Below are 72089 nucleotides of genomic sequence, written 5' to 3'. Positions count from 1 at the left end.
GGTTTGGCTTGTAACACAAACATTAGTTCAGGAAACTTTTCGACTACTCTCTAGTTTATAAAGCAATTCTGCCTTGTGTGGTACTGCTCTTAGAGTTCTAACTATGTTTACAGATAGCAATAGTGTCTGAATTCTATCTCTAACTCTGGAGAGACCCTGTCTGATAAGGCAGCTTCCTTGTGGGGATCAGTAGGCAATAATGCCTGACTTCTATTGCTAACTCTGGGGACACCCTGTCTGATAAGGCAGCTTCCTTGTAAAAATTCCAAGCTAGTAACAACTAGGAAATGAATTACGATCATTGAAACACTGTAGAAGCCAGGAAACAATATTCAATCTCAGTTTTAGCTATTTACAAATCATTCATTTCTTAGGGTACCTATCTGCCTGAACAAAGAAAGCACACAAAACTCTACACGGACTTTTGCAGAGACCAGTCTGGAACACATCTGAGTAAGGAGATGCCAAGAATACCCAGAAGGCTAGGGTAGCTCCCTTTGAAGCTGCACACCTCAGGTCCATGATCAGTCCTTCAAGCCTGACACACAGACTTTACTGGAGTAGACAAGTGGGAGTGGCACCTTTTCATTTCTGATTTTGTTTACTTGGATACTGTCTATTGGTTAATTTGGCTAAGGATTTATCTATCTTGCTGATTTTCTCGAAGAAGCATCTCTTGGTTTCCTTGATTCTTTATATTGTTTTATTTCCAACTGATTGTTTTCAGTCCTGATTTTTGATTATTTCTTATTTTCTACCCCTCTTTGGTGTGCTTCCTTCATTTCCCTAGAGTTTTCAAGTGTACTTTTAAATTGCTGGTATGAGAACTTTCTAATTTCTTTATGGAGGCATTTAGTGCTATAAGCTTTTTTCTTAGCACTGCTTTCATTGTGCCCCATAAATCTGGATATGTTGTGCATTCATTTTCGTTGAATTCTAGAAAGTCTTTAATTTCTTTCTTTATGTCTTCCATGACCTAGAGATATTGAGTAGAGAGTTGTTCAATTTCCATGAGTGTATAGGTTTTCCAGTGTTTCTGTTGTTGTTGAAGACCAACATTAATCCATGGTGGTCTGAAAAGATTCAAGGCATTATTTCGATTTTCTTATATATATTGATGCTTGCTTTGTGTCATATTATAGAGTCAATTTTGGAGAAGGATCCATGAGGTGCTGAGAAAAAGGTATATTCTTTTGTGTTTTGGTTGAAATATTCTATAGATGTCTGTTAGGTCCATTTGATTCATAGTGTCATTATTTCTCTGTTTACTATTTGTCTGGATGACCTATCAGTTGGTGAAAGTAGGATGTTGAAGTCTCCTACTATTAATGTGTGGGGTTTGATGTGCAATTTAAGCTTTAGCAATGTTTCTTTTTCAAAGTAGATGTCCTTGTGTTTGGGGTATAGATGTTCAGAACTGAGATATCACCTTGGTAGATTTTTTTTCTTTGATGAGTATGAAGTATCCTTCCCTGTCTCTTTTGATTAATTTTGATTGAAAGTCTATTTCATTAGATATTAGATATTTGGCTTCTCCAAATTACTTCTTGAGTTTGTTTGCTTGGAAAAATTTTTTACAGCCCTTTACTCTGAAGTCATGGCTATCTTTATTGCTTAGGTGTGTTTCTTGTATGCAACAGAATGATGGATCTTGTTTTCACATACATTCTGTTAATGTGTGTTTTTTTTACTGGAGAATTGAGTTCAATGATGTTTAGTGATCAGTGACTGTTATTTCCTGTTATTTTGATGTTGATGGTGTTAGCGTGTGTGTGTGTGTGTGTGTGCGTGTGTGTGTGTGTGTGTGTGTGTGTGTGTGTGTGTGTGTGTGGTGTTTTGAAGGAACAGACCACATGCTTAGGAGTCTTCCCAGGAGGGCCTGAGAGTTTGTGGCTGTCTAGAGGATTTTACAGAAAGTGATTTTCCAGTTCTTTTTATTGACTGACTATACTTTGACACAATGTCCAAAGAATGTGTAAAAAGATCTAAATTCTTGGACAAGTTGCTCAAGGATTACATTATCTAGTCTAAGTAGTCCTTGCAGGATCCTCCCAACTAGTTTTGAATAATACACACTGTGTTGTGGCTATGCTTTGGTAATACATACATACAGGAAATACATACATCCTTCAACAACAAATATACCTTCATCATCAAAACAGCCTCTAACATCCCCACTAGCCAGTACCCTACCCACCTCAACGCCCTGTGAGACCTCCAGTACCTTACCCACCTCAACACCCTGTGAGACCACCAGTCTTCCTTCCTGATCACTGGAAGATCTGTCTACCATAGCACTCCTTGTTTTTGCTGGTATGGAATTACTTATTTCCTGTGTTTCCTTGAATGTAGTTATCCTCCTTGGGTTGGAGTTTTCTGGTCCAGTCTAATTGGTGTTCTGTAAGCTTCTTGTATGTTTATAGGCATCTCTTTCTTTAGCTTGGGAACATTTTCTTCTATAATTTTGTTGAGAATGTTTTCTGGGCCTTGTAGTTGGGACACTTTGCCTTCTTCTATTCCTATTAATCTTAGGCTAGGTCTTTTCATGGTATCCCAGATTTCTTGGATGTTTTGTGTCAGGATTTTTAAAAATTTAACATTTTCTTTGATGTATCAGTTTCTTCTATTATACCTTCTATACATGAGATTCTCTCTTCCATCTCCTGTATTCTGTTGGTGATGCTTGCATCTGGAGTTCCTGTTATCTTCCTTAGGTTTTTCCATCTCCAGGATTTCCTCACTTTGTGATCTCATTTTTGCTTCTATTTCCACTTTCAGGTCTTGTAGAGTATTATTTATTTCCTTCACCTGGTTAATTGTGTTTTCCAGTATTTCTTTATTTGTTTCCTCTTAAAAGGCCTCGATCACATTTATAAGATTGGTTTTAAGGTCATTTTCTTGTGTTTTGGTTGTATTATGATAACCAAGCTTTGCTGTATGTAGTAGGTTACCTGTGCTCTGGAGGTGTCATATTGCCTTGGCTTTTGTTGTGTTCTTTTGAGGGTCTTTAGCTGTCTGGATGGCTTTGTTCCCCAGATGTAACTGTAGTAGTAGACATTGGGAAGGGGGTTAACCTTGATGATTCTCATGCGGCAGGCCTCTAATGGGTATCCTTGGGCTATATATTTCCAGACCTGCAGATCTGTATGGTTCAGGAGCCACAGGTCTGGTGAAAGTAGGCAGAGAGGTGGCAGGAGAATGGAGGTCCCCCTGGGCTTGTAGGCTGATCAATGCAGCTTGGCTTGGCCCAGAGGACTCAGTGAGCAGGAAAACGGGCTGGATAGGGAAAGTAACCTGTGTGGTTCAGACTCAGCAGGTCTGATGAAGGCAGGAGGAGAGGTGTCAGGAGAAAGGAGGTCCAGAGGGGATTGCAGGCTGCTTAGAGCAGCTTGACATGTCCAGAGGACTCAGTGAGCAGCGAACTATACTTTTTTATTTTTAATGAATAGCCATACTTTGATTTCTTTTTTTCCTTTCTAATTTGTATTCCCTTGATCTCCTTTAGTTGTCATATTGCTCTAGCTAAAGCTTCAAGGACTATGTTGAATAGATACAAAGAGCATGGGCAACTTTGTCTTGTCCCTGGTTTTAGTGGAATTGCTTTAAATTTCTCTCTTAAATTACTTGATGTTAGTTATTACTTGCTGTATTTTGCCTTTATTATATTTAGATACGTACCTTGTATCCCTGATTTCTCCAAGACTTTTAACCTGAAAAGATGTTAAATTTTGTCAAAGACTTTTTCACCATCTAATGAGATGCTCTTTTGTTATTTTTTTTTCAGTTTGTTTATATGGTAGATTCCATTGATGGTTTGTTTGTTTTTTTTATATTGAACCATTCTTACGTCCCTGGGTTGAAGTCTACTTGATCATGGATGATGTTTTTGATATGTTCTTGGATTCAATTTGTGAGTATTTTTTTGAGTATTTTTTATTGATATTCATGAGGGAAATTAGTCTGAAATTCTCATCCTTTGTTACATCTTTGTGTGGTATAGGTATCAGCGTGACTGTGGCCTCATAAAGTGGGTTTGGCAATGTTCCTTCTATATTGATATTAGGTCTTCTCTGAAAGTCTAGTAGAATTCTTCACTAAAATCATTTTGCCCTGGACTTGTTTTTGTTTGGGGGCGGGGGGTAGGGGAGACTTTTAATGACTGCTTTTTATTTCCTTAGGAGTTATAGGACTGTTTAAATTGTCTACCTGATCTTGATTTAACTTTAGTGAATGGTATCTTTTAAGAAAACCATTCATTTCGCCGGGCAGTAGTGGCGCATGCCCTTGATCCCAGCACTTGGGAGGCAGAGGCAGACAGATTTCTGAGTTTGAGACCAGCCTGGTCTACAGAGTGAGTTCCAGGACAGCCAGGGCTATACAGAGAAACCCTGTCTCAAACAAAAAAGAAAGAAAGAAAAAGAAAATCATCCATTTCATTTAGATTTTTCCAATTTTGTGGAGTACAGGCTTTTTAAATGACCTAATGATTCTTTGGATTTCTTCATTATATATCCTATGTTCCTCTTTTTATTTCTGATTTTGTTGATTTGGATACTGTCTCTCTGTCTTTTCATTAGTTTGGCTAAAAGTTTGTCTATCTTATTAATTTTCTCAAAGAACCAAGTCTTAGGTTCCTTAATTCTTTGTATTGTTTTTTGTTTGTTTCTAATTTATTGATTTCAGTCCTGAGTTTGATTATTCCCTTCCATCTACTCCTTTTAAGTGTGCTTGCTTCTTTGTGTTCTAGAGCTTTCAGGTGTGCTGTTAAATTGCTAGTATGAGTTCTCTCCAATTCCCTTATGAACCCACTTAAAGATATGAACTTTCATCTTAGCACTGCATTCATTGTGTCCCATAAGTTTAGGTATGTTGAACCTTCATTTTCATTGACTCCTAGAAAGTCTTTAATTTCTTTATTTCTTCCCTGACCCAGTGGTCATTCAGTAAAAAGCTGTTCAATTTTCATACGGCTATTATTTCTATTGTTGTTGAATTCTGGCTTTAATCCATGATTGTCTGATAAGATACACAATGTTATTTCATTGTTGTTACATCTTTTGAGGTTTGCTTTGTGACTGAGTATATAGTCAATTTTGGAAAAGGTTCTATGGGATGCTAAAAAGAAGGTGTGTTCCTTTGTGCTTGAGTTAAATGTTCTATAGATATGTTAGCTCCATTTGATTAATAATCTGTTAGTTTCATTATTTCTCTGTTTAGCTTTGGTCTCAATGACTTATCCATCAAGTGAGAACCCTTGCATGTTGAAGGCTCCCCTTATTAACATTTGGGGTTCAATGTGTGATTTAAGCTTTAGTAATGTTTCTTTTTACAGATGTGGCTGCTCTTGCATTTGGGGCATAGATATTCAGAATTGAGGCATCATCTTGGCAGATTTTTCATTTGATCAATATGTGCTACACAGAGAAACCCTGTCTCAAAAAGAAGAAGAAGAAGAAGAAGAAGAAGAAGAAGAAGAAGAAGAAGAAGAAGAAGAAGAAGAAGAAGAAGAAGAAGAAAAAAAAAATGTGTTCTTTTCCATATCTTTTTTGTTTGTTTGTTTTTGTTTTTGTTTTTGTTTTTTCAAGACAGGGTTTCTCTGTATAGCCCTGGCTGTCCTGGAACTCACTCTGTAGAACAGACTGGCCTCAAACTCAGAAATCTGCCTGCCTCTGCCTCCCAAGTGCTAGGACTAAAGGCGTGCGCCACCACTACCTGGCTTTTCCATCTCTTTTGATTAAAGTTCATTAAATGTCTATTTTATCAGATATTAGAATGGCTATTCCAACTTGCTTCTTTGGTTTGTTTGCTGTAAAAAACATTTTCCAGCTCTTTAGTCTGAGGAAATGTCTATTTTTTGCTGCTGAAATGTTTCTTGTATTCGGCAGAATGAAGGATGCTTTTTTTTAATCCATTCTCATCATTAGTCTGTGTATTTTTATTAGGAAATTGAGTTCATTAATGCTGAGAGATATTAATGACCAGCATTTTGCTAGTATGAGGTTATTTATTGCCTGTGTTTTCTTGCATGCAGTTAGCCTCCTTCAGTTGCATTTTCCTTCTAGTTTCTGTGAGGCTAGATTTGTGTCTAGATATTGTTTAAATTTGGTTTTATTATGGAATATCTTGTTTTCTTCACCTATGGTAATTGATGATCTTGTTTGGTATAGTAGTCTGAGCTGACGTTCTCTTTTTGTTTGGTTGGTTGGTTGGTTTGGTTTGTTTTTTGGTGTCTTAGAGTCCTCAAGATATCTACTCAGACCCTTCTGGCTTTTCCAGTATCTGTTGTGAAGTCAAGTGTAATTGTGATAGGTCTGCTATTTTATGTTACTTGGTCTTTTTCCCTTGCAGCTTTTAATATTCCTTCCTTGTTGTGCACATTTAGAGTTTTTATTATTATGGAGTAGGAGAAATTTCTTTTCTGGTCCAATCTATTTGATGTTCTGTAAGCTTCTTATATGTATATAGTCATATCTTTCTTTAAGCTGGGAAAACTTTCTCCTACAATTTTGTTGAAAATATTTTCTAGGCCTTGTATCTGAGAACCTTCTCCTTCTATTCCTATCAATATTAGGTCTGGTCTTTTCATAGTGTCCCAGATTTCTTAGATGTGTTATGCCATGAACTTTTTAGATTTAGCATTTTCTTTTATAGATGTATCAATTTCTTCCATCATATCTTCTATGCCAGAGATTTTCTTTTCTATATCTTGGATTTTTTTGTTTTTGTTTTTGCTTGTTTGTTTGTTTTTGTTTTGTTTTGTTTTTTGGTTATACTATAGTTTCTGTTCTCTTCACTAGGTTTTTCATCTCCAGGATTCCCTCATCTGTGTTTTCTTTATTGCCTCTACTTCTATTTTTAGTTCTTGAACAATTTTATTCATTTCCTTCACCTGTTTGATTGTATTTTCCTGTATTTCTTTAAGTAATTTATTCATTTCCTCTTTAGAGGAGTCCTGTTGGCATCAGGAACATCCAGCCAATACCAGGGACAACCAGATGAATAAGGAAAAGTGTAAGAACACAGCCAACAAGAGCCAGGGCATTATGGCACCACCAGAGCCCAGCTATCCTGATATAGCAAGTCCTAGATAGCCTAACTCGGCAGACACACAAGAAGGTGACCTTAAATCCAATCTTATAAAGATGATAGAAGCCTCTAAAGAGAAAATGAACAAATTACCTAAAGAAATACAGGAAAATACAATCAAACAGGTGAAGGAAAGGAATAAAATTGCCTGCTGTAGGATTGCCTGGACTAGGTTAGGCCTCAGTGGGAGAGGATGTACTTTGTCCTGCTGGGACTGGATGTTCCAGGGCAGGGTGGTACCCAGGGGTTCCCCTTCTCTATGAAGAAGACGAAGGGGTAAAGGATGGAGAGATTATGGGGGGCTGGGAGTAGAAGACAGAGGGGGGCTGTGATCAGCATGTAAAGGGAATAAATAAATTAATGAATGGGGAAAATCACAGAGGCAAAACAAAGTTCAAACTAAAGGTGTTTGTACTCAACTTCTCATTATCCAGATTCTAAAAGTGTGTGTGGTCTGTCTAATATCATCAAACACAAAGTAAAAGGTTATGGAGGGCATGGAGACAGTGGCTCTGACAAACCCATGGGATTTAAAACTTTCTTTTCTACATTTCACACAAACATAACTATAAGAACACAGTGCTAGAGGATGACACAAATACACCCAAATATACACCGGCACAAGACCTCAGAAACATCCGCGGAACTGAGGGTCCCTGAAAACAGTGCGCTATTGCTTCATGGAAGTCTCTCTCTGACCCCACTGTTAACTTAATCAGCATTTGTTCAGGCAACTCTAGCTGTGTAACAAATAAACACAAAGATAGATGATAGGTGGAAGCCTATAGATTCTTGGTATCTATAAAGTCCAAAGGAAGTGTTCTTCCCCATCAGGCAGCTTTCATCTAAGAAGCTGGAGACTGCGGTTGTTGCTTTTATATTGCTGTGACCACGATAACTGATAAACAACCTCGGAGAGGACAGATTGATTTGGGCTCTCTGCTTCAGTGGACTCCTTCATTACAAGTGGGGAAGACAAGACAGTGAGAGCACGAAGCAGAAGGAAACCAAAGAAGGAAAGATGGCGGTCCAGACCAATGTTTACTTAAACCGTCCAAGCCCCACCCATAGAGGCTTACCTCCTTCAGTTATTCCCTACTTAAAATCTCCATGACGTCCCAAAATAGAGCCACCAGCAAGGGAATCAAAAGCTCAAGCCACGAGTCTGTAGGGAGACCTTTTAAATGCAAACCACAAGAAACGAATACCTCCCATCTTGTGGCTCCAACTTTAAGACACGAATTCTAAGACTGCCATGCCTAGGTACCAAACCACAGAAGAGCCTGGTGGGTGTGAATGAGTCGAGCTGGAAGTTATCCAGGCCTTCAGTGGAAGTGTTGTTTCCTCTCACATTCTGTCACCTCAACTCAGATACACCAACATGGTCCAGCACAAACCTGGGTCTCGGGAAGCCGAGATCCGAAGGCTGGGGTTAAAAGAAGAGAATTTGGACAACCGTATCAATCTTTGTTTAGTGGTTTCCAGAGAAGAAATTTATTTAGCAACTGAAGGAAGAAAGAAAAAAAAAAAAAAACAATCACAAAACAAACAAGCAACATGTGTGTCATACCCAAACCAAGACACCAGAGACTAGATGGAGTCATTTTCTTGTGAGACCACAAGGTGGCTCTGTAGGGCTTTGGAGTCTCCAAGTTTTGCTGTGCCATCCTTTGCAGTGAAGCAAGATAAAAGGATTTTCCAGTAGTCTAAGCAGAGCTATAAACGGCCCTATTCTTCTAAACCTGGCTCAAAGCATTGATCTGGGCCTGCCTCCACCTCGGGGAGCTTAGTAACTGGAGAAAAAGAGAAGTCAGTGAGGTTAAGCTGAGCATGGGGGTGTCTGCTGAGAGCAGACCGTGTGTGCAAAGTCTGATGGCAGCTCCAGCTCGGCCCTAGAGTGCTCAATGTGCGCATACCCTTTTGCTACCTGTTTCATTTCTTGTGGAATGGATACATAATGCTACTTAATGCATTTCTCTCAGCTTCTCCAGGTGTTTTCACAAACATCCTCTGCTCTAGTCTGATCACATTCAGGTGAGGTCCCTCTATATGTGACCAGAGAAACAAAGAGAGACTTAAAAGATAAATTTGCCAAGCTGAGGCAAGTAAATCAATCGCCATTGCTCTGTGATGAATTTAATAAAACTTGCCAGTGTTCTAACTTCTTTGTTCCTCATTAAACACACATATGCAAGATGAGTGCTGGCCTCGCTAGACTCCCTCCCTGTACATTCACTGCAGAGATGGGGAGAGCTGAGATTCAGACAGAGTAAAGCAGCCTTTCCATTGGCGGAGCAGTAAGAAACTATAATCTACATTTCTGAATTTCCTCTTAAAATCAGCTTTTTAATATTAAGACTGTGACTGTCATTTGAAAAATGAGCTAATTCTCCCCACCTGCTGTCACCTACACTGTAGAGATATTTAAATTATTTTCAAGTGTTTGGGAAAAAAATCTTTCCCTCTCTCCTTTTAAACATTATTCTATGATTTAAGGCAATATGAAAATTAGCCCCAACTTGAAAAATAAAATAGAGGTGGCAGACCCAGAGAGGAAGCCAGTAAGCAGGCACTCCAGTGTGCCTCTGCAAGAGCACTGGTGTGGTGGGGTGTTCTCCAAGTGCTTCAGCTACTAAGACAGGGGACAGGCCAGGGGCTCTTTGTCCATCCTTCTCCATTCTTATTCCCAAGATAGGACCTAGCTCTAAACTCCCACTTCAGCTAATGGAAACCAAAAGTACCACTCATGGGGGAGCTGATGAGAGGGTTCGACTACTCTTCCGGGAGACCTGAATTTGATTCCCAGAACCTATATGTTAGATCTCAACTATCTGTAGCTCCAGTTCCAGGAGACCCAACACCATCTTCTCATCTCAGTAGGCAATGTCTGTTGTGAACAGACATTGGCCCAAAACACTCAGACAGAAAATAAAATAAAATAAAATAAAATAAATCTAAAATCGGGTTTTAAAATCACTCAGAAGAAATACACAAGCACATAGTTAGGTGTGACTAATTAGGCAATAGCATGTAAATCTTTTTCCATTAATTAATTTACTTTACGTACCAATGACAGCCCCCCCTCTTCCTAGTCCCTCCCCCTCACACAGCCCCTCCCCTATCCCCTATTCTCAATTCCCAATCTCTCATCCCCCTTCCCCTTCACCTCTGAGAATGGGAAATCCCTCCTGGGGAACTAGCTCATCCTGGTACTCAAGTCACTGCAGGATTAGGTTATATCCTCTCCCACCGAGTCCAGAAAAGACAGCCCAGTTAGGGGAACAAGATCTGCAGGCAGGCAACAGAGTCAGGGTAAGACCTCAGTCCTATGTTGAGGGACTCCGCATAGGATGCAAATCTTTGGCTTCAGATAAAGTAGAAATAAATTCACAGTTAAAATGTAGCTTTAGGACTGGAACTATAACTTGATGGTAGAGGTCTTTCTTGGCACATGTAAGACTCTAAGAGCCCCAAAAGCACGCTGGGCAGCAGCGGTAGGGGGATTGGAGGAGGGGGGACAGATATTTTATTTCCTATCTGATTTCCAGATCCTGTGATATTTACCAATGCCTTGCACATAACATAAGTAGATTGTGTTAGAAGGTAGAAGTAATACCAGATCCTGGAGACCTATTCCTTAGCAATAGCTCTACATATATGATTGTTTTCATCCTCACACTGATTCCGAAATCAGGGAACAGTTTAGCACCGCTTTCCAGGTGCTACTTGACAAAGTTAGAAACTCTGCAAAGTGGCATCAGTAGGAAAAAGCAAAAACAGAGGCCGGCAGTGGCCCACTGGAGTGTGGCCACACACGTTTGTACAGTAGATGCCACAGCTGCTGCTACTTCATCACTTCCCATTGCTGTCGAACTCACTCTCTGCACTTGGTGTGTGGCAACCTACAAGCTGATAGAGGAACCCTCTCTGCTCAGACTCTCAGAGAGGATAATAATTGAAGCCGTGCTGCCTCACTTCCTGTTTCCTCCCCACCATTGTGCAGACAAGAATGGCTTTTCTTACAATGTTCTGGCAGCAACCCATGACCGGGGCCTGTGCCAATACGATTCAGATTCCATCTGTGTTCTGGGCTAGTGTTCAAACGTGTCCTGAGTCTCTCTGAGCCACTTTATTCCCCGGCACTGCTTTGAAATCCTGTCGTTAAGGACAGAATTAAGAGATCGAATTCTGAGCAGCACTGGGCACCCAGAACTTGGAAGCCCCGAGACTTCCAAGCACAAAGCTGACCACCCAGTATCCAGCCCTCGGGGGAGGCCTGCTTTGCTCCAGAAGAACCAGACAGAGACTTCTAGCTTGCTGGGAGGGGTGCCTCATTCCTGCCCAACAGCCTCAGCCCTTTGTGTGGGGGTTTGTTTTGTCTTCTAGGGCAAAAGCTCATCCAGTAGGCACTCCTTTACAAGCCAGCTCATCTGAAGGGACCAGTTAGTCACGGATTCCAAGTCATTAAGGAGAGACAGCATGTTTTTAGTAGCAGAGCTTCCCCCAGACTTTTAAACCCTAAGAGGAATACCGCATGGCATCTAGTTCTTCCTGTCTGGATGCCGTAGAGAGGAACTGGGAAGTTCGAGGCTCTTTTTGAGCTTTCTGATCGAGCCTCTTTGGACATCAGGGACACTCATAATACTGTTCAAAAGTCGACCTTTATAGAACGCTGGGCACTAAGGCCCTTTCAAATTTCCATGGTGTCATCGTTGCCATTTGACAGAACAAGGAGTTTTAGTCTAGTCTAGGTATACCTAAGGACATACCAACACACACACACAGTAGAGGACTCTTAGTAATAGGTATTGACAAGCTCAGGTAGTCGGAAACAGGAAGTAAACTGCAATGACCTAGGACCAAGGAACCTGAGAACCCAGGGAAAGGTTGTAAAAGAAAAATCAGATGACTTAATTAGACCCCAGAAATAAAGAAGAACAATGGTGGTTCTGAGTCTCAGTGGTGTCAGGTTTCAGAATCTAGCCTGGCCCAGTACAACTTAGATCTGGAGGCAGATTGATTTTCCACAACACATGCAAGGGCCTCTGTAGCAGATGAAACCCGCAGCACTAGCAGGTCTGCTCTGCTGTGCTTACAAGTTTACCAAGGTGATTCACTGGCTATCACTAGTTATGGAATTACTTTTCCTGATGTCTATGAAAATACTGTTTAAAAGGCTGTTTCTCGGGTGCATCGCTAATGGTAACTCAGGCAGGATGGCTAGTTAGGAAACAGAGATATCATGTGGCTTTTAAAGGGGCCTCCCTCATCTCCAGAATCCCATGCTGGTTAATGCTCAGTTTTCAACCTAACTGGCCAGACATCCGCAAGAACTATATTCCCCATTCTGAGAAACTTCAGAAGCAGAGTTGCCTACGGAGCTACTGAACTATGCATAAGTTCAAACTCCCTGTGACCTATGGGTTAGTAAGGATCCCTTTGGTGACTATTCTACGTCTACTTGTGCCCAGCCGACACAGCATATCAAAAGAGTCTTTCCAAGCACATGATTCTGTGGATAGGAAAAAGAAATTTACCAGCACATACATGCTTTCCCTAGCATCTAAACTTATTAAGTAGCTTGAAAATACACAAATCACATACCTGGCTACTGTTGGGTCATGTGGGTCATTTCCTCCCTTACCCTGCACTCGACTTTCTCAAGTGCATCAATAAACAACTTTGCTTCACTCTGATTCACTCTGAAAATCTTCCCTATGGCAGATATCAAGGACCTGGGCGTGCCTTCAGGATGAGAGCTCCCTGAAGCCCCAATCCCCATGCCGGCAATGCTGCATTGCAGTTGTATTACAGTAACTAAGAAGCCATCGCCTGAGTCTTACCTTCCGCTCATTTCATTGACTTCTTAGGGTTTTATTGCTGCCAAGAGACACCATGACCACAGCAACTGTGGGAAAACATTTCATTAGGGCTAGCTTACGGTTTCAGAGCTTTAGTCCCTTATTGTCATGGAAAGATGCATGGCAGCATGCAGGCAGGTTACAGTGCTGGAGAAGGAGCCTGCCCCACTAGACCTAGAGTAAACATGTGAGAGCTCAAAGTCCACCTCCACAGTGACCCACTTCCTTCAACAAGGTTACACATGCTCCCACAAAGCCACATTTCTTAATAATGCCACTCTTTATGGACCTATAGGGGCAATTTTTTATTCAAACCACAGCTATGAATGATCGTGATGCATGATTCTATGCAATCCAGTGATTCAGGACAAACAGTGATCATAGTGCATTTACCAGACTCTCCACCCCACTTCTAGGCTCTCATGAATGGAACTTCCCAATACCTTCCTTTGGGTTATGTAAATGTTTGGGGTATATACTCCAACAAGGTTCTGAAATACTCTTGAAAGAAAAGGCAGTAGGGGACAGATACTGAGGTAGATTTGGTAAATGGTTAATTAATAGAACATAATAGAAACTTAGTCTTTGAAACTTCAGGAATTATCCTTGCAGGTAGATATAATATACCTCTGGCCCCAGGTGCCTGATCTCTAGGTTCTGTTTTGCATATCTTTTATGTAGGTAGAGCAAAGAAATTTTTCTGGTCAATGTGAACTGTCTATTTATTTCTGAATATTAGCAAAATTGCTTATGGTTTAAAAGTTGGATGTTTTTATTATTACTTTTTTTTGCACATGATAATTTTAATTTTCTAAGCTTACATAATTCTGAAATAACATCTACAAACAGTCACAAATCAAATAAACTATACATGTAACCCAGAAAATAAGTGTCTTGAAAATTGAGTATGAAAGCAGAAAAATTTATCTTGATATTATTATTACTTTTAACATTTTACAGTCCAGTCATTAGTCAAACATCCTGGTCTGCCCTCCTACAGTTCCTCATACCATCCCTCCTCCCCCCTGTTTCAAAGAGAATGTTCTTCCCACCTCCCACCCCATGCCAGGCCTCCCTACTTCCTAGGACCTCAAGTCTTTCCATGTTAAGCTCATCTTCTCCCACTGAGGCCAGACCAGGCAGACCTCTGCTGTATGTGTTGGAAGGCCTTGGAACGGCTCATGTGTGCTGCCTAGTTGGTGGCTCAGTGTACGAGGGATCTCAGGAGTCTGTAGTGGAGACTGCTGGTCTTCCTATGGGGTTGCCCTCCTCCTCAGCTTCTTCCCACCTTTCCGTAATTCAACCACAGAGATCCCCGACTTCTGTCCAATGGTTGGGTGTAAGTATCTGCATCTGTCGCAGTCAGCTTCTTGTTGGGCCTCTTGGAGGACAGTCATGCTAGGCTCCTGTCTGTAAGCACCCCATTATCATCAGTAACAGTGTCGGGCCTTGGAGCCTTCCCTTAAGATGGATCCCAAATTTGGGCCAGTCAGGGGACAGGAACAATTCAGGGTCAGAGTTTTTAACTGTGGGATGGCAACCCCATCCCTCCAGTTGATGCTTTGTCTTTCTACTGGAAGTGGACTCTATGAGTTCCCTCTCTCCACTGTTAAGCATTTCACCTAAGGTCCTTCCTTTTGAGTCCTGAGAGTCTCTCACCTCCCAGTTCTCTGGTACTTTCTAGAAGATCCCCCCACTTCCCTCTTCCCACCTCCCAAGATTGCATGTTTCCCTTCATTCTGCTGACCCTCAGAGCTGCTCTACTGTTTCCACCCCTGTACCTGATCATGTTCCCCTCTTCTCCTCCCTCTCCCTTTGATTTGGAATAGCCCAAGTCCACCTTTCAGCATTGGATAAATTTTGTCACTACATAAAGAAATTGACCGGGCGGTGGTGGCGCACGCCTTTAATCCCAGCACTTGGGAGGCAGAGGCAGGTGGATTTCTGAGTTCGAGGCCAGCCTGGTCTACAGAGTGAGTTCCAGGACAGCCAGGGCTATACAGAGAAACCCTGTCTCAAAAAACCAAGAAAAAAAAAAAAAAAAAAAAAAAAAAAAAAAAAAAAAAAAAAAAAAGAAATTGAAGATGGGATAGAGGTTTAACTTGGATGAAGCTAAATTCATGCTCAGAAGGCAAGTGCCCTGTTGAGTAAACAAAACTGGCCCAGTTACAGGAGCAAGAAGTAATTTCTGCTCACACTGGCCAGTTTAGACCAACTGCATCAAATCTCTGCAAATGACTGCTATACCCATCCTCTCTTCTCCATAGGACTTATGGCCATCCTTGAATTTTCAGTAGCACACTAGGCACATTCCTTTTTTCATCTTTCCCAACATAACACTTAGCAGTACCTATTCTCAGAAGGTAGCTTAATAAAAATGTGGAAAATGAGAGACAGTACAGTACAGCTTTTTGAGGTTTCCATAACACATTTCATCAGATGATGACCCTGGGATCTCATTCATACCTTACCTTACCTTTAAATCCTATTATTATGGCCTAGAATTATGTATTATTGTCCCATCTGTCTTACTAAGTAGCAAGCCACTGAAGTTAGAAACCACATAATTCTCACCTATTGAGCTTCATGTCTGGCACACAATGGAAGGCACACGAACACTCTAAATGACTTTTGAGTGAGCAAGTAAATTAATGTATTATGGGCAACTCTCCTCACCTCATCAGAAACACTCTATCTGCAAGGGATCCTTTAAACATGTACAAGAGAGTGTGCCCAGATTTTACATGTCATAGGAGCATCCTTGTGCAAAGACATAAAGAGAGGGTTATGGGTCTGACAATTCTTTATTCCTATTTTCTACCCGAGAAAAAATAAGCTATGTTCACATCATTGGCAAAAAAAGAAACAGAAGCACAATGTTTTTAACCCCACTGATTTTGAACTTAACCAAAACTTATTTATGAAAAACTGAAAGATCCTGTATGGTAGGATTAATAAAAATTATCTATTTGATTCTGCCAGTGCTCAGAGCTTATTACACCTAGTATAAAACAAAATAAATGTAACATGGTTGTGTAAGTCTATTGTAAGCACAAAAACTTGGTACAATAAATAGGATTAATTTTTATGCATCGAGTCATCATGATCTGCATTTCCCAGTTTTTCTAAAGCTTTTATATCAACACACTTAGAATTGGGTGACTTGAAATCTTAGCAACGTATTGTCTTCCAGTTCTGAAGGCTGCAAGTCTGAACTTAGAGTGGCCAGGGCCATGCTCTCTAACTGCTCCATGATTTCCAGGGTCTGGTGTTGGCTAGCCATCCTCTCTCTCTCTCTCTCTCTCTCTCTCTCTCTCTCTCTCTCTCTCTCTCTCTCTCTGTGTGTGTGTGTGTGTGTGTGTGTGTGTGTGTGTGTGTATGTAAATTTCCCTTTCATACATATACAAGTCATAGTGGATTAGTTTCTACCCTAATGGCTTCATTTTATGTTTATATCTATGTAATTGTCCTACATCCAATAGAGGCAGATTCTGAGCCCCTGGGTGTTATTTCTTCAACATATCTTCTAAAGGATAATTTTTAGATTTATACCCATAAAATTTTTATTGCTAATAACTGGATGGAAAAATGAAACGATTCATATCATTCACTTATCAGCTAACCTTTCTTTGTAACATTTCCTTGATTATTTTTTTTGATATATTCTTCATTCCCACATTGACAAGGGACAAATTATTCCATATGCTTATGTCAGAAGTACACATCTCAACTTCAAATTCACTGTAGGAAAAGAAGAGCATCTTATTTGATGAAATATCAGAGGAAAGTTCTGTCCATACCATACAGATAGGGTACATAATTAAAAGCATATCACCAATGTCCCTTCTGCCTGCCTCAAATGTGCTGCTTCAGGCAAAATCCCTGTGCCTTTGCATTCTCTACAATTATTCATGTGGTTGTCACATCCACACACAATTCCTTCCACAAGTTAATTTCTACAAAAAAAGGGGGGGATTCTTTTTGCACAATATTTCCTCAACAAATGCTATTTTACAAGTCTCAGAGAAAGCTCAAATGAGAGAAGAATGGGAAGTCTCTTCCTTCATGCAGAACTCGTGGGTCACTCATTGCTGCTGTCTGCTTCCAACAGCAATAGGACTGCAGAGGTTCCCAGTGAGGGAAGGAAAAGAATGACAATTACTTTTAAAGGTCTAATAATTGCTACAAGGTAATCTTAAAACTGGACAAAAGATTTGAGAACAAGTTCTTAGTTAATTCAAGAAATTTTTTAGAGAGGGTGACATTGATGCAGAAAAGGAAGCAGAGAAATCAGGACAATGTATTCTAGGAATGAATGGAGCAGGAGGAAACTCACAGACCTGGAGCAGTCAAGCAACTGTAATTACTATTAGCTTTCTTAAACACACATTCCCTTAGGGAACTCATGGGTAAGGCTAGAAAGGATGGCAGAAGCCATACTTAAAAGCAAACAAAGATTTTGAAGTTGACTGTGGAAGCAGTAGGAAGTCATGCAAGAATGTTCAGGAAAGTAGTTACAGCCAGGATGCTTTCTTTAAATATCACCTTAACAAAGAACAGAGAAGATGGACTGGAGGATTGCAAGCCCAAAGACAAAATAAAATAAAATAAAATAAAATAAAATCACTAAGACATCAATGAAGTAGGCCAGATGATAAGTACTGAGGGTTAAAACTAAGGAAGTGTCACTAACAAAAGAAAGGAGGAGACAGAGACATGCTAGAATTATGAAGTAAGTATCTTTCAAGCTGAAAAACCTGACCCACTAATTACTGTCAAGTCATTCTAGAAACTAGACCACCAAAGATGAGCTATGACTTCAGTCTAATGACCACTAGCTATGCTTAGGGATAACCTGAGAATAAAGTATCAGTGTCTTAAGCTCCTTGGAAAGAGTCTAAGCTTTGGGTTTGTTTGTTTGTTTGTTTGTTAAGTCATTTGCTGAAATAGAGAAATGCATCATAGTACAGACAATGGCCTAGTAACACTTCAGTTCTTACATATGAGAATATGCAAACATGAATGTATGTGTATGTATTATAGGTATATTGAGCATGATGTCAAATCATGAACAAAATTACTTATATTAACTTAGTAGGCCTTAGAAGTCGTTTGGATGGATGGAAGAGGCTACAAGAACTAGGGGTGATGCCCATGGCTAGTCAGTTTGGGCATTCATTCAATTCAAGCATAGAGTTTGGGAGCTAAGGAGCCCCGGACATACTACCTGAAGAGTATGTAGGTAACTGTCTAATATAGAAGGGAAAAGCTACAAGTACAAAGCTGGGTGAGAGTGAAATTTGTCAGAACATACAGAATAGGCAGTGTTTGGAAACCCACCATCTCCCAGGAAGAATATAAGAAGTGTAAAGAACAAAGGGCAGACAAAAGAACTCTGGAGAACACTAAGGAGCTCAGTGAGGAGAGAAGACAAGGGCACAAGGTCAAACAAAAGAAAATGAGATCCCACAATCCCGTGTTTAGGAAAATGCAGCACCTCTGAGCAGATGTAGAATAGAAGGCAAGGAAACTGGTTTCTGCCTAGGCCTCAGTGAGAGCAGTGCTTGGGGAGTGATGGGCAGAGTGTGCTATGGATTTAGGGATCTCTCTCAGTATTTGCAATTTGCAGTCTTAAACCTGTGCATCTCCAGAAAACTAGAATGCTGATCACTCTAGATTCAAAATAGTAAACTTTGAAATTGCCAGGGAGGTTGTGGCAAACAGCGTAGGCTCTTCCCCAAGAGACTTGACTCAAGAGAAGATGATAAATTGTCACTTAGAAGGAAATGGTTGAAAGTTGAGATTTTCACTCAACTATTTGCCCTCCCCCTTGTAATTTTCTAACTTATGCTAAAGACTTATTTCCAGACTGTGAGGAGAAAATGAGATAATAGCAAGGTTAATGATACAGAATACAAGTAATGAATGGAACAATGTTTTCTCATAGAGCAGGGGCAGACAGGATCCTGGACCACAAGGGTAGAACGAAGTCCTAATAATTGCAGAGAGAAATTGAAAATGTTATGGGGAAGGGGGGAGATAGAACAAAGGGTCTCTATCTTGTCAGGACCCAATAGTGTGATGAGGGGTGTGTGGCAGCTTGAATGAAGATGGACATGAGTTGGGACATTGTGAAATTGCTGAATGACACTTAAAACTCATTCCTAAGATGATGAATGACCAGCTGAAGAGACAATAAAGAATATATGTTCTGCACATAGTATCCTACGCTTGTCTAGCCATACATTTACAACTACATTGTACTCCTGGTCTTGATATCTATTTCTGCACTTAAAAATAATTCTTTATGAATATTTCTGTGGCTACGCAAGAGATGAAATAGAGATTTGAAATGACTGAAAGGACACATGTCCAGTTTTGGCAGGAATACTATGAGTATCACTTACTGTACTACAGTGAGCGACATAGTCAGATGCAGATAAACTCAGATTGGAAGGAAACATGGGAAAAAGAGGAATAAGAGATGAGGAAATGGAGGTGAGGGTGGCGTGCTATGTCAGCATCCAGTTCACAGAATCCTGGATGACAAAATGGTTTAACATAATTTGAAGCCTACACTACCAAATACTGTTCCCTTCCTGTTGGTGGGCTTTATAAACATGACAAATTCTTACAATAACCCTCTATGACAGATTTTTCTCCAGTATGCCAATAGGAAAACCACAATTCAATACAGTAACTGGACCACAAATAGTAAATAAACAATAACAAGATAGAGTTAAGTTAACTGTTTTTTTTATTATTTATCAATGATAATAAGAAAAATAACAACATCCAAATTCAGACCTCTATCAAAGTTAAATATGATATATGTAAAATAAGATAATAAATAAATAAGGTTGATGTGAAAATGCTGGACACCCCACAGGCACTGAGTTTATATTTGTCTAACATAATTTTCAGCTAGTGGTAGTTTCACCTCTTAGGGCACATGTGACAATGACAATAGATTTTATTATCACAACCAGCAGGGTACCACTGGCATCTAATGGACAAGTCCAGGCAGGCTGCTGAACCTTCAGCCATACACAGGACAGTCTGCAAAGTAAAGAACTGTGGTGCCCAAAATTTCAACAGCACTAAGAGGCAGGAACCTCTGCTCCTGGCATTGTATGAGAGCCAGGAGCCCATGAATGCAAATCTTAGTCCAACTTCACAAATGACAGGCAGGTCTTGATGTCCCAGTACTCTTAGATTTGGACTTGCCACTTGCTTTCAATAAATTGGGGTTGTTTTGCCTGTCTGAGCCTCAGCTTTCAAAGGAGCAACTGGCAACTGCCCCCTCCACCACCCCCGGGGAAGATCACTAAATGGATGCTTTGCTCAGCGCCTGGCACATAGAAACATGTGTTGGTATTCTTCTCATGAACAGAAGGCATAACAAACAAGGTACTGGCCAAAGAGATCTTCTTTTTACTAAACTGGGTAAGAAGAAAGAAAAAAAAATTAAGAAACACTACATTGACCCGAGGTAAACCCGGGTCAATGTAAACCCAAGGAACAGTCACAGTGTTAATGTCTGGCTGTGAAATTCTACCCTGGATTATTGTCCCAATAAACCAGCATAAATTATGTGGCTGTTGGGTAATGTGCCATTAGCACAATGAAATTAATCACTTTTTTACCACTGTGAAGAAATTCAACTAGCTGCCAGGTTTCTAGAGTCGCAAAATTCTTTTCATGGTTACTACTCATCTCTCTCAGAAGAAAGCGATCTGGTAATAGCATTTGAAGCCATGCCTACCATTGCTTCATACATGTTTCTTCAAAAAAAAAAAATTAAAAATCTTTCCCAAAATCTACAGCAGTGGTTTTGATTTTCACAGACATTGACTCTGGCTTTTTCATCCCTTGCAACCACACTAATTTTTTTTTTCTTTCTCCATGTAGATATTCAGACAGTCTATTTTGGCTGCGTTACACAGAAGCAGAAATCAAGCCTACAGACACCCCCACTCCGTCACTGAGTGTTGGTCTCTTCTTGCTTTCTCACCTGTGTGTCTGTACCCAACAGCCTCCTTTCTTGCCTCCAGCTGCTCGCTTCCCACCTGGACTTTCTTCAACTCTGACCCTCGCTCATCCCAATGGTGTTGTGAATCCTGTGAGCCACATTCACTACTGGTTAAACTTTTTCTCTGACTTTCCCCCTCCAGGTCTCCGTCTAGGTTATAAAGAGAATGGAAAATCTCCTTTGGAAACATTATACTCTCCACCGTTCCCTATCATGGTGAGGTACAGGAGTGAGGAAGATCAGGGATGTTGGGGCAGGGAGCAAGGATTTGGGATACAAGGGTGTGGCTGAAACATGATGATGAAGTTGTACAGCTATCATAACGCCTCAAACAAACAACATGAGAATAACGTGTTGCACGGTTTTCACGCCGAAGCCATGTATGTGCATATCCACCTGCAGGTCCAAGCAGTGCAACAGTTTCAAGACATTTTGTGTATTTTACTTCGGAGTCACCCAAACAGCTACCACGTGAGAAGTGGAGAAACGCTGTCAGCCTGCTATAAGGAAACTTAAAATCAAAGAGGTAATAACCTGTCTCCTTACCCTTTCCCAAGAAAATGGCTGGGAAAGGGGAACACAGAAATGGGACGCTAGCTATGCCGCTCTTTTCCTCCCAACTCAGAGATTTGGAAGAAGGCAGAGAGCACTGATGAGAGGCTAGAGCCATGGGGTAAGCTATGCAGGGGTAACAGCAGAAAGAGATGGGGAAATTGGTAGGGGAGGGGTACTCTTAAGAAGGAAAGAACATAGTCAGACTCAGAACAGGTTCTAGTGTGTTTAAAGCCTTGGATTTAATATCCTACATCGTGAAAAAGTGTAATGGCACCGTCAGTTTCCTGTCCGACCCCACCCCACCCCAAAAACAAAAACCAAGGAAGGCAAAGGGGGAAAGAAGGGAGGTCTGGGACATGACCTTGCCAGCACCCAACCTCCCACCCCCCACGCCCACAGCGTCCACCTAGCAAAGCTGAGAAATCTGTGAAAACACTAAGAAAACACTCAACTCAATGACCACATACCTCTGGTCCATTTCTTTCAATATAGGCTTTAATTCATAATGTAGTCAGGGGAGGACACCACGCAGCTGTTTGAAGGAGGTAATGACATTAAACACACTGACCTTGGCTGAACTGAGATGAGACAGGTGGCTACAAAAACTCTGTCTTACTCTTGACCCTTGATCATCCCACCCAAATCCTGTCTCTGGCTTTTTAAATTGGTCTGTCCAAGTAAGAATCTATGAGTCACTTAGAAAGAAAGAAAAGAAAATCTGAGGCTGTGATTAAAACAATCCCCAACTCCTCTTCATCTGTTTCCCTCAAGATCCTTTATTAAATGGATTGAGGGTTTTTTTGTTTTTGTTTGTTTGTTTGTTTGTTTTTTAAATCCCATTTCGTCTTCACTTGCGTTCTCCCACCGTCCTCTCCATTCAGAAGAGACCCACGGTGGCAAGCAGCCCATAGCAGTCATTAGGGAAGGAACGAGTTCCTCCTCGCAGTCAGTCTGGATGCGCTCCCTCCTCCCCAGAAGCCCCTTCCCAGACGCCGTCTGGTCTCCAGAGGCTGGGGTAAACCGCGCGGCTGTAGCCCGCGTTGTAATCGTAGGACACCTGATGAGGCGGCGGCAGCGCACAATCTGGGAAGAAGGGGGTGAAAGAGGCCAAGGCTGGTGCGTCCTCCCCACCTGGAGAGTCCAAGGCTGTGGGGTACAGGAGGCGCACAGGCTCGTTCAAGGTCACGCCGCCTCGAACGCCAGCCAGAGGAGGTTTCTTGGTCTGAGGACAGCTCGGGGTGTTCCAGGGCTCGGGGTATAGTAGGTTCCCCACCATCGCCGACTGCTCAAAGGGGCCGGACTCCAGCTCCAGGGGTCCCCGTAGGACCGTGGCTCCGGAGGGGAACGGGTCGAGAGGGTCCGCAGCCAGCAAGACACCGGAATCGTTGCCACTGCCGAAGTCGGGCGCCAGCAACTCCAAGAACTCCACGGCCTCAACCCCTTTCTCCAGGTCACCCAGGCTCACGCCCTGGCCCGAGGGGCCGCCGCCGGCGCCGCCGCAGCCAACCCGGGATGGTTCAGTGAAGAAGGATGGGGGCAGGTTTCGGGCACGCAGCGGGACCTTCCTGGTGCCGGGGGCCACGGAGCTCACCAGGGCGCCCGCCCCTTCTCCCGCAGCGCTTGCTGCCCCGAGGCCCGGCACAGACAACGCCTCAGCACTGCCGGACGTCTCTGCGCCCCCGGGGACGTGGCGCAGAGAGTCGAAAAGGGCAGCCAGGCTCCTGCTCTGCAGGCTGGCGGCAGCTGCAGCCTGGGTCGCCTCCCTCCGCGGGGCAGCCTTACAGTGCGCCGGGGTCGGGACAGTCGGGGCTCCCGGTGGCCGTTTGGCTGGAGCGTCTGCGACGTTCGGGGACGGCGGTCTCGGAGGTGCGGTGCCCATGAGGCCACTGCAGCGCTTGATCTGCTTCTGCAAGTACTTGCGGTGATTCACTTTCCGCTTGGACTTGCCTGGCTTGTCCAGCGCCAGCTTGATGTTGCTGGACGCCGAGTCTATGAAGCTGAGCAGGTCGCGGGTGGCCTCGCGCACGTCCCCGCCCTCGGTCCCCGACAGCAGCGCTCCCGCGGACGCCCCGCTCTCATCGTCTTCGAAACAGCAGCCCTTGTCCAGACTTCCGAAGGCGCTCACCAGCCCGTCCGCGGAGCCTCCGAAACCGAAGGGTATGAAGGGGTGCGAGCTGAGCAGCGCCGCCTGCACCGCCATCGCCGCGGCTCCCGGCGGTCCGCAGTGCGGCCCGTGCGCACCCGGCCCACTTCTGCCCAAGCGCGGCGCTGTCAGCTCGCTCCGACCTAGGCTCTCAGCTCAACGTCCCGGGGGAGCTCATTAGATCTTGTAAGCCAGGGGCGGAGGGAGGGAACGCAGGGCGACCGCCCCGGTAGCGGAGGGGTGGGGCTTCGTAGCCAGGCTTTGGTTATGGGTATAAAGGGGGCGGGAAACTTGGGCTTTTCTTGTTTTCTGAGCTTTCTCAGACCTTAACCCTTTCCTTTCCCTGTGCCCCGGGGCATTTGTTTTGACTGGCCTCAATCGCCAGGGCTGAGGAGAAGGACTGTCCAGCTAGGCTCCTGTAAAACCACACCCTAGCCCTGGACACTGTCCCTAAATGAGTTTGCAAATCTGGGTTTCAACTCCAGTTCTGAAAGCAGTGAGGTCCACCATCTACCAGCTCCTGGATGATCACCCTGTACCAGTCATTGCCCAAACTTTATGACATTTAATTCTATCTAACAGCCTCTTGAACTACATATTTTGTTACCATTCAACAAAAGAAACTAGACTTCTGAGAAGTTCAGAGAATTGGCCATAGCCACATCTAGCCCACTCAGACAAGAACGCCATTCCCAAACTGATTAATCTGTATTTTCTTGACCCTGTCTTTCTGAATACAGGAGGAAAATTATGTTTCTTCAAAGTCTACTTCTGATCCTAAGATTCTGATCAGTTTCCCCAGGACCCTCAAGTCTGATATTCTTTCTTCTACTGCTTGATTGGTAGAAGTTACTACTAGCTTAAAGTTAAGTTGAAGCCAGCCCTTGGCCCAGAGGTCAAATAAGAAAGAAGCCAGTCTCCCTGAGCCAGTTCTCGATGGGAGAGAACTGCCCCAAGTGTATGGGCAGCTCTGGCCTCTTAGGCTTTCCTCAGTCCTACTTCTGAAGCTGCATAGATTGTCCTCCATGCAGTTCTGCTGTATTTGAATGATCACCTTCAAGTTTCCTAGAGCACTTTTAAACCAGACATTCATTTTTCTTGGGACCCAGAAAATGAACAACATGGTCCATCATGTAAGGTCATTGAAAAAAGACTTGGTTCTGGTTTAATGTAAGCCTTACCAGTAAACAGCCCGGGACCGAAATCCTTGCTCTGTTGGCTCCACGGCTTTGGATATACCATCCTGCCATGCTCTGCTTTGGTTAGCTTTTTTATGTTATACACAGGTAAGGCTGCCCTCGTCACTGGGCACATACAAGAGACTATTTTTTTTTTTTTACTATAAAAGAAGAGACCCTTGGAGATGGCTGCACTCCTTGATAAAGTCTCTCCCATAACAGTATTCATGAGGATTAACTGATGCCACAATGGAAAAGCCCTTTGCACACAACAAAGTTCTCTTAGTTATCATGGTGCGGGTCACTAAAGAGGTACAGACCATGTCTTCTAAAAGTCTTCTCTTCAAGACCCATTTTCCTGTAGCTATAACAGAACCACATTGGAGCATGTGTCCCTACCAAAGAAGACAGGTTTTATTTGAGTGATGGGAATAGGTACTTACTCAAACACATAAAGCTGAATCTAACTTTGTTTTAACTCAAGTTGGCTCATTGTCATGTACCTTTCATTCAGGTTCAAAGATGTCCAGTATCATTTAGTCACACAGGGTCCAACAGAGATGCCAAGAGTTTAATTAGAAATGGCCAGCAGCCAGCTACACAAGATTTCTACACTTGAAATTCTAACAATCATATTTAAAATAAATAAACTATAAATATTCATCTATAAAAATCCCTTTTCAATTGTAGATAGTTGGGCTTCTGCATATCCAAATTAATTTACTGATTAATATTTCTTTGGAAGTTGGAAGTGTCCTTGGGCCACTCAGCTTGTTTTCTGTATCATTTCCATTCCTAGTCTGAGAAATGAGAATAATCGTAGCTATTCTCATGGATTTTGAGAGGGCTATATATATTACACAGTAGGCAAATGTTACTGGCAAGTCTTATTTTTCTCCTAGTACAAGGAAGGCTATCTCACCCCCTTGTCTGTTATAAAAGTGGTCCAATGAACTCCTTGTTCTTGACTTGTGCCCAACATAGCAAACTATAATATCAGCATCATTAGTCCCCAACCAAGTGCCTATTTGCAAGTGCAAGAAAGCAGCTGTGTTTATGGGTTAGAGGAACTCTAAGACTATAATGAACAAAGTGCTGAAATTATAGCCAGAGAAAACTGGAGTCCAGTTTTGCCCTTATTATCTGACAGTATAAAACTTCTCCTGTGGACTTTGACCTGTAAAATAGAAATAACATGACAACTACATATATAGAAAAAACAATATTTCTAACTTTTCATGATTCATAAAACTGACCCTTATATGCCAATATATGCCTATCCAGCACTTATTCATTAGGCAGAAAAATGGATGTGCATATACTGGGGATGCAAAGATAAAAACCTATGGATTCCACTTTTGCTAATCAAAAGGCAGACATTACACACAAGTCACTATAATATATGGCCTTAGTAAACTAAAGGTACCAGAGTTGATGGGATAAATGGGCAATCAAGCTGCACATTTGCTACAGATGTATGAAAGTGGAATAGGGGTAGGGGGTTGTCTTGGTCTCTGTTCCCTGCCATTGGATCCTCTTCCCCTCTACTTGGACAGTTGGAGAAGATGTGTTTAGTCCTGCTGGGACAAGGTGCCCCGGGGTGAGGTGGTACTCAAGAAGGGGGTCTCCCCTTGTCTGAGTAGAAGGGGTGGGAGCAAGTGGGAGAAGGGATTTGTAAGGGTAGGACTAGGAAGGAAGGAGGTAGGGGGTTGTGATCTGGATGTAAAATGAATAAAAAGCCATAAAAATTAAAAAAGTAAAAAACCAAAGGCAAAAAAGGACCATTAAGGCTACCCAGAGAAGACAAGGCATTTACAAAGACAAGGTAATATTGGAGCAAAGATTTAAATGATATATCTGAATACTTCAAGTAAATGTGTACTATCTCTCTGAGAGAACAGCCCAGACAAAGGCACGAGTAAGTGAAAGCAGTGGTGTTTGTGGAAACAAGTAATAACTTTACTTCTGAAACCAGAGGAAATTCTTAGGAGTTCACCCTAAGAATCTGCAACCAGTCTGATTCATGGCCTCACTTGATTCATCTGCCCTATTTTGGGGGGGGGGGGGAATTGCATCTGGGATAAAGTTGGTTTAGTTGAGCCAGTGGCTCACTCCTGCCAGGCCCTTCAGCCCCCCCTCCTACTCCTGAGTGAGAACATTCACTTGAGTAGCTTTGACATCAATACATTTCACTTCCTATAGAGCAAAGGGACTCAACTCCCCGCCTGCACCAAGGGCTCTGCAGATCTCCAAACTAGAGCTCTTTCCTCCTGGTGATGCCTAATGCTGAGCAAGTAGGATTAGTCTCCTTGGGAACCAAGCCCCCTAGGGGCTCAAGAGCTGAACTCACCCCAAACCGTTTGGGAGAATTGAGATTTCATATTGTTCTTTTACGCAAGGATTTCAGGACATTATTGGAACAAAAGCCCACCTGAGAGCTGCCTCCTTTTTGTGGGTAAATATAGCAGCAGGATCAAAAGCTGACTTACTTATTCTGTTTTCCTTCTTTTTAACTTTAATCATATTCCCTGCAGGACAATCTTAGTCCTCAGAGATGTCAGGAATGCACATTCATAATGAAGGAAATAATTATGCATCTTTTTTCTCTTCTCAAACCAATTTCCTGTCACCAGTTAGTTAGAAAATCTCAGATAAAGCAACTTAATTTCTCACACAATTTATAGGGTATCATTATCATAATAATACAATGTTACCTTACAAATATTGCACACACACCCAATGTGTCTTTTGGCTTGTTTCTTACCCACTCACCCCATCATCCCTGCAAACCTTCTGCCAACACTACTTCTCAACTTCTGGCTTAAAATATAAAATGTTGATCAAGGGAGATGGCTCCCGGGGTAAAAAAGGTTCTTAGCTCCAAGCCTGGACCTGAGTTCTATCCCTAAAGACCCACATCATGAAAGGAAAGCACCAGTTATTGCAAGTTGTCTTGTAACTTCTACATTGATGTCAACACACACACACACACACACACACACACACACACACACACAAATTGTAAAATACTTTCCCCATCTATCATTATGTAATAGGTCACTCAAAAATTTAGCAGCTAAAAACAATAGGCATGTTATCATAGCTTGAAATATTGCAGATCAATAATTTGACTAGGAGAAATATCTGGTCTTTGAGACACTGAAAACAGCTGACCTAAAGGATCCAAATTGGCATCATTCATAGGATGGCTGCTGTACCAACCCCATGCTAATGTCTTGGGTATTCTGATCTAAAAGCACTTCTAAGAAGGAAATATAAGAGGACCCAGAGTAGATGCTCAGAGAGGCTCTTAGGGCGTCTATCATGTCTCTAGACCCAGAATCTTCAGGATGTCACTCTCACTGTTTGTTATTAGGTAAGCAAGTGATGAAGGCCAGCACTAATTTAAGGGATGAGATATTAACAACCACCCTGCAGTAAAGAACTAACAAAGAATTTGTATATCACTCGGGTCTTTTTCATTGTTAGCAGCCAGCATCCACACTTTGTTTGCTTGTTAAAGAAACTGCCTTGCTGCCTTGTCAACTGTCTCACATTCTATGCTTGTCACTGAGGATGCCTGTCTCTATGATGTCCTTAGCATGTGCCTTTGGACTCTGCTTACATGAGAAGTAAATGTCGAGTTTTGATGAGACTGTGGTCATTTCTTCTTTCCGAGAATGCCACATCACATACAATAGTTTTAGAATAACAATATCAGCATTCTTACTTACAAGTATTACACTATAGCTTCTCTCTCTTACTTTTTTGCCTTGCTTTTATTCTCAAAATATCTTCCAAATTTTGTTCTCTCTTTTAACTCTGCCTTTTTGGCTATGCCATCAATCTAAGGCATACATTCATTTTTTTATTTTGCTTTAAAAAATCAAATCCTTAAGTTTTATTGGAAAACTTATACTTAACATATAGCATGTTTTGGTAAAAAATCTACGCCTCGTTTCCTCTCTTCAACTCTCCCCTTACACACTCCCGCTTTACTTTTTCAACTTTTTGTGCTCACGTTTTTGCCTTATTTTAAAGACTCACTTAGTGCTGCCTGTGTGTGCAGGGCTATACCCATATGAGAGTATGGGTAGCCTTTGGTTAAACCACTAACAACACAGAATAAAGAGGGAATATTAAAAGTTATAAGAGAAAAAGACCAAGTCATTTTTAAAGGCAGGCTCAATAGATCAAAACTGGGTTATTTGACAGAAGTGTTTAAAGCACGAACAGTGCTGAAATAGATGAGCCCAAGTTCTAAAAGAGGAAATTTGTCAAGCCACACCATCACATCCAGAAAGGTTATGTATTAAATTTAAACAGAAATAAAATTAAAATTCCAAATGCAGATGGATGTCATTTTCAGTTGTGTGGCTCTCAACCATAGAGGCTGTAAGGCCATTTGGAAAGCAGAGGAAGGGTGTCTTTGCTGACAGACAGCACTGACTGCCAGGAATGCCGGGGAGACCACACTGCACCCGGCACAACTATTAAACCAACAAATAGTAGAAGCCATATGAACAGTCCCAAACAAGACAAACAGAAGATCCACACAGACAGCCAAACCACAGAACACTATAAAATTATGCATTTTGGTTTTAGGCCAGAAAGGTTTTTTCTTAATACCATTTCGTTTTTCGTAGAAGAATATCCCTCCGTTCTAGTATGTCCATCAAAAGCAACTGAAGGAAACTTATTCATTCTAACTGAATACCCGAGGACAAACTCTTCATCAAGATGACCCCTGGCCTGCCCTGCCCTGCTCTGCCCTGCCCTGCCCACTTGTTATGTTTGTAAAGTGGACATTTGATGAAATGTTGAGTTAGAAATGTTTCTATCACTGCTGGGTCTGTGATTTTTCTGGTGACTATAGAAAGCCAGATTGGTGGGGAGAGAAATGGTAGATTTAGATGACGTAACGTGAGCAAATTCTACATTGGTTCAGCCACTCATTAAGACCATCATGAACTCATGTTGTATTTTCTGTCCTATTTTCCTTAATGTTACAGTTTTCACACTCATGTGGGTGTCCTGTGTGCACCAACCTTCTTTCTCAGAAGGTTTTATGGTCTTATTAAAAAAGAGAGACTCTTCACTGAAAACCACCTCTTTAGCCAACCATAAATTTAAAGTTTACTTACATACCACTCAGTGATTATAGAAAATAGAACTTTCATGACTTATTTAGATTAGTAATAATTACTTCTTGGAACTGGGTAGGTATCCTCAGTTACCAAGAAGGAGGGAATCTCTGCCCAACACTTAGTTATATTTGTACTCTCCTCAAAGTTTGCAAGATTGCCTATTAAGTGCTCTGTGTAACACACGTGACGACTGCATTGATCTACATCCCCAGCACACTGACGAAATCAAACATATTCTGTCATTTCTAGCAACCTATAACACAAGAGTTAAAACATCCAGCTTAGTTTAAATAAGAATGTCATGGTTTTGTGTGACTGGGACAACATACCTGAGAGAAATCAAAGAGAAAATGCTTTGTCAGGGATCTTATTATTCTAAAGGTTTCAGTCTGTGGTTGCTTAGCTCCATTACTGTTGGCTTTTGGTGAGGACAACATCATCGTAGTGTTAATACTTAGTAAAGCACACCTGTTCACTTCAAATGGCCAAAAAGCAGGGTCAGGCTGGGATACAGAGACAAAGAGACAGTGAATCACTGCTATCGCAAGGCCTCTCTGTCCAAATCAATTAAGGTGAGAATCTATAAACACACACATCCTCATTATTCTGTGATTTTTAAAAATTGTGTCTACCTAAAAATTTTAGACCTATATTGATGGCATGGGGAAAAGAATGAGAAGAAGAAAGAGAAAGAAAAAAAGAGAGAAAGGAGGTGGAAAAGACATTAAGAAAGGGGAAGCTTCGTATAATATCAGTGAAGTTAATAATCTATGGAGACTCCTCTTAGAAAATCAATATAACTAACACAGTCTCGCTGTATGGCATCTATCTGAAGAGAATGAAATCTGTATTCCTAGCTATTTAACAGAATCAATGTACGTATCTATTGACAAATGAATGGATAAAGAAAATATACATATACATATATATACATGTATATATAATTTGAATTTCAGTGCTAATTACCCTCAGAAAAATAACATTCTGTCATTTACAAAATCATAAATGAACCTGGAGAACACTATATGTGTGTGTGTGTGTGTGTGTGTGTGTGTGTGTGTGTGTAATTTGAATTTCGATACTAATTAGCCTCAGAAAAATAACATCCTGTCATTTACAAAATCATAATTGAACCTGGAGAACACTATATATATATATATGTATATATATAATTTGAATTTCAATGCTAATTAGCCTCAGAAAAATAAGATTCTGTCATTTACAAAATCATTAATGAACCTGGAGAACACTGTGCTTAGTGAAATAAGCCAGGCATAAAACGTACTATATAATCTCAGTTCCCATTTCATTTAATTTGGTTTGGTTTTATAGAGCTGAGGGTTGAAACTTGGAGCTTGGCATAAGTTAGGCAAGCACTGACCACTGAGCCATGTCACAAACTTCCAGTTTTGTAGGTTACAAGCTTATGATTGTAAGCATGAACCACTGTGGCCAGTTTGGTATCACTTGTGTGTAATCTTACAAGAAAAAAGAAAAGTCAGACTCAAACACATGCAGTAGAATGGTTGTTATCAGAGAGCTCAACAGGCTATGTTGTGGTGCAGGATGTTCAGCAAATGGTACCAAGCTGTGGGCCTCGGAGCACATGCCTACAGTCCCAGCACTTGTGAGGCTGAGACAGAGAGGACCTCAAGTTTGAAGCTAGCCTGTGCTACAAATGAATTCTAGACCAGCTAAGTCTACAAATTAAGATCTTATCCTTAAAACCTAAAAATAAACTAATACAGTGTCAGACAAGAAAAGTAAATTCATGACATCTATTTTATACCATAATGACTATAGTAAGTAATAAAACATTATATATTTCAAAATGAGTAAATTTCAAATATTCTCCCCATAAAAATTAATCATTAAATGTTGTGCTAATTAGCTTGGTTTGATCATTCCACTGTGCCTACCTATACCAAGGCACATTAGTACCTTATAACATGCAATTTTTATTTGGTAAATAAAAATTGAAAATAAAGTAATTTAAACAACAGAAAACTTTGAGTGAACCTTAGAATATATATTATGTATGTGCACATGTGTGTATGTGTATATGTATATATGCTTATATGTATGTTTATTTGTGATTATATAAATATATACATATATATATATATATATCTGTATGTGTATGTGCTTCTGAAAATGTAGAGAAAAAATTCCCTGCATAATCACAGATGGAGACTAGATCACTAAAAATAGAGTCAGCAACTGAGAAATAGCCCTTCATTCCTCACACTTCCAAGCCAGTTTTACTGATTGTCACAAAACCCTAATTCATGTGAGGCTCAAGCTGTTTGGCACATACTTATCATCTCGAATGTTAATACAGTTGAATTTTCAATTTTCTAGCTTAAAATCCTTTAAAACACACCAATTAGTTACCAATAACTCCTGGGGGCCAACCCAACAATAACTAGGTCTAACTGAGGAGGTAAGGAGTCCCTGAGGTAGAAGTGAGTCAGGCAGAGAGTCGGGGAATCTTGCATCTTGACTGACTGGCAGTCAGAGTGCTTCTTCATTTATACAGAACTCAGTAGGCATGGATGGATTCATGCTGTTCCAAAACATAGATCATAGACACGTGTTTTAACTTCCTCTTGGCCATAAGTGTTGTTATCATTTAATCAACTGTCACAAAGCAAAGTTATCTTTTACAATCATTTTTCTACCATCAATCCCATAATCCAGCTTTTAAGTACTTTTCAATTTCAAGGTCACTAGACAGAAAGGAACCTCCAAGCCAGCCTGAGCAGATTACCATGTCCTGAACAGTATCTTATTAACTTTTAATAGACAGAGCACTAATTATTATTATACCCAAGAAAATTCTTTAGGCAAAACTGCTGTAGTTATTATTCAATTTCTGCCATGATACAATGTTTATATTTTATATATTTGTAAAATTTCTTTATATATCTAATCTTTGTATTATTCTGTTCCTTGGTCATATGATGTCACAGTGGCCTTGTACAAGCTAACTTTTCTAAGAATAGGTTTTAAATATTTCATTCCTTTATCATTTATCCACACCGTTCTTTGTCCATCAGTATAAAAACCCCTATGTATAGCAGAGATAACGCCAGACAATCTAACTTTGTCACAACCTCCAGGGCACAAGGAAGACCTTCAAATAGGGCCAGTTAAGGATTGTCACCCTAAATGTGGAAAGGGTAGAATCCTCGGAAGGGGAAGCTTAGAAGCAGTACTCCTGGGAGAAGGCATAAATGACTCATCAATCCCATAACTCCAAGTTGTACAAACATTAAAAGCCCCCAAACATGCTGCACATGGAGATGAAGACCAAGAGTGAAACCGCCCAGTGGCAAATACCTTGTGCTGCTCAGCTTTACAGAGCTTTGTGAGCAGTGGGGCTGGCTCTATGATTTCCACCATTCCCATTAGATACGGCTGTGCCACAATACTTAATGGTCAGTCCTGGAAACATCACACAAGTAACATTGCACAGACTGAGCGGGTTGTATTCATATATCAGTGAGTATATATGTACATACATATGTGTATATATATATATATGTATATGTATATGTATATAACAATGATTAATTTAAAAGGCTATGAATTTGAAAGAGAGCAATGGGGGGAGGGTTGAGTGCATTTGTGGGGAGAAAGGCAAAGGAGGAAGTGATGTGATGATACTATAATCCCTAAAAGTAAAAGCAACACTTTTTTTTAAACATTTTTACTCAGAGTTCAGCACTGTTCTGACACTAGTGTGGCTACAGGAGTGTCATTGGTCACCTTACCATTCTCAGATCACAGAATGAAATCTAAAATACAGAAGAGTTTCAGAGGAGTCAAAAGAAGTAACTAGATAACCAAAGTCAGAAGCCTTCATACAGATCTGGAGGCTGAGAAAAGACTACATAGGGTGGGGATGGACAAGGAGCATTCCAGATGAGGACAAAGACCATCAGAACACACCACACAGAGGAAGACACAACTGCGTTGGAAGGACAAGCAGGTGCTTGTGTGAAAAATGGTTGCATGAATAGGAGTGTCAGAACAGGAGGTTATAGCTGGATTGTGGAGTTTGAATGTCATATACAAATCCATGGCCCTACTGTATAAAATAGTAGGGAGACAATGGGGAATTTTTTGAACAGGGAATGGCTACTGAGTTATTTTAGACCTTATTTTGTGTAGGAGAATGGAATATGACTTATTGTTTGAAGGTGCAACAACATAAATTAATTTCAAATACATTAAATGGGACAAGCACAGTGCAGAAAACCAGAATAGCAGGAGCCTACAGGATTTTATCACAGGGACTGCAGAAGAAACTTTATGTCAGGAAAAGAGTTTTGTGTCGTCATTGGATGTGCAGATGTGTATTGCTGTTACTAAGCTACTTTATAAAAAGAATTCTTTCAGCTCAGAGTATTAGAGGCCCAAGGTCTGGGGAACCCATCTGATCATGGTCATTAAAAATTATTTTATTGTATTGTGTGTGTGAGATGTGTGTGTGCATACGTCTTGTTGTATATTCTTATGGTACATGTAGGCCAGAAGACAGAGGACATCAGATCCCTCAGAGCTAAAGGTGGTTGTCAGATACCAATCTTGTGAGGCAGGATGCTAACTCCAGTCCTTACCTCAGGACTACACAGTGAGTGCTCTTAACCGATGAGCCATCTCTCTCGGCCTGGTGATGACCTTCTCATTGTCAAAGTCTCAAAGTGATACAGGGCAGGACATGGCTAGAGACAAAGAAGATTAAGATTTATGTATGAGATACACATAAGATTTTATATATAATATGTATGCATATATGTATTATATGTATAACATACATATAGGTACATGATACTTCTCTCTATGTGTATGTCTGTGTGTGTGTGTGTGTGTGTTTGTATGTGTGTGGTTTCTGATTTTTCTCCCTTTTCTTATAAAGCTACCAGGATTCAATCACGAGGATCCACCCTAATGACCTTCTCTAATCCTAATCACTTCCCCATCCTGGCCTCTAAACATCATAGTCAGACCATTTCTAGCCTCACAATAGGGATTGCATTTCAACATAGAAAGCCACAGAGGGCTCTCTAGCCGTAGCCAAAAGTCAAATCTGTGCACTTAAGATCCATCATGCTGGCCTTTATAACGTATACATTAAAAGAAAGAAAATCAGCCTCTCATCAGTATAAGCTGGGCTGACAGGAGCAGAGAGGGTGAAACTCAACCTGCCCTTCACTTTTCCCTTCTCTTCTAACTCGCCAGGTAGTGCTCCATAGAGTGAGTAGCATCTGCTGCAGACTCAAGCAGAAGAGGCCAAGATAGAGGGGAAGGCTCTGATTTCTCAATAATGACTCTCCTTCCGCCTGGAAACAAGGGACTTTATACAAGTCCTTCTGCATGGAATCCTCTTCCGCTCAGGCTTTATTCCAATTCTTGGGGACACTCGACTTCAGTGGAGTGGCATCTGTCAGAACAAAGCACAAGTCTACTGTGAGATCATAGAAGCTTGAAGCAAAATGCAAAAATGTGATATGGGTGTTTCACCCAGTGCTGAGGTAAGACCTGGCCACGGGAGCAGCCCAACAGCTCAATATCCGGAGCGCCAGACGGAAATGCTTAAAGACCTCCATCCTATTATACGAGGTTGAATTCATTCAATTAAAGAGCTTAAGCAGCTCTGATCAGCCACTGGAGCACATCTCTGCAGAGAACTAAAACAATGGCTTGAGGGACATTGGAGGTTTATTTTCTCTTGTGGGAGGCCAGCTGGAGTTGCGCAGCACACAGCCACACTGGGGAGGGCGGGCATTGCATAATTGTATTAAGCCTGCCTGTTCTTTGAGGGGAACTCTTCCTGACTACATCAAGAGAGGAAATGAGTTAAGGGGGGTGCACTTTAAAGTCTTAGGACACTACACTAGGTTTTAAGCCCTCTCCCCTAACCCTTAAAATCACTTCTGAGGTGAGAAATCTGAGTGTAGACTCCCCTGTCAATGGCTAATTTTGCTGTATGGCCATAGCTCTTTCTTCGTGATTATTGAATTGCTTTTCATGGAGCAAGCAGAACATTTAAAACAGAAAATGTGCATTCTGTTTTATTTCTATAAAACTGAACCCAAAAATCACAATTCCATTGCACTTTCTAAGACTCCTACCCTACTCTTAAAACTCACACTAAATTCCAAACTCTTTCAAAAGCCACCCACATCCTCCTACTCACAAGCCATTGAATCCCTCCCCGCCCTGTACTTCTCTATTTCACCTTTCTCTCTCCTGTAGCTCTGCTTTCTTCTGTCATACATTGACTCACCAAGCACGGATCAAGTGCTTACCTTATATTTGAAGCTGCTTTGAACACTTGTGCATATTTGTTTACCCTTTTAATAAAAGGCAGTTTCATGTAGGTCATTTCTCTACTCACTGGAGAAACCTAGCCTCATAGAGATCGGTAGCTTGCCAAGGGTCTGATAGCTGGTAGCGGCAGTGTTTAGCTTCAACTTCAAATCCTCTATTCCCAGACCTTTGCTACCTTCAATTCTGCCTTCTGTGCTACTTAGCTATTTCTAGCACTTATTTCTGCTGGGACCTGTGTTGTGCCAGGCCCCACCTTAAGTACCTGGGCCCATACATCACTCAGTCCTAAGGAGATACAATTATTTCAGTTATCCATTTGTTGTGTCACTTACTTGACTGACATTTGCTGCAGAGCTACTGCATCCTAAATATACCATGCACACTATAAAGACAAAAGACATACACAGCTTCCCATCCTCAGGACAGTGATCTATAGACGCAAAAGTAGAGAGAGAGTAGTTCACTATGTCTGGGAAATTTCTAGAGGACTTTGTAAAAGAAAGAGGAGGAGGAGGAGAGGGGCTTTTTTAATATTCTTTTTTTATTATTTATTTATTTATTTATTTATTTATTCTAAACTCCAGATTTTATCCCCTCCCAGTCCACCCTCTGACTGTTCCACATCCCACACCTCCTCCCCACCCCACTGTCTCCACGAGGATGCCCCCACACCCACACCCACCCCACTAGACCTCTAAACTCCCTGGGGCCTCCAGTCTCTTGAGGATTAGGTACATCTTCTCGGACTAAACCCAGAACCCTGCAGTCCTCTGCTGTATATGTGTTGGAAGCCTTGTATCAGCTGGTGTATGCTGTCTGGTTGGCAGTCTAGTGTTTGAGAGATCTCTGGGTTCCAGATAAATTGAGACTGCTGGTCCTGCTACAGGGTCACCCTCCTCCTCAGCTTCATCCAGCTTTTCCCTAATTCAACCACAGGGGTCAGCAGCTTCTGTCCATTGATTGGGTGCAAATATCTGCATCTGACTCTTTCAGCTACTTGTTGGTTCTTTTTGGAGGACAGTCACGATAGGTCCCCTTTTTGTGAGTGCTCCATAGCCTCAGTAATAGTGTCAGGCCTTGAGGCCTCCTCTTGAGCTGAATCCCACTTTGATCCTATCACTGGACCTTCTTTTCTTCAGGTTCCTCTCCATTTCCATCCCTGCACTTCTTTCAGACTGGAACAATTATGGGTCAGAGTTTTGACTGTGGAATGGCAACCCATCCCTCACTTGATGCCCTCACTTTCTGCTGGAAGTAGGCTCTACAAGTTCCCTCTCCCCACTCACTGTAGGGCATCTCATCTAAGGTCCCTCCTTTTGATTCCTGAGAGTCTCTCACTTCCCAGGTCTCTGGATGTATTAAATTGTACTTGTAAAATTAAAAGATAATGAACGTTTAGATGGTGTTTCCCTTATAACATCATCATGAGCAATGGCATGAAAGTATAAATAGCAAAACAATCCTGAAGGTGGGGGACAAAATTGGAATGGCATTCTCTAATTTCAACAATTTATTTTAGATACAATAACCAAGATAGTATGATATTGATGAATGAAGTGGATCAAGGTAATACAATAGAGTCCATAAATAGATGTGTGTGTATGTGTGTGTGTGTTTGTGTGTGTGTGTGTGTGTGTGTGTGTGTGTGTGTGTGTGTGTGAGAGAGAGAGAGAGAGAGAGAGAGAGAGAGAGAGAGAAAGAGAAAGAGAGAGAGAGATTTGAATATGAAAGTGTCCCATAGCCTCATGTGTTTGAGCACTTGGTCTCCATCTGGTACTGCTGTCTTGGAATATTTTGGAGCTCCTAGGAGGTGAAGCACTGTGGAAGAAGTAGATCACTGAAGGTGGTACCAAGCCCACTTCTTGGTCACTCTCTACTTCCTGTCTCTCATGGAAATGTAGCCACTAGTTTTCTGTTCTTGCTGTCATCATGCCTTTCCCGACCATGGTGAACTGTGTGCCCCTGAAACTGTAAGCCAATATGAACCCTTCTCCTGTAAGTAAACTCTGTCAGGTCATTTTATAACTGTAAAAAAAGGAAGCAACACTTACACTTCACTAGTTTTTTACAAAGAAACTAAGGCAACACAGTAGAACAAAGATAGTCAATTTAATAAGTGGTGCTAGACCATTTTCATGAAGGAAAATGAACTGAGACATAAGCCTTTTACTCTAAAATATTAACTTATAGTCAATCAAATACTTTAATGCAAAATGCTAAAGACTTGCAGGAAGTAGGACTTAACATAGTATAGGGGTAGTTTAAATAGGTATGGCCCCCATAGACTTATGTATTTAAATGCTTGGCCCATAGGGAGTGACACTATTAGGAGCTATGATCTTGTTTGAGTGGTTTTGGCCTGGTTCAAGGCAGTATGTCACTACAGACGTAGACTTTGAGGCCTCATATGCTCAAGCTACACACAGTGCTGTCATATTCTCTTGCTACCTGTGGATCAAACTGGAGAATTCTTATCTCCTTCTCCAACACCCTAACCTGATGCTATGCTCTGTTTATAAAGGAAAAATATCTAACACACACACACACACACACACACACACACACACACACACACTTGTATGTAGCAGTTTTCTTGCTGGCCTGTGTGAAAGCATCCCAGATCTACTAGTAGACTTTCTCTTTTAGCTGAAGCCAACATTTTCCTCCATGTTATGTTGTTGTGCTGCAGATCCCACTAGCTCCTCCAGGGAAAACAGAAGACAAACAAGGGCTGGTTCTATGGAAGAAGCTCTAGACCATAAGACTTATGAAGCAGGGCTCTAATCCACTCTCTAAGCACTCAGAGTATAATCTTAACAACTGTCCCAACTATAAAGTTGATAGAACCTTTCCCTTTTTAAAAAAAAATTTAAGCATGTCTAATTTTAAATGCAAGACCGTTATGCCTTTGAGAAGTCTGAAGTCCTGCCTAATCATGTGGCTGTTAGATGTTTTGTTCTCCCTAACTGCCTCACATTCTGCCTTCTCCTTGCTGGGAGCTTGGCCACAAATGTTTGCCCTTCCAACTTTGGAGAGTTTTGTTTTGCCTAGCTAGGAACCAGGAACCACTAAAGCAAACCCTTTCTGCTTTGGGAATCTTGACTGTGCTGACAACACTAGGCTACTTTTCTCACCTGGCATCCAGAGAAGAGGGAGCAAGCATTTTTCAGAAAACAAAAAGAAGTTAGGAATGGAGATCTTAGAACAACAAGGCACTCAATCTTCTGAAAGAGACCATTTTAAGAATAAATGTAGCATTAGTAAGAACTACCCTTGACACACAGGCATGACTGCCAACAAAGCACATGGTATAGCCACCCTATGCCACCAGGAAATCCAGGAAGCATGCAGCATCACTTCCCCCTACCTTCTGATAGAAATCCCTTAGCAATCCTGATAACTCTGCACTGAGCCCGGTGTCAGTTAGACAGCAGAGCTGAGCTCCCTTAGGCTTTGCCAACTTACTTCCTGGCATAGAGACAATTTCTTTATTCTAAGCACATAGAAGTTTATGGGTGATTATTGGAAAATTACCCCAAACCTAGGAAGACAGAAAGATGTCCACATACTCTTTTACTATTATACTGACAACAAGCCACTGAGACTGTCTACATGAATAGGATTTCATTTGTCTTACGTTTGCTATTATTGAAATTTCTCCAACTTAGTGAAATTATTACCTATCTGATAGCTTGGTTCAGTACTTATGTAAATAGTTTCTTCCCAGGGAGCAATAACCACAAAAATATATAGCTGGTTTTTATATGACCCAATAGTAACATTGCATATGTGTGTATATGGTGTCTATATGTATATACATACAGTCAGTATATGTGTATATGAGTGCACATATATATTAATATACACATATACTAGCCACTTCTCACAGATGGGTTTCAGAGAGTGAAGAGAGGGAGAATAACCTCTTACCTGAGATCACACACATACACACACACACACACACACACACACACACACACACCAGTCGTATGTATGTATTACTAAATGCTTTTTGAACAGACCCTAACTGTTTAATGATTGTGTTACTACTTAACAACTAGAATAGGATCTCTTACATGTAGCTTTTATCTACCTATGAGTCATAATTTTTTGTCTTTTTGAAAATCATTCCTTCAATAATTCATCCTTTCTGTAACACTAGGAGAAAACTAATCCATACATCCATCAGGAGAATTCAGGATCTCCAAAAATGAATGTTTTATGAATGTCCTGAGAAGTCTTTTTATGGAGATCCTTTGACCATTTTGACCAATTTCATCACAGCCAAACTTAGTGAGAATACGCCCAAGGATTCCTACAGGAAGTTATGCACTTTCTGAACTGTCTACACTTCCTTCATCAACACTCAACACTCACCACATAGCAAGTTACCATCTCTTCTGCCTGCATTTAAATACACTTCACACCTGGCTGGCACAGAGCGCTCAACATAGACTCCAAGAAATTAAGTTTTCACTATTCCCAGAAACTAAAATTTGGATATTTTCCTAAGGATCATATCTTTTTAGTGAACTTACTTAAGAGCCCTGGAAAAGACAGATGAGTCACAGCCAGAGAGACCCATAGTCCATCCCATTGTTGCTATTTAGTTACTAATTAGCATTGTAACCTTGAACCAGAGAGGAAAGCACACAAGCCTAGGGTTTCCTCCTCCATCATATGCCTTGTAGGCCCATTATAAGGATTAAAGTTTAAAAAGTGTGCAAAGGCTATTAGCAGAGGGCCTAGCCCAACACCACCCCCACTGGCAATGTCTTTCCTTCCCCCCCAACCCCAACCCCAACCCCCACAAGAACTTGGAGAGCTTTGAGCCTTGGCTGTGCTGCTGTTTCACCCCTCCCCCACTCCAGCCGCAGTGATCAAGGGATGGGAAAATAACTCTGTCCAAGCAGGTGTCACTGTTGTAAACCTACAGTCTCATTTCCTGATCGTGTCTTAATCTGCTCGTCGGTGGTGAGAGTTGATTTCTTGCACATTCTTATATCAGTGGGAATTTCTGCCCTTGGCTGACAGGCATTATGGGTTGGCTTTGACATACAGCCCTACAGGGCCTGAACAGCGCCTATTCTTTCCTAGTCCTGAAAGGGAGCTTTGTGCCAAGGATTCATTAAACTGCACCGCACAGCCCCTTCATAAATGGGGCTCAATAATGAACAGTCGATTTAACTGGAAAAGCTGCTGGAGCTGTTAAATTAAAGGAAAATAAAGTGCACTTTAGGCTCAGTCTGCCAGAAAAAAAAAAATGGTGACCTAAAAGGAAAATCTTCATTTTTATTGAATTGCAGATTTTTTTAAAAAAAAAATCTAAAATGTCCAGGAAGCTTCCTTGTGACAAGCAGCGTGACACAGAAGAGTGCAGCTTAAGATGGTGCTTGTGTTTGTTCATCCCAGAGAGAGTCTTAGGCTCTTACAGGGTTCAGGGGAATGATCTAATTTTGAGATTGTGAAGGAACTCTGCAATACTCCACAAAGAAAATGTGTACGCATATAATAGTGTGTGTGTGTGTGTGTGTGTGTGTGTGTGTGTGTGTGCGCGCATGTATGTGTGCGTGCATATGCTTTTTGGATTTCAGATTTTTTTTTTAGAAACAAAGAATCTGCTCTTCAAATTTTCAACTTCTTCTACACTATGCAACTATAGCACGGAAAGGTAGAATTTCTATGAACAGATGGTAAAATGGTGGCTTCAAAGAACAATTTGTGGAAGGAGCAAAATTCACTGGGCTTTGGTAGATAAAATGGCCTTGTGATGATTCTTGGTTTTTTTTCTGGGAAGGACCATGAGCTGGGAGTTCTGTTTAACACACATTCTGTATCCTTTGTATATTTTCAAATCATCAGGTGGATTTCCATTCTGAATATGCTACAGACTTACTGCCCCATTGAGGTCCTCTCCTGATTGCCTTCTTTAAGCCTGTCATACATATATACGGCAAGCTTTCATCACAGGGAATCTAAACAGAAATCTGAGGGATGGTATAAAACAATAATAAATCCCACTTCCCATCTCATTGCTCAAAGTCACTGCACTCCAAACACAAGTTTTTCGATTGCAGATCTGTACAGAAAACCTTCTTTTCAACAAGTTTTATGCTTTCTTTAGAGGAATAACTTCATTTTATTTCTACTTTCAGCCATTGATTTAATTTCTAATATGCAGAAAAATATTAGAAAATATTAGTAAAACCAGAAAATCAAATTCACCACAAGCATATTGTGACATTGATTCAAAATAAATCTGTACAAATCCTGTTTTTATTTTTCAGAGTAACTATGGTGACTCAGTAACTGCATTGTTTCCTCCATTTTTTTTTTACCACTAATGAGTCACAGCTGACCAGTATAAATCATGACTTCCCCATACCATGAAATCCTGGGGTCATAATAAAATGGCTCAGCTTCTGGGTGAACTTGTCTGGTGTCAGCCTTGATGGTTGTCAAAATCCTGATCTACATCACAGCAATGTATAATGTTGTATTCACCATCCATTGAACATTGCCAGCCCAGAATGATTATACCAGCCTGTGTGGCTTCTGCATACCTGATTACAGTGTGGCATTTAGCTTCAGGAGTTTGTATTCATTACGAAATAAATTCATGACTGAACCAAGCTCTGTGATATTCACCAGCCACCTCGTGGCTTCTCCCTTCATAAATAATCATTAACCTGTTCAGAAGACTGTTAGCTTTATACAATGCAACATAAGAGGAATTTCCAGATCTGTATTAAGTGGACCATAGTCTTGTTAATTAAAGACCAAAAATGATGGAAGAATATGTTGATGCCTATGTAGAAGAAAATGACTAGGAGGGTGATGATGGTTAAAATTAAGCCACATGGTGCTGGAGAGATGGCTAAGCAGTTAAGAGCACTGGCTGCTCTTCCAAAGGACCCAAGTTCAATTCCCAGCACCCACATGGCAGCTCATCGCCATCTGTAACTCCAGTTCAGAGGATCTGACACCCTCAAACAGAAAACAAAATACCAATGTACTAAAAAGTAAATACATTTTAAAAACTTGAATAAAATGAAAAAAATTAAATCAGAGGCGGAAGGCTGCCACTGAATGAGTGGGTACCTTTTTCCTATTGGTTTGTAATTTTACTGAGGGGGTGGGGAAGACACACCTCAATGTCTGACAAAATATGGCAGACAGTTAGTAGATACTTGAAGTAAACATGAAGGGAACAGAAAGACAAACAAAGAGAGGAAAGGGAGAATATAAGACTAGCAAGTAATAACTTTAACTCAGGAAGATTCAGGAATGGCATGAAGGGTTTTTTTCAAGTAATCAAAAGACTTGAGAAAAGATTAGGGAATTGGATAGGCTTATTCAGAAGTCAAATACTTTAACTAGGAGTCATGAACAAAAACCTAGAAGGAGAGAAATCTTTCAACATCATGAAGAAATCACTCAGAGCTATCTAAAGAGGAGATGGGCCATCAAATTGAAAGTGACCCGACATTGTAAGAATTGAGTAAGCATGGATATCTCAGAAAAACACCAGGAAGGCAGGAATTTCCATTAAGATTAAAGTCAGGGAGCTTCAAAAGAATTTACTGAATAACATCTGTCCCCAGGAGATGCCCCAATCACAGGGAGTAACACTCAGTTCCAGGAAACTGCAGTGGGGGGTGGGGGGGAGGTGCGGATCTCTCACCACCCCTTCTGCTTGCCAAAGGTATCTCCTCACCTGGCACACAAAGAACGATGGAAACAAAGAACGATGGGCTCCACCGATGAGAGATAACCAACTCATGCTGTAAACTAAAACCTATATTCTGAAAGAGTATAAAGAGTGTGTACTTTTGTTCTTCAGGGTCTCCTCTGCTCCGATTGTGGGATGACCCCAGTATGCTGGATCATTAAACCTCTTCTTATTGCATCTATCAATCTGTGTCTGTGAGTTGGACATCCTGGATGTAAGACTCAGCTTGCCAGATCTTACATTTAGTGCATTGGCCGGGAACTGTCCTCAAGGGACCAATGACTAGAGATTGGAGGATTGCTCGAGCAGGTACCACGATTGTTTTTGCTTGTATCTGTTTAAACATCCATCTGACTTTTTGAATCCTTGACTCCTTGAATCTCTGCGGCCGCAAGGAAGTTTGGTTTCGGTTTGCAGTTAATTGGTGGTTGTTGACCAGAGGTAGTCTTGTGCGGTGAGTAGTTGTGCCTTAACGTCGCAGACTACGGGAGTCCTGGAGTATGTGCCAGACTCTGTCTGGGAAGTAGAATCTGAGAGGGTTCGACTTCATCTGGGGATGGCAGCAAGGAAGCCACTACTGAGTTCTTTTGTTTCTTGTTTTTGGCGCTCATGGCAGGGGCGCCTTGGTCTATCAATTTCTGTCATTTTATTTGCATGTGGACTTGGACTGACGATATTTTTGGACAGCATGGGGCAAACTGTGTCTACCCCCTTGAGTTTGACTCTTAAACATTGGGCAGAAGTTAGGTCTAGAGCCTATATTATCTCAGTAGAAGTGAAAAGGTATAAATGGAAGACTCTTTGTGCCTCAAAGTGGCCTTCCTTCGAGGTCAAGTGGCCAGCCAATGGCTCTTTCTCTTGGACCCCTATTCAATTAGTCAAACCCTGGGTCTTTGGGGTAGGCCCTGGGAGTTACCCAGACCAGATCCTGTATATCCTGGTCTGGAAAAATTTTGTGTGTAACCCTCTCTGCTGGATTCGTCTGTGGGTGTCTGTCCTCATTGTACAAGACCAAAACAAAAAGAATGTCCTCTTGGACACTAGGGCTGACCTCCTCCTCTTGGACCCCACTCCTCCCTACCCTCCCATTGAGAAGGTCCAGCCACGTGACCCCTGGCAACATTGGCTGCAGTTGGCTGCGGGTCCTTTGGCCCCACCAGAGGAGTAGAGAGGTGCAGAGGCTTCTCCTTCAGAACTGGAGGGACCTGCTCATGGGACCCGCAGCAAGAAAGGAACAGTCCCTGACCAAACCAGCATTTTTGCCCCTCTGGGCCTATGACCCCCCTCATCCCATGAACAGGGACACCAGCCCTGTGGCTGATTTGTACAACTGGAAGACCCACAACCCATCCTTCTCTGAGAACCCTCAGAGCCTGACTAACCTCATTGAATCCCTCCTCTTTTCCCATCAGCCCACCTGTGATGATTGTCAGCAATTGTTACAGGTTCTGTTCACCACTAAGGAGAAACAGCATATCCTCCTCGAGGCCAGGAAGAATGTCCCTGGGGCAGATGGGCAACCCTCCCTTCTACCAGTAGATATTGATTCGAGTTTTCCGCTGACCAGATCAGACTGGGACTTCAATACGCCTGAAGGTAGAGACACCTGAAAGTTTTATGCCATTCTCTGTTGGCAGGTCTCAGTGGGACGGTGAGATACCCCACTAATTTGACTAAGGTAAGAGAGGTGGTCCAGGGTCCAAGTGAGTCTCCCTCAGCTTTCTTTGAGATGCTCATGGAGGCTTTCCACCAGTTCACTCCTTATGATCCCAGCAGTGAAGAACAAAGGGCTACTGCTACGGTTGCTTTTATCGACCAGTCAAGCCAAGACAACAGGAAGAAGTTGCAGAAGCTAGATGGGTTGCAAGATAAGTCTTTGAGAGAGTTAGTACAGGTGGCTGAGAAAGTATTTCATAACCAGGAGACAGAAGAAGAAAAAGAAGATGGGGAGCAGAAAGAGCAGGAAGCTAGAGAATTAAGAAGAGAAAAGAGACAGGAAAGGAATCTTTATAGAATCTTGGCCACAGTAGTTAAAGAGATGAGGGAACCTAGTAAGATAGTACCTGGCAAACAAAGAGAACCCCTAGTCAAGGATCAGTGCACTTACTGTAAAGAAAAGGGGCACTGAGCGAGAGATTGCCCCAAAAAGAAGAAAAAGAGGCCCTATGTGTCAGACAGAAAGCCAGAGGGGCCTAAAGTGCCGGTCATTCAAGAGGACAGTGACAGTGAATAGAGGGGACAGGGTTCAGATCCCCTCCCCAAACCCAGGGTAACCCTTACTGTAGAGGGGAAGCCCACTCAGTTTCTGGTGGACATAGGGGTACAGCATTCGGTCCTCTTACAATCAGATGGGCCAATTTCCAAAAAGAAGTCCTGGGAACAATATTCATGGACTACCCAAAGAACAGTGGACCTAGGTGTGGGCCAGGTATCCCATCATTCATTGTCATCCCAGAATGCTCTTGCCCCTTGTTAGGTAGAGATCTCTCATTAAGATGGGAGCACAAATCCATTTCTTCCCAGTAGGACGCCAGGTCAGGGGCCAACAAGGAGAACCCATCCAGGTGCTGACTATGAAATTAGAAGATGAGTACCAACTCTTTGAGAATAAGGATTGCAGGCCTGAAGATATAAATTGGTGGTTACAGAACTTCCCACAGGCTTGGGCTGAGACAGCAGGAATGGGGAAAGCTAAGAACCAGCCTCCGGTCCATGTAGACCTAAAGGCCCAGGCCAGCCCAGCTACTGTTCGCCAGTATCCTATGTCCAAAGAAGCCCAAGATGGGATCCGGCCCCACATCCTACGCCTCCTCCAACTGGCGATCTTATGGAGGTACCAGTCCGCATGGAATACTCCCCTCCTCCCAGTATGAAAGCTGGGGTCCAATGACTATTGACCTGTCCAGGACCTCAGAGAAGTGAACAAATGGGTGTCTGACCTCCATCCACCCTACGGTTCCTAACCCATATAACCTGTTGAGTTCCTTGCCTCCCTCTAGGATCTGGTATACTGTACTGGACCTCAAAAATGCCTTCTTCTACCTATCACTGACCCTTAAGAGTCAAGAGTACTTTGCCTTTGAATGGAAAGACCCCGAGTCGGGTATAACGGGCCAGCTCATGTGGACCTGTTTGCCTCAGGGTGTCAAGAACTCCCCCACTATTTTCGATGAAGCTCTACACCAAGACCTTCTGAACATCCAATCCCCAGTTAACTCTTTTGCTGTATGTAGACGAGCTTCTTCTGACTGCATCCAGCAAAGAACTGTGTTTGGAAGGGACCAAAGTCTTCTCATGGAACTGGGAGAGTTAGGCTACGGCGCCTCAGCCAAGAAAGTCCAAAATGTCAGTTACCTGGGGTACTTGCTCAGGGAGGGGAAGAGATGTCTGTCAGATGCCAGAAAAGAAACTATTTCACATCCCACAGCCCATGAGTCAGAAACAGGTTAGAGAGTTCCTGAGCACGGCAGGCTTCTGTCACCTATGAGTACCTGTGTTCGCCTAGATGGCATCCCCTCTCTATCCTCTCACCAAGAATAAGCAGCTTTTTGTTTGTGTGTGTGGTGGGGGGAAGAACAAAGGGCTTTTGACACCATCAAAACAGCCCTCATGTCAGCCCCAGCCCTGGGGCTCCCTGATATAACTAAGCCATTCCACCTGTATGTGGCAGAAAACAAGGGCATAGCAAAAGGGGTCCTGACCCAAAAACTGGGACAATGGAAGAGACCAGTGGCATACCACTCAAAACAATTAGACCCTGTGGTCTCCAGGTGGCCTGCCTGTCTGGCTGTGGTTGCAGTGTTGGTTATAGATGCTGATAAGTTAACTTTGGGACAAGACCTGGTAATATCAGCTCCACAGTGTAGTCTGCCAGCTCCCCCACCCCCATCAATGGCTCACTAATGCCCAAATGACCCATTATCAGACCTTGCTGCTCAACTCTGATAGGATCACGTTTGCACCTCCCATGGGCCTAAATCCAGCCACCCTTCTTCCAGACCCTGACCTAGAGCCTCCCATCCATGACTGTCAGCAAGTGCTCACTGAGGCACATGGCTGGTGCAAAGACCTGTCTGACTGGCTCTTGGCTGACGCAGAAGAGACTTGGTTCACAGATGGGAGCAGTTACCTAGAAGAGGGGAAGAGGTATGGCTGGGGTGGATGGGTAATAGGTTGTATGGGCACAGACTTTGCCAGAGGGAACCTCTGCTCTGAAAGCTGAGCTCATCGCTCTCACAAAAGCTCTTGAACTAGGAGAAGACAAAAAGATCAACATCTACACAGATAGTAGGTATGCCTTCACTACAGCCCATATCCATGGCACCATCTACCCTCAGTGAGGACTACTGACCTCAGGAAGAAAAGAAATCAAGAACAAACCTGAGATTCTGGCATTACTAGAAACTTTGTAAAAACCAGCAAAAGTGAGTATTATTCACTGTCCGGGCCACCAAAAGGGTGATTCCTTTATAACTCGAGGAAATAATTTGGCAGACCAAGAAGCTAAGGAGACATCCTCTAGAACGACTCCAGTGATGGTGGCCAGAGAGCCCGAATTGCCTGAACTTAAGTTCCAGTACTCTACTGAAGACCTGGCAGTCATCTCAAGGGACGCTGAGAATCGTTTTGATCAGAGAAAGGGGATCTGGATGACCCCATCAGGTAAAAGAATACTACTACGAGAAAAGGCAAAGACAATGATAAAACAAATGCACTAATGGACCCATCTAGGGGTAAGCAAGTTAACACAAACTGCCTTGAGGTCTAAGTATCATATTCCAGGACTAAAGCATCTAGTAGAGCAGGTGGTTCACAACTGTGTACTCTGTCAGAAGGTAAACGCTTGCAGAAACAGAATTGACCCCAGTAAGCGGTACCGAGGGGACCAGCCAGGAGTCTACTGGGAAATAGACTTCACGGAGATAAAACCAGGTAAATATAGCTACAAATATCTTCTAGTTTTCATAGATACCATCTCAGGATGGGTAGAAGCTTTCCCTACCAAGCAAGAGACCACAACAGGAGTGGTCAAGAAGATACTAGAAGAAATTTTCCCCCAATTTGGATAATGACCCTGCTTTCATTGCCAAGGTAAGTCAGGGATTGGCCAAGTATTTAGAACTCGATTAGAATCTTCATTGCATTTATAGACCTTAGAGCTCAGGACAGGTAGAGAGGACTAACAGAACTCTAAAAGAGGCCTTGATGAAATTGGCCACAGAGACTGGCACAAACTGGGTGGTGCTCCTTCCTCTGGCCCTGTTCAGGGTCAAAAATACCCCTTCCTGCTTCAGTTTAACTCCCTTTGAGATCCTATGTGGGACCCCCAGCACCTGTAACTCTACTAGGGGATGTTATGGAGCCAACCTGTCAAGTAATAATGATTTGTATGACAGATTAAAAGGGTTGCAGGTGGTACAGAAAGAAGTTTTGTCACAGCTGGCAGTGGCCTACAAGCCAGGGACCCATGAGACATCGAATCAGTTCCAGGTCTGAGATACAGTCTATGTACTACGACACTGAGCCCAGACACTTGAGCCTTGCTGGAAAGGACCATACCTAGTGCTGCTGACCACCCTGACAGCCGTCAAGGTAGATGGAATAGCTGCCTGGATCCACGCATCCCACATGAAGGCAGCAACTCTGGCAGAAGAAAAGGACAAAGCTCAAGACTAGACAGTTCAGATTACTGAGAACCCTTTAAAATTAAAAGTCACCAGGAGAACCGAAGATGAGACTCCTCCTCCTGACAATGGTACTGTATCTTAGTTCCTTTCCCTTGGACCCATCCAGTGCCACCAGCCACATAACTCAATCTGGATGGTAATAAATGGATCAGGAGACATAGCATGGAACATGTCTAGGGTTACTATGACCAACCAGTGGTGGCCGGACTTGTTCCCTGACATCAGCAAACTGGCTGTTGGGGCTAAGGGCTAGGACCCAGAGGGACACTCAGATCAAAAGGTTCCCTGGACCTGTAGGTCAGATGAATGGACACATCAGAGACATGCATGGGGAGGTTGCTGTAATGGCCACTGGAGGAGTATGCTCCAGAAGCAAGAATTCCCTGGTTACCATCGGGATAGATCCCTCAATCCTAAGTGCAGAGGTAAGCTTGATTTCTATTGCAAAAGTTGCGGGTGTGAGACTTCGGGACAGGCATCTTGGAATCCTACTTCAAGTTGGAACTATATCAAAGTACCCGCTAATTATCCTCTCCTAGGCTGGGACAAGGAACCCTCAGTGGAAGAGTGCAAATGGAACTGGTGTCACCCACTCTGTGTTACTTTCACTGAGAAGGGAAAAGGGGCTACAGATTGGATGAAAGGATATGTGTGGGGCCTCAGATTCTATCTCGACTATTACGATAAAGGGTTAATATTCACCGTTAAATTACGGGAAGAGGCTCTTTATACCTCCCTTGGCCCCAACTCAGTTCTAAATTCTGTCAGATCCCAACCTAAACCCCAGACGCCCCTGCTACTCCTGGGCCATCAAAAATGGTCACAACCACAGTGGCCATGCCTCCTATGGTGTTCACCACTGAGCCCCTAAAAGAAGGCTTCCACTTACCTAATTTAGTTGAAGAGGCTCTTAAAGTTCTTAATGCTACCAACCCCAAGGCTACAGAATCATGTTGGCTGTGTTATGATGTGGCTCCCCCCTATTATGAAGGCATAGCATTTGTAGGAGCTGTCAATCAGACAAGAAATATCAGTGTAGGTGGCAACAGCTGCAAAATATCAGATTTACAAAGTCACTGGACAGGAATTATGTATAGGAAACTTTCCCCACTCACAGAAGTCCCTCTGTAATCTAACCTTGCCTATCCCTCTTGGTGGGGGATACCTCTTGCCACCTTTTGAGGGGTGGTGGGCTTGTTCCTTGGGACTCACCCCTTGTGTCAATCTGCAAGTCCTGAGAGATACCCAGGACTTCTATGTCCTGGTACAGTTAGTCCCTAGACTTATTTACCACCCTTATGAGGAGCTTTTGTCCCATTGGGATATAGGGCTGCCGAGGGCCAAGAGAGAGCCCATCAGCATCACACTCTCCATTTTGTTAGGACTAGAGCTAGGGGCACCAAGTGCTGCCATAGGAGCCTCCAATTTGGCCATACATGATCAAAACTTTAAAGGTTTACAGGCTGCCATATCCAAGAACTAGAAAATTCCATTTCAAAGCTTCATGAGTCTTTAACCTCCCTGTCGGAGGTGGTACTCCAGAATAGGAGAGGCCTTGATCTCCTGTTTCTCCAGCAAGGGGGACTTTGTGGAGCCCTTAAAGAAGAATGCTGCTTTTACATAGACCATTCAGGAGTAATAAAAGGGTTAGAGTAATAAAAGGGTTAGAGAAGGACTGGCAAAAAGAAAGAGAGAAAGAGAACAGCACCAGGGGTGGTTTGAATCAAGGTTCAATTCTTCCCCCTGGCTCACTACTTTGATTTCAGCCATTACAGGGCCATTTGATTTTATTGCTTTTGCTGACTTTTGGACCTTGCATTTTAAATTGCTTGCTTACTTTCATTAGAGAGCATATATTAGTACAGTACAAATTATGATGTTAAGGAACAATATCAGGAAGTGAGCCAAGATGAGATACAGCAGTATAATGCATAATCTCAGGATTGAGATGTTCCCAAGGAAAAGGGGAGAATGTAAGAATTGAGTAAACATGGATATCTCAGAAAAACACCAGGAGGGCAGGAATTTCCATTAAGATTAAAGTCAGGGAGCTTCAAAAGAATTTATTGAATAACATCTGTCCCCAGGAGATGCCCCAATCACAGGGAATAACACCCACCCAGTTCCAGGAAACTGCCCAACTGCAGTGTGGGGGGCGGGGCAGCTCTCTCACCACCCCTTCTGTATGCCAAAGGTATCTCCTTACCTGGAGCACAAAGAACAATGGACACAAAGAACGATGGGCTCCACCGATGAGAGATAACCAACTCATGCTGTAAACCAAAACCTATATTCTGAAAAAGTATAAAGAGTGTATGCTTTTGTTCTTCAGGGTCTCCTCTGGTCCAATTATGGAGTGACCCCAGTATGCTGAATCATTAAACCTCTTGCTTATTGCATCGATCAATCTTCTACTCTGTATCTCTGTGAGTGGGACATCCTGGATGTAAGACTCTGTTCTCTGGATCTTACAACATTCCTTAGGAAACCACATACCCAGATACTTTTGTAGAAATGACATAAGTATCAGAGAACAAATCAATGCTATTTCTTCACTGCCTGACATGTGAAACCCATTCTTCAGATACACGGTGTTGTCTCTGCTCACTCCTTTTCATTGCATTCTCATAGTGATGTGTGACCCTGACATTGACAAGGGTGGAGTAAGAGGCCACAGGAAGGCCTCCTATGGCTTATGTGGAAGTTCTATAGAAAGTTCTAGGTCACACTAACACACTCTAAACAAAATGTACTCACTCTGAGGTTTCAATTCCAGGAAAGATGGAATAAACAACTTCCACCCTGTTTCTCCCACTATAAAACCATGGGAAACCATCAAGGTAGGAAAGAATGCATAGCAGGAGGTGGGGTAAAGAAGAAAGAGCACCAGGCTAGCAGTTAGTGTCATTCACATCTAACAGTTCCTGCCTGGATCCAGGAACATCGTGCCCTTCCTGAATTTTCCCAAGTCATTAATTCATGGTCCCATCTCTTCCTTTTCTCTCTTTCTTTTCCTTTCTGCTCCTTTACTTTTAGAAGTAAGCAGTGACGTGGAGAGCAACAGAAAAATGTATCGTGCTGTGGCTTGAGGGCCATCTCATAGAGAGCATATGGGAAGCCCCACTTCCCTTCTTGTCCTCCTACTCTTTAGCACATATATTATTATCAAAACAAAAGTTAAAAAGTGATAGAAGATGTGGAGAAAATCGCCTCCATATTGTTGGTGGGAATATAAATTAGTGCAGCCATCATGGAAAATAATGAGTTTTCTTCAGAAAGTAAAAAATAGAGCCACATATGCCTGTGATCTCACTGCTAGATACATACCCAAAAGATCCACACTCATGTCCACTATAGTAGTACTCTGAAATCAACCTAAAGTGTCACCAATGGATGAATGAAGAAAGAAAATGTGCAATGCTTTCCAGATAATTTTTAAAAGAAAATTCCATCATTTGAGAGAATATAGGTCTACCTGGAGGACATTTATTCTAAGAGAAGAAAGTCAGGTACAAAAAAAGCTAAATATTGACAGATCTCACTTTTGTATGAAATCTATATTGAATTCTTTAAAATACAGAATGGAATAGTGATTACCAAGGTTTGTGAAAATATGGAGAGAGGTGGAAAGACATTGATCCAAATGGAGATACCATGTCCCCAGTTCTATTAAGCTGCATACTGGTTTTTAGCAGTTATTTTCCCTTTTATTAAACATAGGTTCTTTTCTCATACAATATCATTTGGACAGTTTTCTGTTCTTCTACTCCTCCTACTTTCTCCCCACCCCATCTCCTATCTAGATCTACTCTGTCTCTTTTTAGAAAAGAGCAAGCTTCTAGGAAACAAGAACAAAACACAACAAGGTAACATGTAAGATGAAATGAAAAGTGTCATACTGAAGTTGGACAAGACAAGTCAACAGGAAAATAAAAGAGCCCCAAGGACTCAGTGACTCTCCTGTTTATGTACTCAGGAGTCCCATAAATGTATTAGACTGAAAGGTATAGAAAGAGGACCTGGTACAGACCCATGTAGGCCCTAGGCATGCTGCCTCAGTCTCTGAGTTTCTATGAGCTTTTCTCAGTTGTTCCCCCAGTTTTCACTGCTCCCTCTGTCTCCCCTACTCCTTCTACCTCCCTGTCCACAAGGTTCCCTGATCTCTGACAGGAGGAATTTGATGGAGACATCTCTTGTAGAGCTGTGTATGCCAAACTCTCTCTCTCCCTCCCTCCCTCTCTCTCTCTGCATAATGTCTTGCTGTGGGCAACATAAGAAGCCTCTCTGATGATACTAAATAAAGTTCTGATCTATGAGTATTGCAGGATATCATTAGGAGTCATTTTACTGTCCTTTTTTTTTAAGATCAGTAGTATTTGGCTTTACACTAGGGTTCTTGACTATCCAGATCCCAAGCCTTGGTCACCGAGCAGTGTCAAGTATGGGTTTCATCTCCTGGAGTGAGCCTTAAATCAGTTGGTTTACTCCCAGAGTGTTTGTACCATTGCCTTGGAATATTTTGCAAGCAAGATAGATTATAGTTGATCAAAGGTTTTGCTTTGGGGTTGGTGTTTTTATTTTTTTGGTAGGATACAGAGTGCCTTTCTATATCATAGACACTAGAACATGGGGTTGAAGAAGGTTCTATGTGGCAAATTGTGACTATGTTATTATGTCTTGAACTTTTCTTACAGGGTAGCTTCCATTCTCACCACAGAAAAATTTCTGAGGTGATGCAAATGTTAATTAGCTTGATTTAATATTTTTTATGATGCACATATATACAAAATATCATGTTAGAGCATTAGTTCCAAATACAGACTTCAGATGATAGGTGATACAAGTCAGTGTAAGTTAGTCAGTTGTAAGATGCCACTACTCTATTGGAGTATGCTGATCCTGAGAAAAGCTTGTGTCTAGGCAAAGGGTCCGAGGTCTTAAAGTACCTTCTGCTCAGTTGTGCCGGGAACCAAAAAAATCTTCTCTAAAAGTTAAGGTGATACATGATGAGGTTTTTGTGCTTGGCTTGCTTCTCCTAGAATAAATATCTTCCAGGTAGATCCACATTGTCTCAAATATGAAGCTTTTTTTAGAAACAAAACTGAAAGTATTTTGAAAGTTTGTTAAAAGCATATGAAAAATTCCAAATCCATGAACTAAGAAGTTAGTTTTACACCATAATATAAAATAGATTCCATGTATAAGATAAATATACATGCATATATGTATATATAATATATATGTATAATACATACGTATGTGCACATATAATTTCTTACAGCTATTTTTGATATACAACTGAAACTCAGGTGTCTTGCCCGATTAACCACTTAGACAGCTATGCTAAAGGAGTAGCAAGTGAAAGGAGAAACATGGAGTAACCTCTGATTGGCTATGTGGCTAGGCATTATGTTTGACGAAGGAAGTATCCATCCATCTCAATTCTGGCTATGTGGCTATACATTCTGCTTGACCAAGGAAGTATCCATCTATCTCAATTTCATCTTTATTAGCCAACTGCTCTGAGTGTCTCATCTGCCTGTCAAGGGAACAGAGCTCATAGACCTCCTGAAAAAAGTTCAAGGTATGGGCATCTAAAGAGCCCAAACATGGTCTTCCTTTCTGTATCCAGATGGAGATAAGGTGGAAACCAGACAAGGGGTCCTTGTGGAGCTTAAGTAGCATATCTAAAACTCTGTCCTCACATATACATTTCTGTCAATATACATAGTTCTATCAACAACTTCACACAAAATCTAAAGGCATAAACCAAATGCTTACACATTATTTATGCAGTATAAGAGGAGCACCCTCAAGCCCAACGATCAATAACATCCAGGACCTTGTCAGTACAGCCTTTACTCCCAAGTTTCTGTCAGCATTCTAGTTTTCTCAGATCTCACCAGAGTTCACCATTAAGTTATCCCATAGCATTCTAGGTTTTCCTGGGCCTCTCCAAATTCTTTCAATGAGATAATTCTTAAGATCTCTAAATCCATTATTTAGCTGTACTCACAGAAATTACCCACTTCTCAGCACCAATTTTTCTGTTAGCTTTCCATTTTGTAACAAAATCCTCTGGATAAGCAACTTATAAGGAGAAATGTGTATTTTTGTCTCATAATTTCAGGGGTTTTGTTGCAGACTATTGTGCTCTGTAAGGCACAGCATATCATAGAACAGAATATGCACCAAAATAAGAATACTTAGCTAATTATGGCAAGAAACAAAGGAGGCAAAGAGAGAGCCAGAGCCTCGACATCCCTTCAAGGTAATATCCTCATTAACTTGATTTTCTTCCACTAGATCACAATTTCCAAAAATTCCATTACTTCCTGTTGGAAGAACAAAGTACCAAGGCTTTAACAAAGGCATCTCTGATGTGTTCAAAACTTGAAACCATGGTAAAAATGTTGTGAGAAACTACCAAGAAAAGCTATATGAGAAGAGAATGAGATTCAGGAGTCATCTCCGGGAGTGGTTGCTGAATTTAAACTGTGGGATTGGAAAGAAGAATTGGAGAAGGAGGAAGAGTAGAAAGAGCTAGATGTGTGAGGATGTGCTTGGGAAACTTAGAGATATCAAACCTTTGTGGAAAAGGAGCATGGAGCCCATACTGTTCCTAGCATCAACAGCAAACAGAATGTATCTTTCTGGCCTGGGAGCAATATATCTGTGTTCATTCCTGCCTTTCCCTTGTCTCCCTCCTTATGACTATTTCTTCTTTTATGTTACTGGTACACAGTCCTGAGGTCACTCCATCTATATCACCTATGAAGCAGTGGCCTCTAGTTTCCCATGCAGCCTCCTCTCATTCCATCTCTGTCTCCAGACACTTTTAATGATAAGAATCATTATTTCTCATCTTAATTCTTTTCATCTCTGGCTCTCTAACATAACAGAGGGTTAAAGGATGGAACCTGGACAAAATTGCACAAATATAGTATTTGGGAGTCTGGGTAAAGTTTATAATTCAACATTTTTCATGGGACTGTTAGCCCAGGACTACAGGTGTGTAGGGGATGTATGCACATGTATCTACATACACAAGGATGCAAGAGTATATGTGATGAGGGTAGGAGACTCCCTCAGGTAATGATAACAAATCACAAGACTTAAAATCTCAAGAAAGTATATAAGAATATCAAAAGTAGATGTGTGCTCTCATTTTCACATCCCTTAGTGATAAAAATATTCCGAATCCTATCTCATCATCTTTCCCATCGTACCACCTTGGAATTGTCTCAACAGAGTTGTCTGTCTCTCTAATCTCAAATACCTGAGATCCAGTGTGAACCATCTTCCCTGACAACAAAGACAGAGTTTCACCTGAAAAAGTGTTGTTTCTCAAATCCTGCAGTTACACTTTTCAAATGCTCCCCCAACTTCCTATTCTCTCTCTCTTCCTCTCTCTTTTCTCCCCCCCTCTCTCTCCACTCCTCTATGTTCACAACGCTAGAACTGAATGGCTCCTTAAGTCTTGTTCAAAAAATACCCTGTTTGCTCCTAATCCTGCTTGCTGCTAGTACAGGTCTACCCCTCCCCCTATTTCCAATATCACTAACATTTTTTTATTCTATGTGAGTGTTCAAGTCAAAGAATAAGGATCCATCATTTATTCACTTTCAGACATTGGAAAGGCAAGATGACTGGCCGTTTGTCTACACGTACCCTGCCTTCACTTTTGCCTACACACACCTGCCCTTGTTCTTTCCTGGCTTCATATCTCTTCTCTTTTTCTTTTTTCAGTAGTGTCTCAAATCATGTGTCCATATGAACCTGTTGGATGATGAATCAGACCTACCCTGCTTCCTTTATCCAGCCTAGTACATGTGGAGAACCTGGCACCTTCTACTGTCCTAGGTGGTATACCTAGGTGGTACACCAAGGTGGTACACCTGGACAAGCATGGAAGATAAACTTGAAGTCATGAAGGAATATTCAGGGAGAGTAACACTTGCGAAAGATGTCATCTACAAAGGAATCATGGTTCTCAAGATACTCAGTGTCCAGCCATCCTCTTATAAAGGCCTGTATCACTTTGGATTCCAATATGACTCCTTCTATAATTACACATTGATTGAGCCAAAAGAGGTAAGTAAGGGCCTAGCCTTCTGCCTAATGTGGAATGTTAGTTACTTTTCTATTGCTGAGATAAAACACAATGGCCAAGGAACCTTATTTAATTAGGCTTTAATATGAGAACAATGATTACTTGGTAAACAAAAGCAGTTTCCTTTTGAACATGTAAAATTAGGATAACATTAAAGATGAGAAAGTAGGAAGACTGGCTGCCAACTTTAACTTTTATAGTAGAGAGGAAAAATAAGAGAATAATTGTTAACTGATAACTGGAAACAGGCATTTATATTTGATTTATTCTTTTATTAATAAATCAAAAAATTAATAAGAAGGGATACAGAATTTTATCTGAAGACAGGACCTTGGGAGGCCGAGGCTGGCCTCCTACTCACTATGATGCTATGACTGATCCTCCTTCTTATACCTTTTGGGTACTAGGACTACAGACCTACACTACCATAGAGTGCTGAGGGTTAAAGCTCACAGAGATCCACCTGTCTCTGAGTCCTGAGTGTTTATAATAAAGGTGTGCATAACACTCCTAGCTAGCAACATTTTTGGATTTAAATAAGTGAACTTACAATCAAGAAGGAAGAAGAGAAAGAAAATATATAGAAAACCAAAAAAAATCTTTGCATATTAAGCCTGCAACTAAAATTTTAGATACAGTAGTGTTGGCATAATGTCATCATGCATTGTGTAAAGATTATCCTTGTATTATTCAAATGCTTTCTGGGGACAAGCCCAACATTTAGGTAGACTGAGGCAGGCATCAATGGGTTGCATTGCAGGCTGTGGGGGCAAAAATTGCAATTGCAGCAGCAAAAGTAGCTTATCTTTGGTAAATTTTCTTTCTTTGATTCTTTGCTACTCTATGACCAAAAGCCACTGGCTTCTGGTAATTTAACTCCTACTGTTAGCAGAGGGCATTAAGAAGAATAGTTAGTCGCTTGGGCTGTTTTCTCTTTGAATCTCTGTTCTCCCAATGATCAGGCAAGAGGCTCAGAGTTCTTTAACTCTTAGTGAGCCAGAGAGAAAGAAGAAGAAAAGAAAAAAAGAAAGAAAAAAACAGAGACATACATACATACTGGATGAAGCTGAAGAAAGCTGAGTCAGCATTTTATTGTGGTCCTTAGTATAAAAACTAATTATCCCAGAAATTTATCACATGGTTCTCCATACATAGCAAGTTCAAGTCAATAATAGTTCATGTCATAAATGAACAAGACTTAAGGAATAACAGCAGAATTGTTGACATGCCTTTCCATTAAGACTAGTATCTCACTAAACATTGACTATGTTTTAGACCCATAGGTTCATTATACGTTTAAAGCAATAATTTTTGTGTCACAAGTTAACATGGTTTTGTCAAGAGACAAGTCATCTACCTTGTGTCTTATTAGTTTTGAAGTTTTGTATAGACAAACCAGTCAATATTTTATTTTCTGTCCTTACACCTATAATAAATTATCCATTCTCAGTATATGACCGTTAGGTACTAGATAATGGTCTCATACCTAACCTAATAGAAATGTTTTACTTGATCATAAATTTGTTCCAAGCCTGCTTTCTTTTCCTTAGTGCAATTAGCTTGTGGCACAAGAAGGTTTACAGAGTTCTAATTGAAGCTTTAATTCTATAGGCGGCTTGAAATTACTTGTATCAATTTGGGAATTCTATAAAACCATTATCAGTAATTATGAAATCATTGATTTATCTACACAGTATTACTATATGAAAATACATCTTTATATTGATTCCTCAGGAAATTCTGCTAATGCCCAGGAATATTAGGCTATGTAATTGTGACAAGAAAGGCATATCAGCAGCGAGAGGAAATTCTGGGGTGAACTTTGTAAGGAACATCTCAGAGATCCCTCATTCCAGGCCATAAAAAACAGTGGGAGATCTCTAGAAAATTCATTTGCATGCCTTGGACTTCCCTAAATGGCTTCTGACAAATGCCGATTTCTCTTCCCAATATTCAGTTGCAATCTGAACATGGCATTGTAAGGCTTATTCAAAAAATCTCCTGTCTCAATGTTGTATAAACATTGCTCCCCATTTATTCTCTGATTTGTCAGTAAAATCTGACCAGCCAATGACTGAGCAGAGGAGAGAATGGGCCTGGACTTCCCATTCCATCTAGTGGAAAGGTAGAGAGATAGAGAAAGAGGATTTACCATGAGGTGAAGGACCAAGAGCCACCATGAGAAGGTGCATGGAACACAGAGGATAGATCAGTATTAAAATGCAAGTATCTCGGGGATATTGGCTGGGAAGTAGTTAGATTATTTTAGAGGGTTAGAATAGGTTAAAAACTGCTTGGTTGTTGTGTTGTAAAGCTTGTTTAAATAAGTCTAATAGTCTCAGTCTCAATTATTTGAGAGCTAGCTGGCTTAGAGGAAAAATCTGACACTTTTAAATTTATACTAAAACAATAGATACTTGTTCCCCTTGTTTTTCTCTCAGATGACACATGAGGTCGGCTTGTTAGGGGTGAGACTTTTATCATCATCACTCATTCATGAACCACTTTATCATCAATCCTATATTTACCCTTTCACTGCCTATAACAGTCATATCTTCAAAACAGAAATGGCATCTCAAAGCCCCTGACAAGTATACCAATTATGTTCTGAATGGACAATGTCCTATGATAGCTGGGCTTTTGGTTTTGAATCCATGAGTTTCTACTAAGCAAATAGTATGTAAAAGGTAGAAGGATAATTAACAGATGGTAGACACATAGAAACAAGATATGGTAAAACGTCATAAAGTCAGTTGCTTAGAACATCCAGCAGCATTAATTGAGGATGTCTTGCTATAACTGTCTTGTTGGGGTTCCCGGTAGACTCCTGGGAAGACCCTCTCTATGAATGAGCTGCCATCTTCCATTCTCACTAAAGGTATTTTTGTTATTGTGGGGTTACCAACCATAACCTCTGTTGAAGATGGTATGTTGTCTAGCTGTTCTGGAAGGAGGGAGGCAGTGTTTTACTCTTGAGCTGTTTTGCTGTTCTCCTTTCTCCCTGAGAGTTGTGTATGTTTATTAACATCAGAATAAATTTCTCTACAGAACACATTTAAAGGTCTTTTATGTCATGAAATATGTTTGAAAAGCCAGTTTGGGAAGCAGATGGCTTAGCTGAACATTCAGGACTTGTAAGCTCCTTAAAGACAGCTCACTCACAAGTTGACTTGGAATTTTATGTGGATGACTTACCATCTTATAACCCAGGAAGGACTTGAACCTTATTAATGGGAAAGGAATATTATCCACTTCTATTTTTATGCAAATTGACCCAGCAGAATCAAAAGGAGGAATGGTGTAAGTGATGGCACTGATCTAATTATCTGCAGGCCAATATCACTTCATCCCTGAAAAGAGTCTATAGAATGGTCTGACAGAGACTCAGACACAGTCAGGAAATGATCAAGACCTTAGCAACAAGACAAAACCCTGCTCCCTCCCTGCATAAATGGCTACTTTATAAGCATTCTTTGTAATTTTCTATTGCACTCTACTATCTCCTCTAAAGAACACTTTAGCTCATTTTTAATAGAGGAACCACTGCCCTACAATCACTAGCTTGAACCATGACTTTCCAGCATATCCTTCTTGTACATAGTTCAAGCCCTGGTTGTATGGAAGGTAGAATGCAAGAACAAGACATCAATAGCTCTATCCTCAGCATCTAGTACAGCACTTCACAGACTCTCCTGCAGTCCTTGTGGTCACTGAGGCCAGCATTAGAATCGCAGTATTCACAATGAAGCAAGCAAAATCCATACACTCGTATGCATCAATTAAAATATTAAGGTATGAGTAATTTTTTAATGATATGGAAAATGAAATTTAGGGAGGTGAAGTAACTGTACTGTCTAGAAGAGGATAAAGAGGGGTTAAGATGCCTTAGATTCCCAAGTCTAAGATTCTTTATGCTGTACCAACTTCATCTGTGATACATATCAGCAAAAGGAAGCCAGGGATGTACTGGACACCTGTAATCCCAGCACTCTAGTGGTGGACACCGGAGCTGAGTCATCTCAGCTACATAAGTGAATTCGAGGCCAACCTAGATAACATAAAATCTCATCTAAAAAAAAAAAGCATATCAACAAATTGATGAAATTAGAAGTATTCTTACATGCGACATTCAGGGGTTCAGCGAGTAGAGGAGACAGAGAGTGGAATAAAAGTGAATGTGATCAAAATACATTATGAAATAATGTTATACAAAATTGTCAAAGAATAATATTTTTTTAAATGTAACATTCAAGGCAATTCAGCACTTGTATGGCTTGCCCCTTTTTGCTCTGGAGTTTCACTTCCCAATGGCATGGGAACTACTCCATCTCTAGAACCACCACCTCACTATCTGTTGCTAGCTCTAGACCCGCTTCAAATCCTTCCCTGCCTTATCCTACCTCTTATTGTCTAAGTATCCTCACTGCCAAAGAGCCTTTCTGCTGTGCCAGGCTCCATCCTTCCCTCTCAGGTTAGCTCCTTGATCACAGGTCCTCCCCAGCAACTGCTCCATTCACTTCTCCACAGCCTGACTTTACCCAAGACTAGTCAGATGGCCTTGTGGATAAAGACAGTTCCTACTTAGCCTGGCAACTGGAGTTTGATCCCCTGAACCTACACGGTGGAAAGAGAGAACAAATTTCCTCAAGTTTTCCTCTAGCCTCTATGCATGTGCTATGGCACACACATGTTTACACACAAACAAGCACAAAAATAATAAACAAATGTAAATTTCCACATGCTTTAACAGAGGCAGTATCAAGTAGATTCTTGCAGAGATCTAAATTAGAATCTATTAGATGAGTTTGGGAAGTTATTTCAGCTCTGTTAACTCCTATTTTCTATCCTTATAAAGAAGATAATATTTTGTACCAGCTGAGGAAGAGGGTACATTATATGTGTAGGGAAATAGGTAGGTGTTCTCATTACTTTTTCCATCTCCCAACAACTGCTCAAAGTCATGATTTTTTTACTTCTATTTAATAAAAAAAAAGTCCCAATTATCACTGAAGAGAAATTTTACATTCAAATGAAGTGATACCTATAGGTGTGTAATAGTATTTAAAGGATGAATAAAGGACTAAACTAATGGTTGAATGATTAGATGCACGTGTCTTTTTAGTTTTTTAGACAGGTTTTTGTGTAACCAGCCTAACCTGAAACATGCTATGTAGCTAAGGATAACCTAGAACTTCTAACTTCCCTTCCCAAGTGCTGAAATTACAGGTGTGCAGCAACATGACTAGTTTACGAAGTGCTGGGGATTGTGTCCAGGCCTTTGTGCCTACTAGTGAAACTCTCGACCAACTGAGCTTCATCCCCAGCCCAATCAAGTGACTGTGCCAAAATATTGGATGGATCTGACATAAAACCAAATCAAGGAAACATGTATTATATGCATGCTGCGAAGGTCTAAAGGGTATGCAGCAGCAAATATGATAGCATCCGTGTCCTTGTTGAACATTCAGTCTATTAACCACTCCTCTTCTTATGGATTTTGATATGCAACATACTAAGAAAATGGTGTGGAAAGTTTTAATGAGTTGATTCATTCTGCTGCTGCTTCTATAGACACTCAACATGGATATGAGTGAGGAGTCTCAATTAGTTAAAAAAAAAACCCACAGATTCATGGCCACAGTTATTTGGTGAAATGTCAAACATTCTTCAGAAATAAGCAAACAAAATTGTTTAAAAAAAAAAAAAAAGCACTGGTCCTAAATAAACAAATCTCAGAAAGATCATCCCTTACTCAACATGAGAATGAAGGGACCTTCAGGGACTCACTGTTGATAAAAAGGATGCAGCTTACCAGGGTCAAAAACCTGGACAAATGAAGTTCCAGGCTGCTTCACCTTTCTCCTGGCATCAGAGTCAGGGTAAAGCTAGACAAGCATCAACAATCATTCGAACCTACTTACACAACGACTAGAGAACAGGAGCTATGAATCAACTCACCTCTTGTAGCTGGAGATAGGAACATCTGACAGTGTGCTTTCCAACTCTCATGCAGGGATCCCGCAGCAGGTGATGTCACACAGCAGGTGGAAGCGGAGCTCCCTCTTGACAGGGGGCAGGGGTGGAGGCAGGTGGGTAAGCATGGAGACAGACAGGAAAGGAAGAGGAGGCTGCGGTTCAAAAACAGAAGGCACAACACTGAGGAGCTGGTAGTTTGATTTTCTTTCAGTATTTTATATGAGAAAACAATGGTATGAAAGAACGGACAGGGATGAATAATGACCGTCTGCCAAGATCCTTGCTAACCATGGTGATTATCTCCCAGCCAGATTCAACAGGCAGCAGACTGATAAGAGACACGTCAGTTCTCTTTATAATTTATTTGGAGCCTTCTTCCCGTCATCCCCCTATTTGTATAGAATCCAATTCATTCAAGGCTCCAAGCTAGGAGCTGATCTCTTCAATGACCATGGAAGCAGCGGTCTGCTATTGCATCAGCCTGCATCAAAACTTGTTCTGGAAGGCCCCTCTCCCATCACATCCTGGCCCTGAGCAGCTGGTTCCCAGAAGTACTGGTTGCCAACCCTCTAATGGGAAGCAAGGAAACGAAACCACTACCATTTATCACCTGTCAAAAATCCAGACTCCACTTGTCCTCAACAACACAGCCAGACACACAAAGACAACTATCAATCCAAAGATAAGTGGAACATGAAACAAAACTGAGGGCTCTGCACCCTAGTTGAAGGGAGAAGACTAGCATACAAAGTTTGTTGATATCCTTCTATATTTTTACCCAAATAGGAAGCCGGAATCTACAGGCATAGAACTCTATAGAAAACAAAAGGAATTGGCTGAGGATTTCCACTCTATACTGACTTGTGTTTTCTGGAAACCTAGCAGATGGGCTTAAGCCTTGGTTCCCTAATGTGTAGAGGCAGAATAAAAGGAATACCCACTTCAGGGCTTCTGTGAAGATGAACTAAGAAATGTGACAAACTTTCCAACTGTAAGGCACTAAATCCATGACCACTATCCACATCTATAGTCACTTAGAGTCCTATCCTGGCCGTGCTTATCATCTTACAGTCTTCTGTATGCATTCCATTCTTTGTTGTTTTGTTTGCCCAATGTAACTGAAAATCAGAAATGGCCATGCTTTCTGAGACAGCAGCCTGACCATCCCAGTAGAGAAAGGAACAAGGGGAAACATAGACCTTAAAGCAGAAAAGCTAGGGTTCAAATACTTCCTCTAGACAACTAAACAGCCTTGCTGTTATTTAGTGCCTATATCTGTGTGTCCTTATCTATTCTGTCTAACTTTTTGATAGCAACATGTAAGATACCTAGAGTTCACTGTTCTTAGGTACAAATAAAGATCAACCTGCTTTTAGAGACTCTAAGATATAACATCTATTACTTGTACTGCTAAGTATGGAGGATACAAAATCAGTATTTCATGTTGTTCAAAAGTTGAGGAGGATGAGAACTTAACATTTTCAAACAATGGTATCTCTATTCTGAATTGTCTACTTTCCTCATTGTGGTATCTTTAGGGTAAGGATTCAGGTTTTTGACTTTCACTTTATTTTTCTGATCCACCCATTTGGGTTGGGTTGGTGAGGAATAACATACATGGCCTTGTAGTTGTTTATTAATCTAATTTCTTCAGGATGCTAAGCTGGGAAGTGGGCACTTTCCCTATCTCTCAACAAACAAAGAAAATTAAATGGCAAACCAGATGGTATGAAAGCTCTGGGTTCATAGCGGATCTTTGTTTAAATATTGTGGATATTGGGACTATTCAATAAAAGATAAGCAGATTTTTTTAAAAAAAAAAAAGAATGAAATCCCATCATTTCTCAAAACATGCATGTAGCTGGAGAGCAGCATGTCAGATAAGATAATATTGGCACAGAAAGACAACTACTTCCTAATTTCACTCAAACATAAAAAAATTTTAAAGTAGCTTAGGGGTTACTGAAGCCATAGAAAATAAGAGAAAAGCAAAATGTTCAAGGCAACAAGATGAATAATGTGTTAAAATGTATCTGGGTTGGAGAGCTGGTTCAGCAGTGGAGAGCTCTGGTTGCTCTTCCAAAACACCCAGGTTCACATGCTAGGACACATATCACTTGTAACTCCAGTTATAAAGGATCTAAAACCTTCTTGGGCCTCTGAGGACACTGCATACACATGTGATGCACAGATATACATGCAGGCAGAACACTCATACACATAAAATAAAAAATAAAGAAAAACATATCATTTGGACAGTCCAAAGAGTTTTTCAGCAGTCCTTATAGAAAAATCACACATAGCACTAGCATGCTTAGTCCAAGCAACACTAACCCAAGACTCAATAAACTGTTACACACTGCCATTTGCCAGTTATAAAGATGGCCTGACTCTTTCCTTTTCCTACCAATGCTGCATTAGCTCACCTGAGAGCTGAAGTTCCTACAGATTTCATCAAAATAGACCATGCAATGAAAGCTATAATGTTAAAATTTGATAGTCTTCCTAATAAAGATTACTTAATAGAGAATGAGAGAGATGAGGAGCACCCACCTGCTCCATCCCCAGGACACCCAGCAGCTGTTAGCTTTGTTGAAGCGCTGTTAAAATCACTGCTAATACTAATGGGAGGTTACTTAATGTGCATTTCCTGTTCACAAGCAGGCGTTAAATGACAGACTCACTAATTGGTAACCACTTGCTGTCCTGAATGAAGACTCTCAAACAACCATCTGTTTTGTAATACAGTCTGAGGAAAGTCTCTCAATTGTCATCAGTACCCTTATGACAGTACTAACTATTCTGAACACTCAATTGATGGCTTGAGAAAACTACAAAATTATCATAGCTTGTTGTTTCAGCTCTTGGTGTTAGAGACTCAACTAGAGATGTTTCAAAGAGTTTTCACCTGACTCTCTGCTATCACAAGCGTCAGCAAACTTTAGATGACTATGAAACCATGTCAACCTAGGCCAAAGTGGTAGACCTTCCTTCTGTTGGCCTAGGATTTCTGTCTCCGATGCTAATGGGACAGTTGTATGATGGTTCAGGATCAAATCTTCATCTGCATGGATGGGATGCTGTCATTAGTGCAAACACCACTTCCCTGGCCATCTAAGCTCATTTTAGCTCACTCTGTCAGTCTGTAAAAAAACATGATTTTGTACTACCTCACTTGGTGTTGCAACACTAAGCCCAATAAAACGTTTTTGTCAGTGATACTTTCTTGCCCACATTAGTAGTGCAAGCTCAGCTGGTAACTCAAAGGAAGAAGAAACAGAGCCTACAGCTTGGCACCAAGGACTGAAGCAACTGAGAAAGCAATATTTGAGTACTTGACACTCCACGCTATAAAATGGCAAGGTTGCTTGCTGCTTGGCACATGAAGAAAAGACAGAAAGAGTCAATGGGCCAAGCTGCAAAATCAGCAAGGTGGCCAGCTGCATGACAGCTGAAGAGGCTGCTGAACAATGCAAGAAAACTGGTCAGGACAGGAGCAACTGGAACAATGGAAGTGAGAGACAAGGAGCTAAGGCTAAAGAAGGATGAAAAGTTGACTCTTCCTCTTTGCTGGAAGAGTCGGAGATCGATTTCATTCCCTGGCATCAAGGCTTGCAGATAGCTGAGTCTGGGAACTGAAACAGGGGCTACTGTTAAAGCTTGAGGAATCCAATACCTACATGTACCTGGGACCTACAACACTAGCTATGGGCTAGGAATTCCATAAGCTAAGGAATCTGAACGTCCTAGACCTTCACTGGATCAGTAAGCTAAGATTCCTGCTGCTCACTGTCTGCATGAGAGTTATAACAGGGAGCTCTGCAGCTCTGCCTGCTGCTGCTCTCTCCTACCTGCTACTGTCACTTACTGCAGCTGAACACTGTGGGCTCCAAGAGTTGCCAAAGACAAGCACTGGAAGAACTTTTTCTTGTCTACCCATAATTCCTATCTTGGTAGAGCAACAGCATGACAGTAGAGGGCCTGAGAACACTCAGTAGTATGTGTCATGTTTATGTATCACTTAACTCAGAAGACCTTCTGGTTGGGGACTAAGTAACGAAGGATCTGGACAAGTGCCAATGTGGGGCGGCCTTCCAGGACTTCTTCCTTCTGATTCTGGGTTTTATCACCCATATGATGGTGTATACCGTTGTGTATACTTCCATTACAGTATATGAAATAGAAGTAGGTAGAATCAAACAAAGACTCCCATCAAAACAAGAGTTCTCCCAAAGGATCAGCAAGTTCCCCTTTTCATGAAGATTGATGAGCACGTAAAGACTCTTTCAAAGTACAGGCAAAACACAGCTCTTGTTGACAAGCAGAGAAAGAAATTGATTACCTGCCAGATAAACTTTTGATTTACATATTGTATCATCTTCTTGCCCAGAATACATAGTCTTTTCTAGTTTTTTTTTTAATATTTCCCAACTTATTTATCGCCTATGATCTCATTGTAAACCAACAATTACCTTTAGCCAAATTAAGTTATTTGATAACTTTGGAAATAAATTAGTGATAAACTATTTCCCAAGACTCTGATTTTAAAAGAAACTGTACCAAGTCTGGATCACACTGTGCCAATTTAAAACAAGGCAACAGCCCAATCTAATCTGAAAAAGTTTACCAGTGTGCTAGAGAACACTACTATGTACCCTCCGCTGCATGAGAAAATGCTACTATGTACCCTCTGCTGCATGAGAGATGCTTTCCTCTGAGTCCTGTTGATTCCAGGAAAGCCACCTTGCTTAATGCTATCTACTTCTTTCTTTTCTGTTTTCTATGTACTGAAAGTGGCCATCCCATGTCATTGTAATTCACAGAATTGGTGGAAGAAGAGTCCTGTAAAACATTTTACCACTTTTATGCTGGTCCAGGTCCTTTGTCCATGGCCAGAGCTTCAAGAGTTCACTGGTTTTGATAAGGCTTTGCCTGTCCCAGCCCTCTGCAGCTTCCCAGCACTCACACAACCTCATGCCACCATCCATTGTGAGGCCACCAGGGTTATTCTCACACGCCCTGTATTCCTACTGAGGTCAGACACAAACAGGTGTCTGGGGTATCCTCAGTCTCTGAGTCCTTGACCCCATTTGCTCTATATCTACTTTCTGATGCCTTCTATCTCAAAGGGTATCTGAAATTTTTCCCGTAGCATTCCTATTCCTGGATGAATTCCAGTATTCAACAAAGCCAGCACCTACCCAGTCTTGTACATCCCCTGAGTTACTGTGTTCTAAGAGGAATCTCACTCTCCCAGGAGGATGGCACACTCTGCTGCACCTCTCTCAAGTGACTGTTGTCATATCTGCAAACTGCTCATACCATAGAGCCCAGATAAAAAGTAAAGGCTCTTCCTGCCTGTTTGGGGACCCCCTACTGCCCTCACCCTTCTGCATCAACACCCAGACTTTCATCCTGTCATCTACTGACCTCTCACTGGCTCCTTCATTTATCTTCATGCCGTATCTCACTTTTCCTTTGTCCAGTTACAATAATTTTATTGAGGTATTCAGTGGTTGGTAAGATGTTCCTCTACTCCCTGCCTTCTATGTCCCTTAACCTCCCTGCTTCTAATGATAATTTCCCACACTCCAGCCCACTGGTCATGTTACAACATCCTTTAGCCAATAATCTAAATCTTCACTTAATCTCGGTTTCAAGCATATTCCTTTGGGATCACCAGCACCTCTTAACTTTCCAGGTAGATTATCCACATCCCAACAAATTTGATCCACACAAAAATCCCTACTGCTTCTCGCCACCCCAACACTGTTTGGATAACCAAGAACTTGCTTGACTTATTTTCGTCATTGTGGCCTTGAAATCTGTAAAATAATGAATGACTTGTGTTTTGCAGGTGGTTAAAGAACTTGAATATCTTACATGTTTATTAACTATTTTTTATATCTCTTGTGGACAAATGTATCCAAGCCTTTTCCCCTTCCCCTGATTTCTTCTTTTTAGTTTTTATAGCTGTAATATTAGATAGATAGATAGATAGATAGATAGATAGATAGATAGATAGATAAAGCAGGTAGATAGATAGAAAGATAGACAGACAGACAGATAGAAAATTGCGTATTTGTTCCCAGCTTCACTATATATTTTTTCTTTAATTCTAATTTTAAAATTGTAGAGCCTCATAAAGAACATAGTCTTGGTGCTTGCTTTGGCAGCACATATACTAAAAATGGAATGATACAGAGAAGATTAGCATGGCCCCTGTGCAAGGATGACATGCAAATTCGTGAAGCGTTCCATATTTTCCTACTCTTAAAAAAAGAAATTTGATGAGGTCCACAGCAGCCCCGATGCTTTTGGTTTAAAAAAAAAAGAACATAATCTTGCTTTTTCAACAGCATTGAGAATTTTTTGTCACTTTAACTGTCATTTAGTTACAACTCAATAACATTCCTGATACATAATCTTAATTATATAGATGTGACTACAGGTGTTTTTTTCCACTAATGAATAAGAAAACACAAGAGATCCAACACTGGGAGTAACTGAGACCATCAGGACTCAGGCACATAGGAACTCCACCAGATCAGTGGCACTGGTTGCTTCCAGTCTGTCTAGACTGGTGCCCTGAGCAGACCTTGGGTGCAAACTCTGCAGCGAGTCCCATAATTCCCAGAGGAAACTGTACTCCCAGGCACTCTAATTAGCCCAGGATCACAGGATCCCAGAACCAAAAACAGCTTGACTCTGAGGAGTTCTGACACAACCAGGATCACAGGAAGGACAGGCCCCAGTTCGATTTAGCCAGGGTAGGTAGCACTAGAGATAAACAGATAGCGGGAGGCAAGCATAAGAACATACGCAACAGAAACCAAGGTCACTTGGCATCATTAGAACCCAATTCTCCCACCATAGCAAGTTCTGGATACACCATCACACCAGAAAAGCAAGATTCAGATCAAAATCACTTCTCATGATGATGATAGAGGACATTAAGAAGGACATAAATAACTCCCTTAAAGAAATATAGGAGAACACAGGTAAACAGCTAGAAACCCTTAAAGAGGGAACACAAAAATCCCTTAAAGAACTACAGGAAAACACAATCAAATAGGTAAAGGAAATGAACAAAACCATCCAGGATCTAAAAATGGAAAGAGAAACAATAAAGAAATCACAAAGGGAGACAACCATGGAGATACAAAACCTAGGAAAGAAATCAGGAATCGTAGATGCAAGGATCACCAACAGAACACAAGAGATAGAAGATAGACTCTCAGGGGCAGAAGACACCATAGAAAACATTGACACAACAGTCAAAGAAAATGCAAAAAGCAAAAAGTTTCTAACCCAAAACATCCAGGAAATCCAGGAAACAATGAGAAGACCAAAGCTAAGGATAATAGGTATAGAAGAGAGTGAACACTCCCAACTTAAAGGGCCAATAAAAACTTCAACAAAATTACAGAAGAAAACTTCCCTAACCTAAAGAAAGAGATGCCCATGAACATACAAGAAGCCTATAGAAGTTCAAATAGACTGGACCAGAAAAGAAATTCCTCCTGTCACATTATAATCAAGACACCAAATGCACTAAACAAAGAAAGAATTTTAAAAGCAGTAAGGGAAAAAAGGTCAAGTAACATATAAAGGCAGGCCTATCAGAATTACACCAGACTTCTCACCAGAGACTATGAAAGCTAGAAGATCCTGGACAGATGTCATACAGACCCTAAAAGAACACAAATGCCAGCCCAGGCTACTGTGTCCAGAAAAACTGTCAATTACCATAGATGGAGAAAACAAGATACTCCATGAAAAAACCAAATTTATACAATATCTTTCCACAAATCCAGCCCTACAAAGGATAATAGAGGGAAACACGAACATAAGGAGCAAAACTACACCTTAGAAGAAGCAAGAAAGTAACCTTTTAACAAACACACACAAACCTAATTCCACCTCTAACAACAAAAATAACAGGAAGTAGCAATTACTTTTTTTTGTTTGGTTGGTAGGTTTTTTGAGTTAAGGTTTCTCTGTATAGCCCTGGCTGTCCTGGAACTCACTCTGTAGACCAGGCTAGCCTCGAACTCAGAAATCCACCTGCCTCTGCCTCCCAAGTGCTGGGATTAAAGGCATGCACCACCAGTGCCTGGTGCAATTACTTTTTCTTAATATCTTAATATGAAAATTAATATTACCAACATATCCTAATTGATTGAAATCCAAAAATATGAGGAATTAGAAATTTGTTGGCTCTCATCCAGTGGTCTCTC

The 72089-nt window shown here is 41.4% G+C and overlaps 2 protein-coding genes and 1 non-coding gene across 3 annotated transcripts; 2 read left to right on the top strand and 1 right to left on the bottom strand.

Annotated features, from left to right (window-relative positions):
* Window positions 1–22009: 22009 nt before the first annotated feature.
* On the bottom strand, window positions 22010–23916 carry Fam181b (family with sequence similarity 181 member B). Its single transcript, XM_031384380.1, has one exon. It carries the CDS (start codon window positions 23732–23734, stop codon window positions 22481–22483), a length of 1254 nt encoding a protein of 417 aa, XP_031240240.1. The 5' UTR covers window positions 23735–23916; the 3' UTR covers window positions 22010–22480.
* A 21368-nt stretch (window positions 23917–45284) lies between these two features.
* LOC116101293 lies at window positions 45285–63210 on the top strand. Its single transcript, XM_031384893.1, is given in 10 exon segments — window positions 45285–45690; window positions 45693–46508; window positions 46511–46555; window positions 46558–46906; window positions 47073–47432; window positions 48022–48219; window positions 48923–49005; window positions 56067–56164; window positions 57624–57854; window positions 63100–63210. Coding segments are annotated over 10 exon segments (2697 nt in total).
* Window positions 63211–70009: 6799 nt separating this feature from the next.
* On the top strand, window positions 70010–70116 carry LOC116104189. The gene has a single exon (XR_004123726.1). It is a non-coding gene; the product is annotated as a U6 spliceosomal RNA (small nuclear RNA).
* Window positions 70117–72089: the final 1973 nt, after the last annotated feature.

The sequence above is a fragment of the Mastomys coucha genome, unplaced genomic scaffold (genome assembly GCF_008632895.1).
Source record: "Mastomys coucha isolate ucsf_1 unplaced genomic scaffold, UCSF_Mcou_1 pScaffold21, whole genome shotgun sequence".
Taxonomy (NCBI): Eukaryota; Metazoa; Chordata; class Mammalia; order Rodentia; family Muridae; genus Mastomys; species Mastomys coucha.
The sequence above is the reverse complement of the archived record's forward strand: the minus strand, read 5'-3'. Positions and strand labels throughout refer to the sequence as shown.

What these genes read in the sequence shown, in the direction of transcription:
- Fam181b (XM_031384380.1), bottom strand. Translation starts at nt 23,734, where the DNA reads ATGGCGGTGCAGGCGGCGCTGCTCAGCTCGCACCCCTTCATACCCTTC.